Source organism: Ictalurus punctatus, chromosome 16, assembly GCF_001660625.3.
Source record: "Ictalurus punctatus breed USDA103 chromosome 16, Coco_2.0, whole genome shotgun sequence".
NCBI classification, from domain to species: domain Eukaryota; kingdom Metazoa; phylum Chordata; class Actinopteri; order Siluriformes; family Ictaluridae; genus Ictalurus; species Ictalurus punctatus.
This window is the reverse complement of record NC_030431.2, coordinates 13,692,715-13,764,803: the sequence shown is the minus strand read 5'-3', so window position 1 is coordinate 13,764,803 and position 72,089 is coordinate 13,692,715. Positions and strand designations below refer to the sequence as shown.

General features: G+C 38.3%; 1 protein-coding gene across 2 annotated transcripts; it reads left to right on the top strand.

Annotated features, from left to right (window-relative positions):
• Positions 1-52,223: 52,223 nt before the first annotated feature.
• On the top strand, positions 52,224-61,600 carry LOC108276539 (myb/SANT-like DNA-binding domain-containing protein 2). Of its 2 annotated transcripts, none has more exons than XM_053687047.1 (6): positions 52,224-52,499; positions 52,703-52,817; positions 53,210-53,699; positions 57,025-57,280; positions 59,265-59,328; positions 60,168-61,600. In XM_053687047.1, exons 3-6 carry the CDS (start codon positions 53,229-53,231, stop codon positions 61,009-61,011), a joined length of 1,635 nt encoding a protein of 544 aa, XP_053543022.1. In that variant the 5' UTR covers positions 52,224-52,499; positions 52,703-52,817; positions 53,210-53,228; the 3' UTR covers positions 61,012-61,600. The 2 variants fall into 2 exon arrangements, with proteins under 2 accessions (XP_053543022.1, XP_053543021.1); XM_053687046.1 differs by having other exon boundaries at positions 60,141-61,600.
• The last annotated feature ends 10,489 nt before the right edge of the window (positions 61,601-72,089 follow it).

The window sequence follows — 72,089 nt, the reverse complement described above, 5'->3', positions numbered from 1 at the left end:
AACTATAAAACTGAGGGATAAAATGCATATGGTGCCAATCAGTACTCTCAGTTCTCAGTTAAACCTGTGACACAGCCAAATGCTGAGTTAGTTTTTGCACCTATCCCTGATCACCAATTTATTCCAGCATTCATTCAGCCTATTGAGCATGTTGATCTAAGATTCCTTTTGCTCAGCTGCTCTAGATCTTTTTTTTAAGCTGAGCAAAGTCCCTAAATTCTGAGCTGATTACTCAAATTCCCTGCTGAAAGCCTGATCAAAATGTTCAAATTCCTGACTTTTGCTTTTGCTTAAATTCCCAGCTGATTTTTCACATTTTAATCTGATTGTTCAAATTCCATGCTCATTCTTCACAAATCAAGCTGACTGTATAATTTCAAACTGAAATTTTGAATTTCCCGCCGAAACTTAAATTCTGAGCTGATTGTTTGAATTCTGAGCTGATTAAAAAAATCTGAGATGACTGTTCAAATTGTGAGCTGATCGTTTAAATTCTAAGCTGAATGTTTTAAATTCTGAGCTGATTGTTTAAATTCTGAGCTGATTGTTTAAATTCTGAGCTGACCATTTAAATTCTGAGCTGATCGGTTAAATTCTGGGCTGATCGTTAAATTCTGAGCAGATTTTTAAATTCTGAGCTGGTTGTTAAATTCTGAGCTGATTTTTAAATTCTGAGCTGATCGTTTCAATTCTGAGCTGACCATTTCAATTCTGAGCTGATTTTTTAACATTCTGAGCTGATTGATAAATTCTGAGCTGATTGTTAAATTCTGAACTGATTTTTAAAATTCCGAGATGGTCGTTTCAATTCCGAGCTGATTTCTCACATTTGAATCTGATTGTTAAAATTCCAAGCTCATTCTTTACATTTCAAGCTGATTGTATAATTTCAAACTGAATTTTTGAATTTCCAGCAGAATTTCTTTAAATTCTGAGCTGATTGTTAAATTCTTAGCTGATTTTTTAAAATTTTGAGATGACTGTTTAAACTCTGACCTGTCGCTTACACTCAGAGCTGATCGTTTAAATTCTGAGCTGATCGTTTAAATTCTGAGCTGATTGTTTAAATTCTGAGCAGAATGTTTACATTCTGAGCAGACCATTTAAATTCCTGCTGTTTAAACAGATTCAGACTGGTACAAATGGTAACTGGAGCACCAAACAGTAGTGCTCTAAATAATATGCCAAAAATAGTAACACCTCTATAGGGACTAATGCTTGCAAACAGTACATTTCAAACTATTTTGAAATACTATATAGAATGCTCTTACTTTTTTGAGTACAAACACAGACAACTGCCACCTTCTGATATGGAATGTTAGTTCTTGTCACGCTTGTGCCCGCAATTTATGCAACGTTCCAATAGAGATGTAGGGCAGTGGTGAAGAATGGTGAATCTTCCTCTGTGTTCACTTGGTGTGTCAGCCCTAAAAGTTCAAAAGTAATTTCCACACTTTGAAGTGTAAACAGAGGTATTGTTGTGGTCTGTCAGAGGAAGCTTCTTTGTTATTTGCTGTATACTTTGCTTATAAAATGTATATATTTATCTGACAGTTTTAATGTGTTTATGCCAAATTTAAAATAACTAATTCATTTGCATCCACTGCAGCATTTAATTTAATTGGATATTGATTTATATTAAATTGCTGATTTTTGTCCACCTGATGTTGTTGCATGATTGCTGCAAATACATCCTCTTGATTTTTAATTAATAAAATATTAAATAATTAATTTTTTAATTAATATTTATCCTATATGATTATAAGTTTATGTGTAAATGGGCATGAAGTTATGAGTAGATTAATAAGTAAATGTGTAAAATGTGAGGTTTCTGCGTTTGTGGGGATCATGAGCTATAGCTATTTCTGTTTGTAGTATTTTGTCCTAATATAGTGCTTCAAATTGCTTTCCTGCTCCATTCACTCTCCTGTCCCGAGGGAAAAGTGTGTGTGTGTGTGTGTGTGTGTGTGTGTGTGTGTGTGTGTGGCCCTGCTGGCCCCATAACAACTTAATTAGTGTTAAAGTGTGAAATACTCATTGATTGGCAAAGTGGCATTTCACTGCAGGTCTCTATACGATGTCAGAATGAGCAAATCTTTTACCCCTCACCTCTCTCTCTCTCTCTCTCTCTCTCTCTCTCTCTCTCTCTCTCTCTCTCTCTCTCTCTCTCTCTCTCTCTTTCTCTCTCTCATATATTTTCTCTCTGAACATCGAGGCATTTAAAAGTCAAAATTAATTAACTATTGTTGCTCTGTGGTCACATTCTAAAACAATGGCACTTCTTGAAAATGTGAGGGGGAAAAAACAATAGCAATACTAATACTGATAATGTCATGCAATACACATGCTCAAATCATTCTGTCTATGCAATCACACATAGGTTGAAATGATTGGATAATTCAATTTGAGCAAATGAGAATTACTCATTGTGTTGTAATTACAGTACAGTGATGAGATAGATGTATATAGACATTTTACGGAAATGTGAAAGAAGACATGAATTTAAAAGGTCAATAGAAAATTCAAGAATTTACATACAAAACGCTATTTCATGTTATTTGCTGGGTTTGAGGGATAGAGTTTGCATGTTCTCCCCATGCAGCGGGGGTTTCCTCCAAACACATGTATTGTAGGCATTTCCAAACTGCCCATAGCGTGAGTGTGTGCGATTGTGTGCTGCTTTGGGTTGGCACCCCGTCCAGTGTGTCCCCTGTCTTGTGTCCCGAGTTCCTTGGATAGGCTCCAGGCTGCCTGTGACCCTGTGTAGGATATGCGGTATAGAAAATGGATGGATGATCCTACACGACTAATGTTGGATGTTCTCCAACTTGATTTTGAGCAAGGGTAAAGAATTTGTGTCTCAAGTAAGGGACACTCTTCCGGTGGTCTAGGTCTATATTAGAGATCATAAAAAGTACCTTTTGCATGAGACATAAGGTTCTGTGGGTATTACTATATATGGTAAGTTTAGTTGATGTGATGATTCTGTCATCTTCACATTATCCATGTGGTGATATGGTCCATTGAAACTTTAGAAATGTGTTCTTCTAGTTTAGAAATGTGTTCCATTTCAAATAACCATTTTGAAATATATTATTCATTTATATTATTCATTCATTATTTCACTTTGTAACCACTTTAATTCTGGTCAGGGTTGCAGAGGATCTGGAGCCTATCCCAGGAACACTGGTTGCGAGGTGGGACTGAATGGCATCCCAGTCCATCGCAGAGCACTATTCACACAAACAGTCACACCCTGGGGCAATTTAGCGAACCAAGTGGAAACCCATGTGGAAACGGGAATAACATGCACAGACACTAAAAAGCCATTAAAAAGCATTTACAAACATATAATGACATGCAAGTTGGATTTATGCTTTGTTCCGACTTGTGCCTGCTGTTGAAGTTACATCATGGATTAATTTATAATCCTACCAGTAATCACCTTCTAACAAACTGTATCTAAAATAGAAAGACTTTAGAAAACAGCTGTAGAGTGCATTTGCCTATTTAGATAAGGGCTAAATAAGTGCTGTACAAGTATATTAATTAATTAATTCTAAGTAATCTGACCAAACAGAAGAACATCTGATAATAATAATGTGCTACGTACAAATGAGAGTGCACAGCTGAATATTTATACCTACACAGTTCACAGTAATACCCACACTGAATACATTATTCACATTTTCTACCTCTAAATATGTCTGCTCTATTCTAATGTGTTTATCTCCAGATTTATTTTGTGTTTATTTTTAATTTGAGAGATTGTATATGCATGGGTGTGCAGATTTATGTAATAATGTAACTTAAGATTTGAATTCACTTATTACCTGCTTTGCCTTATAGCATCAGTGAGACATCTATGTAAATTTTTAGAGAGAACACGTGCATTTATGGAGAAATAAACAAAAGTAAGATATTCACTTATGTATTACAGATACATAGTATTTATTTGCATTATGCATACAACAACAAATAGACTGTTTTGAGAGGCTACAAATTGTCAACAAACACTTTGAATATTTAAAGACCTTTACACAATTATTTGATATGAAAGAGACTTGAACAAAAACAGTTTAAAGAAAAATAAAAAAAATCAATATACCTACAAAAACTAAATACATTTTGAAGATGAATCTGTTCTTGTCTATGCCATGATGATTGCAGTTTTTTCATATTATTGTGAGTATTGTGATATGAATGCCTAGACCAATTACTGTCATTTCTATACAGATGAAATAATGAAAGCAAAATATAAAGAACTGAAAATAAGAAATGCTAGTCATGAGTGTAGTATGTATATATGTCAGTAAAACTAGTTCAGAGAGAAGTGTGCTACTAGCTAACAGCTACTTAACTGAATGTTTAGTGAAGCATGGAGAATTGTTTTATTTATTTATTTATTTTTATTTCTGATGATTCTGGCAATCTATATTTGGAGCACAGCATGCTAGGTAATAACCTTAGAAAAAAGAACAAATGATGATTCAGTCACTAATTACTCTCCAGGACTTTTGATGTATATGGCACTTTGTTAAATTTCAGGTAGCATTTAGCTGTTAGCTTGGTCGACTTAAGGCAACTTTTGATAACTGTCAAACATGATAATTAAAGGCTATCTTGTAAATTATATCGTGATAGACTCCTCATATAGATAAATATGTTTTTTAATTAACTGGGAGAAAGACTAAACCAGTCAACATTTGTTGGCATTTCTAACCAAATAATCTGCTTTTCTAAGTGGAAATATGGATAAAGTACAGTAATCATAATTTTTACTTTCTCACTACAGTATATCTTCTTGTTGTTTTCTTTGTTAAGGTTAAAATGAATCTCTTCCTGTCTGTTTCCTCCAGTGCAGTGAGAAAAGTAAGAGTTTTTTTTTATTCATACACAAGTGCTTTGACCAATATTATGCTATTGTGCGAGGATTAAAAATGAAAGAATTTAAAAATAAGTGAGACAAAGCAGTAAAAAAAAATCAATGGAAATGTTTTTGCAAAATAAGAAGCAAAGGGTTAATGAGTCCCATTTGTGGAAATTTATCAGAGTAAAAGTAACAACTGGCATTTGGCATTTTGATTGGTTAAAGGAAAAGTCCAACCTGAAACACATTAAATATGTTTATAATGAAATATTTGTGATATGAAAAAAAGAGCAACAGCTTCTATTCTCAGTCACTCTTTTCCAGCAAACATCAGTCGTCATATTAATGAGAAATTACAGAAACACTGGAGACAGCAAACTGGGTCACAGTTCCAAAATGCAATGCAGTTGTGCTGAGATTTAGCTTTGCTAATCGGCACTCTATAAGATGACAAGTGCGATGGCACTTACAGCGGTATTAACATGAAAGTTGAAGCTTTGGAAGCTGATCTGTTTGAGCAGAATGTACAGATGAGGAAGTGAAAGAGCTGGACAGAGTAAAGGAATAAAGCACTGCTGCAACACTTTCTTTAGGTAGACATGAAGCGAGGGATAATTCCCACTGGCACCACTTTCAGTGAGTAGTAAAACAACATTGTGGTAATGTATGAAATTGTTAACCAAATTGAAAACAGACCATCATGTAGATCTAAAAAGACAACTCTTTAACGACAAAGTCATCTGAGATTTTCATTAGAAAATGGACACCACTGAAGATCACGTTAATAATAATGATTAATATGCAAGTGATTCAGTGTTTATTTTTCCTTGATGTAAATGTAAATATAAAGGCCAATGCATACTTAAGTATAGTAGCTGCTATCCGTATACACCGCTGATCATTTCTGTGTGCTCGTTTTTGGACATATGTGCAGGCTTATGCTAATATTTCTGTACACATATGCATGTCTGAAAACACATTCCTTCCTTTGCCACATTTGTGCTGTGTGTGTTCTTTTTGGTTGTGTCTTAGTTTTTTTTTTTTCTTAACCCTTATTATTATTATTATTATTATTATTATTATTATTATTATTATTATTATTATTATTATTATTATTTAGATTTTTGTTTTTATTTACCCATAATATTGCATTTGAGACTAATATTTAGCTTTGTTTCTTATGCTAACTGTTTTAATGCAATTAGTGTGTATCATAAATGCCTATTTATTCTCTATATATGCTCATTACCTAGTAGTGTATTAGGTATAACCTAATAGCATTTTAATATCTACTGTGTGTTCTGCACTATATGTCTAGAATAGAATTCCATTTGAGATTCAGCCAAAGAAAAAGTTTTCTTCTGATAAATACTGGTTTGGAAATTAGTTGGAAATTAGTAAAAAAAAAAAAAAAAAAAAAGTGTTATATAGTTAACAAGAATGTATGTTATATTGTTAGTTATTTTTTTATGTGAGGTGTATTCATTTAAACCCCTTTTCCCATGAGTGAAATTTAGCCAAGACATGTTACATTAGGTGACTGTATCTGAAACATTTAAAAAAATTTTCCCTTCAAAAGATTTAATAGTATTTCAATTTTCAGTGTGTGTATGCGGTGTGTGTGAGCACATATAAGGCTCTTGGGCAGCAACTAGGGAATCACCCTGATTAGAATAAGAAAGCACGGGGCAGATGTTAGAGGACAATTGAGTGGACTGCTCGCCTAGAGGCCAACCGAGCAATGAGCATCCGTGTGTGTCTGACACCAAGAAATTAATGAACTCAGTCTCAGTGTCAGAGCATGACAAAGAGGCTTCTGGGCACGACCCTGTTCCCTGATCCCCACATCATCCGTACACTTAACCCTGCAATCCCAATGACTTTATGCTTTTTCAGACATTTTCCCTAGTGGACATTAAATTACTTTTAAGATAATATATATGTAGCATGAACAATACTGCAAAGCACGGAAATACATACGATCAAGCCCATACATGGAAATACCTCAGAATGATGCAGCAGAATTCTAAGTAAAACAAAAATATATGAAGACACAATATGAGTGTTAATATACACAGTATCTACACTAATATTCCTCACCTGACTGCAGAACAATTACATTCATCTCAGTCATCAATAACTCTTTTCTATTAAAGTGCCACCAAGTGTAGCCTGACAATAATTACAGCGAGCCAAAATGAAATATTGGAGGTTGCACAGCTGTCACATAGCATTATATGATCATGTGTAGAAATGAATAAATCCCTCTGACTCTCAGTCACACCATGTTCCAATCTGCATCCACAGAATCCTAAGAGTAATTGAAAAAGTTGAGGAGATATGTAGTGATTTGCATCTGTGCAGAAAGATCGTGCCAAGCCTGCTTTTCTTGGCTCGTCGAATACATAGATATAGATGCAGGCTACAGTTGGATTCCCATGCATATTTTGATTATTATGTATATAATTCTGCATAACATTCAGAGCAGAAGGCTTTTAATACCCAGCACACTGGTACAGTTATGGGGGTTTAGGTTTTGTGTGTGGTTATGATGCTGAGGTACAGCACACTGGTGAATGTGTGCCTAGAGAAGATTGCTCTGAAGATTGATATATATATATATATATATATATATATATATATATATATATATATATATATATATATATATATATATATATATATATATATATATATATGTGTGTGTGGTATAACACTGAAGAGGTTATATAGGATTGATAACTGCATGTGAGTGTGTGTGTGATAGTATAGAGCTATAGAGAATCTGTAAGTGTTTCCATGTGTCTGATTAAGCTGGAGAAAAGCTCATTTCAGTGACCAGAAGAAGAAATAACAGTCATCTGCTGCTGCGCACATATCTATCTGTGCTCAATCTGTATTTACCGGCTGCCACTCTGGATGAGGAGAGGTTCAGAGAGAGAGAGAGAGAGAGAGAGAGAGAGTGAGAGAGAGAGAGAGAGAGAGAGAGAGAGAGAGAAAATGATTGTGAGAGATTTACAAATTGGCAAACAGGTCAACAGCTGAATAGATCAAATTTTAATAAAAGAATCGAAGAATTAGCCACAAACTAGCAGACAATATGTAAAACTATGTAAAAACACTAGGTAAGAAAGATTTGTCCCCAGAGATCATACAGCATATTAACAATAAAAATGATGAAGCCTGAGCTGGCTTTAGTTACCAAGTAAAGATTTACAGGATGTATGTTCAGATAATTTGTACATGATATGTAAGTATCTCAACATGAGGGTTTGGATGTATAGATATTGTTGTTTTATAGAGATATATACATGTATAGATATTGGATGTTTGGATATTGTTCATTGTACTTTTAGAAAAAGTATTCTATACAAAAGGACACTCTTTTGAACATACTGCATATTGATTTACATTTATAACATTTGGCAAATACCCACATCCAGAGCAACTTACAGTTATATGTTATTATTAACTTGCAATTTCATTTATACAACTGAGCAGCAGAAGGTTAAGGGCCTTGCTCAAGGGCCCAGCAATTGTACACTGGGATTTGAACTCACAATCTTCTGATCAGAACTCTAGTACCTTACACCGGGTCGCAGAGGAGCCTATCCAATGGGACTTGGGGCAAAAGGCAGGGGACACCCTGGATGTGGTGCCAACGCATTACAGGGCACATTCAAACACTACGGCAACTTAGAGATGGCAATTAGCCTAAAATGCATGTCTTTAAACTGGGTGAGGAAACCGGAGTACCCAGAGGGAACCCTTGAAGCACAGGGAGAACATGCAAACTCCACACAGACAGTGTGGAGGTAAGAATTAAACCCCTAACCCCAAAAGTCCGAGGCAAACGCGCTAACCACTAAGCCACCGTGCCCCCCTGCATATTGACTTCTATGTAATAAATACTGTATATTGATCTTTATTGATAACTGCTTATTTTCAACCATACTACAGGCAGTATAAGGTATCCAAGACAACTTATGATATTCTGCTTTGTGTAGAGCTGAGCTGTATTCACAGAGAAAGACATCAGTATAGTCTGAACAATATGGAAAGCTTTCTTCAAACAGACTGTGGGCTGCTGTGGCTCAGGTGGTAGAGCAGGTTGTCCACTAATTGTAGGATGGGTGGTTTGATTCCCGGCCCACGTGAGTCGAAGTGTCCTTGTACAAGAACCTGTTGGCAAGCAAGCACCTTGCATGGCAGCTCTGCTAGTGTGTGTGGATAGGTGAATGAGAAACAGTGTAAAGCATTTTGTAGAACCACTAAGGTTAAAAAAGCACTATCTAAGTGCAGCCCATTTACCAAACTGTGTAGATTGTGTATTATAACACAGAGAAATCTTATCAGAATTTCTTTTTCACTGAGCTTGAAAAGCTTCACCACAGGAAAAGGTACATTTTAATGAATTTGATAGGTTGATAGTTTAACCCCAAAAGAACATAAGGTACCAGAGAGCTAGATTGTGGTGTATTTACAAAACACAGAAACAGCTGGGGACTACTTTCTATTCCAAATTATTCAGCTGGTTATGAATAAACATATTTTCCTTTTGGTAAAGGAGCCCCCACTGTTTCATTAATAATGCATATTTGACCGCACCCCGTTACAGTTTAAATAAGTGTCCCCAGGAGATATGACGTTCCTGAATAATACCTAATGGATCAAGAAGTGACTGTGCCAAGGACACACAACTTTCGCTTTTTGAAAATGACACAGAAGGTGTGTTTTGTGTGTGTGTGTGTGTGTGAGTGTGTGTGTCTGTCTGTTTTTGTGAGTATGTTTGTTCAAAGCCATTCTCTCACCTCAGAAGAGTAGCTTGCTAATTGGATTTAATTTCTGAATGTGATTTTTCAATTACAAAGAGCTTCATTAAGAAGCATTAACAAGCTGAATATGTTAGACTTTACTTCTTTTTTTTCACTAGCAGGCTTTTAGTCATAATTATGATGATGAATTAATAAAAACATAGTCTACTAAAAAGAAATATTGCTTTAAAAGCTGACATTGAAAATGCATTTTACTCAACAAAGGGCGCTTTGAAAAAAACATTGTTTAAAAGCTGACATAGAAAATGTATCATACTTAAAGGATTTTTTTTTTGCACATATCCATTCACAAATTTTTTGCACATATCCATTCACACATATTGCACTCCTTTTAATATGGCTCATATTTATTAATACATATTCTTCACTTTATCTGTATATACCTATCTATCTCACAGTACCATCCACTTTATTATGATTCATGCAATTATCCAATCAGCCAATCATGTCGTGGCAGTGCAATGCATAAAATCATGCAGAAACATAAGAATGGGGAAAAGTGTGATGCCAGCGACTTTGATTGTGGCATGGTTGTGGTGCCAGAAGGGCTGGTTTGAGAATTTCAGAAACTACTGATATCCTGGGATTTTCACACACAATAGTCTCTAGTCTAGAGTGTTACACAGAATGGTGTGGAAAAACAACCTGGTTCGAGCTGACAGGAAGTCTACAGTAACTCAAATAACCAAATAACTCTACAACCATGGTGAGCAGAAAAGCATCTCAGAATGCACAACTGTGAGGCAGATGGACTACAACAGCAGAAGACCACATCAGGTTCCACTCCTCTCTGATGCTACACTGTGCATAGGATTACAGAAACTGTGCAGCTAAAAACTGAAATAAATAAATAAATAAATACTACCAGGAGGCACTGGATCTGTATATATCCATATCACTTTTTTTTTATGAAAAATATATACCATGTCACTCTATGTATCTGCTTATTATGCACTTTACTACCATTGCACTATTCACTATTAGGCATTTAAACTTCATTTTGTTGTACTAGTACTATATTTATCTAATCTAATCTAGTCTAATCTAAATAAATTGTTTCTCCTGAGGAGCATCTAAAGTGATGCTAATAATATACCCCATGTATTGCTCTTAAAACTGCTAATTCATTAATTCTCTAAATTAATGATTGGCAATTCTGTCTAAAATGTCTAAGCTGGTGTTTGGTGGGCGCTCTGGCACAATCTGGCTGCCATCGCATCATCCAGGTGGATGCTACACACTGGTGCTGGTTGAGGAGATTTCCCCCATACAATGTATAGCGCTGTGAGTGTCTTAAAAAAAGCTCTAAATAAATGTAACTGTAACTATGCAATTTTGACAATGTATCACTTTAAATGCAGGTATCTAAGCCAAACAGGAGCAGAAAAGCCTATATGACTGCAATAGTGATGATACAGAAGCCCACATAACCCCTTAGAGCACACTAACACAGCCATTATCACCACAGGATTAGAACAATGCCCCATTGCCCCAACAACATTAGCAATTAGAGCACTGAGAGAGGGATTAATTCAATGGAAAACAGCAAGAAAAGGTGGCAGATCACAGTATGGTGCTGCCCTTTTATTTAAAAGTAATATAACAAGGTATAATCTATGTAAATTTTGCAGTGATTCGACAATGATGTTAATATGAATGCATACTATAAGTATGGACATGGTGGTAGAATGCATAATTATGCAATACACTAGGATACTATCTGTCACTTTGTCATTTTTATGGATATCTTATTTAGGGAGAGTGCACCCACACACATACACAAGCACACAGTGTTGTGAGCCCACTTAATTCCACAAAAACAAGCAGATGACCCCAGGTGGATGGCTGAGGTGCACGTGACTAAAGTAATTTGTTGTTACTATTCATTGTAAATTCATGAATTCATATTCACTGTCACATTAGTCATTGAAATAAGCTGTCATGACAATCTCCTCAAATTTGATTTTCTAGATCCGAGTCAATTACAGTTCTGTATACCCAGAGACCACACGTGTGAAAGTGTGTGAATGGTGTGAGGCTTTCAGTCTCTGAGCATTAGAAGGATGATATACACAAAGCCAACAATGTGTACCGCGCTTTCTGAAGGGCAGTATGTGGTACAGTGTGATAAAACAATTTAGATTCATGATAGCCTGTTCAACCTAAAGAAATTCAATATGTTCGGGTCTAAGGTCCAGAATGACCACAATTTTGCGAAGACGAGAAAATTCCTCTGAGGTCTTAAAAAACGCGAGCCATACCATTTCAGCCAAACAAATGGAATTTCCTTCCAATTACCCTCAGCTGCTTTATGAAGACTGGCATGCGGAAACGGGACACGGGAGAAACCGAAGATTAACCACATAATCCCCATAAGAGTGGTGTGAGCCATGTCTGTGTAAATTCACTACAATTCCCTGCATTACTTATTGGCCAGTATTGATTTTCACCACCTTCGATTAGCTCTGGCAGGAATCCAGCAGACTGAATCTTTCTCTTATGGTCCTGAAGCTACAAAAATAGATATATGTCAGTGATTGAGTCTGGGTGTTATAGATTGAGTTAAATAGACTAGTCATTACAAACTTTATGAACTAGAAAGACAGAAATAGAGAGACGGAAAGTGGAGAGACAAGCGTTGAGGAACTGGATTACAGCGACAGGAGAGTAAGCAGCAGAGGGCAGAAGCAAAGAAATAGTAGCTGGGAGACAGAAATACAGTATGATGGCAACATGAAGACCCATGAGAGAGACAGGATAGGAAAGGAGAGACAGGAGGCAGGAAAGAAAATACAGACACAGAAAGACAGTAGTAGTAAGACAGAAAAGAAGAGACAACAGTAGAATCACAGAAGGCAGACAGAGTCTAAGACAGAGGAGTGGTGAAATATGACTCAGTACCACTCAGTATGAAGTATCACTCAGACTCAGTACTTCACACCGCACTTTACAAAGCTGCATTAGTCACTTTTATTTTATTTTTTGTTGCCGCTATTCTTTTGCTGCTACATTACGCAATAATTTACAGTTTACAGCCCATGTCCTTTGTATTTATTGTCCTGCTCCATATATTTGGAGCACTCGTTTCACATTGCTGTGTATTTGCACTTTATGTAGTCTTGTGTACTGATCTGTGTTGCTCCATGGTCCTGGAGAAATGACATTTCGATCCAATGTATACAAGCTATATAGAGGTATGACAATAAAAACTCACTTGACTTGAGCTGAGAGAGAGAAGACAGACAGAGAGACAACAGTGAGAGAGAAGCAAACAGAAAAACAAGAACAGAAGCAAAAGCACAAGAGACAAGATGTTAGGCTTTAAAGAGCAGAAGCCTGGACAATGTCACAATATAGCACTCAGCACCCTCTACACATACACACACACACACACACACACACACACACACACACACACACACACACACACACACACACACACACACTTGCGCACACACACTCACAGCACTGTCCTCTACACATGCACTCTCCTGCTGCTCTGCGCTTATCCGTCAGAGCCTGTAAAGATTAACTGGCACCTGTGCAGCTTCTCTACTACTACTTCTCTATACTCATCAGTACATGATATCAAAACCGTTCTTTAAAACTACTTTATACATTATTATACCCACAATATGATCAAATACTTACATTAATCTGATAACAACACATTCATCTTTAAGGACTTTGTTCCAATACTATGAAATTTATCACAGCAATATAAACATATGCATTTTTCACTTGAGGATATCTGAGATTTTGTGCTTTTTCATATTCACTCTTCATATTCATGCAACCTATTTTTTTTTTTTTAGATACAACAATTTTTCAATTTTGTGACAATTTCATGAGCTGAAACCAAAAAGCCATAAAGAAAAAAAATCATTTGAGAGTATCTGAGATTTGTGTCTTTCTTCTTGTTTTGTTATTTCTTACTCCTTGCCTTTCCCTTGTATTTCCCACATTATACTCTCTGATGTATTAGGATAGATAGATAGATAGATAGATAGATAGATAGATAGATAGATCTAATCCTCCTAATTCTTCATCCGTGGCTGTATTGCACACTGGGGTGACAGTGGCCATACAGCTGTGTCTGTGTGTGTGTGTGTGTGTGTGTGTGTGTGTGAGAGAGAGGGGGGGGGTAGCGGACATTACATTCACAGCATGTTCAGATATATAAAAGCAAGAGCAAAGACTTTGTCTACAACACAAACACGGCATGGGACAAAATCATCCTTCACTATTAATCAGAAGAAACAGACATGGCTCTTTGAGCACAGGCCAAGTGAGTGTGTGTACGTGTGTGTGTTATTAGAGTGCTAATAGTAGTATATGATATAAGAAACAACAGGAGCTCACACTATTTTTCCGTATTGTCAATACTTCAAGACCTCAGAGATAAGCTGCTTATCTGAGCTGCATTTCAAATGCAAATGTTGTTATTACCAGCTCGCTCGCTCTCTCGCTCGCTCGCTCTCGCTCTCTCTCTCTCTCTCTCTCTCTCTCTCTCTCTCTCTCTCTCTCTCTCTCATGCACACACACACACACACACACACACACCCCTCTACTGGTCCTGCATTTTAGCTACAGATGAGTGGAATAAATCATACTACAGGACATGATAGAAGACACAAAAGGCATTCAGCATTCATACCACAGCACCAGGAAAGAAATCATAAGACACTCTCTAACTCAAATGATCTTTATATGTGAATTAAGAGGGTCATGACATTCATCATCCATCAGTACAGAGTCAGAAAAGAGTCCCTAAAGGAAAGCCCATAACATTATGTGTTCTTGCGTACATGCTGTTTATGTGTTTGGGACTATGTGATATTGATTCGAACAGTCACTACAACACAGGAATCAAGCTGAACTAACCTCTTATTAATTACCTTCATACACACACACACGCACACACACTACTCTGTCATTAGCCCGTCTGAGGATGAGGACACAGCAGGAGCATCTCATTACACACACTGTTTAACTGCTGGCTGGCATGAGCATACACATGTACACACACACACACACACACACACACACACACACACACACACACACACACACACACATAAATATAGATATCGATGAGATTCTAAATCTTTACCTAATTTCTTGGGACACTTGGAGATCAATTTGAATATATATATATATATATATATATATATATATATATATATATATATATATATATATATATATTACACCTGCGCAATTTAAATAGTATTATATGTTTATGAGATTTACTTAGTTATAAATTCCAATTCACTTTATAGAGATAATAAAAATAAATTAAACTGCACTTATTCTTTAGCTGATCTATCTATACATTTTAGTATAAAAATTTAAAAAAAAAGAAGAAACAGAAGTAAATAAGGTAATTTTTTAAGACGTTACATTTAAAAAAATTTTTTTATCATACTTAAACTAAACATAAACCATTTCAACATTATAGTTTAATTTCAGTTAGAATCTTAAAACCTGAAGAACTTTATTTAACTATCTATTATAGCAATATCCACAAGGTATGATATGGACAATATAATATGCTAAGAGAACAATTTTCTAAATCTAAGTAATTATACTCATCATAACATCTATACCAGAGTGTCAGTGCATTGCCAGTAAAACTTCGCAAAAAAAAAAAGGGCAGGAAAGATAGATTGAAAAGGAAGATCATGCACTTCCCTGATAATATTCCTTACAGTTCAAAGTAATTTGATACATTTCTGTCCACCTTTTATGTACACACATCCTAACATTCCTGACTCTATACCCTTTCCTGATGAAAGACAGCATGTGCGTACCATGTTTGTACTGACCGTTGAAGCCGGTGAAGTTGGCCCAGTCAAGCAGCGAGCTGTTGAAGGTGGGGATGGAGAGATTGTAGAGGAGGTCTGTGCCATTGGAGTCGCGCAGTGTGTCTGTAAACAGGTTCATCTGGAGTAGCGTTTTGATCAGGTAGCGCAGCATCTCGCCTCCCGCTGCAGAAGGACCCGCAGTCCCTCTATCCCAATCTTCCTCTCTGATGTCTTGATCGTTGCTCAGTTGTGTAAAAAACTTTCTTGATAGTTGCTGTTCTTCTTAAAACAGACTTCAAACAGGTTTCTCTTCGCTTCCTTGGGATGATTAAAAAATCTTCTGGATGAAAATGAGAATAAAAGTTCGATGAAGATAGAAGAAAGGGTAGATTAAAAAAAAGTTTTGCTGTCTGATCAAATGGGTGCCTCTCTCTGTGGGGGGTGCAGTCCCTCTTTCACTTTTCTATTCTTCTCCTCTGGTGGAACGTGCCAGCCTCTTCCTCCTCCCTGTGGTTCCTTTTGTTCTGGAGTCACATAACTCCACACACGTTTGTCCTCCTGCACAATAACACCTCGCCGGTGTGAAAGAATCCTGCTATCTGATGACCCTTCTGAATCACTGCTCTTTTTCCCCACCCCTCCTTCTCTCTCCCTCTATACCTCCCTCCCTCTCTCTCATCCCTCCCTCCCTCCCTCCCTGTTTCACTCGCTCCAGTCCTCTGGCTTCCTCTGATGGAGTCCCTGGGGGGTGGGGAGGGGGGGGGAGGTAGCAGGTGCATCTGGCAATAAATGTTTAATTATTGGATTAATAATCATCCCTAGAGGTGTAAAGAAACAGGAGAATACACTGTTACTGTCCTACACCAGCTTAAAAAATAGATATACATGTGTATGTGCGTGTGTGTGTGTGTGTGTGAGTGTAACTATTCACAATGGCAGACCGATAATCACACACACACACACACACATACCCACACAAATACCAACAAACATGAGCATCTACTCCACCCTCTCTGAATGATGTGTTAATTACTGCCACGTTATGTAACTTTTTTCATTTCAGAGAAACTGATTCTAGTGTCAAAAGCATTTCTACACTCTACACTATCTAATTTATCAAGAAGCACAATATCGGTTCATATATTTTTTAGTTTAAAATCGCTTTGACAAGATGAAACTTTAATGAACATGTGGTCGCTTTTGTGAAGGGTTCATAAAGCTGCGCTAGGCTTTCTTTTGTCTGCCACATTTGTCAGTGTCAGCATTTTTGTTTTTCGTATCTAAAGTCATTTGTCTTAGAACAGTGCTACCACCAGAGCAAATACAATCAAAATAACAAATCTCCTTCAAACATCACATACTAGAAATGAAATTATTTTTCTCCACGTCTCACTATATCCCTGTATGTGTGAGGAATAATTCTTTTATCAGAAAGTCCAGGCATCACAGCAGGAGAGCTTAGCAATCTATTCATCTGTATGTATGTGAATGTGTGTGTGTGTATGTGTGTGTGTGTGTGTGTGTGTGTGTGTGTGTGTGTGTGTGTGTGTGTGTATGTGTGTTTGTGTGTGTGTGTGTGTGTGTGTGTGTGTGAGTTCAGGTTTGTGGGGTGGCCGTGCTGGTCCCACGTGCTGTGTGTATGCTAGTTGACAGTCTCAGTGTGATTCTCATTAGTGTGGCCCTTCCCCTGCACATTTGGGGACAAAGAGATGCGTTACAGCTACAAAGTTGGCGTGACGACCCCCGGCGAGCGTTCCTGCTCATGGAGAGGAAGTTTCTGAAGCGTGCCCTCCTCCACGACTGATGTTTTCTATTCATGAGTCAGCCATGCCAGCACTAGCATTCTGTGTAATTATGTAGAGCTTTGCAAAAAGTTTAAAGCATTTTTATTAGTGTTTTTAACTGGAAATGTTACTGTGAACTGACAGAAAATATCAACATAATTGCATATAACATATATAATGTATATTTAATGTGAGTATTAAAACACAGGAGAATATCTGATCATTCAGTACAAAGATTGTGGCATCACTTCCTCATGAGCTGTTACTGCTACAGTAAACATGTGATAATTAAAACATTAAAAGTAAAAAAGTAGTCTTTGAGCTATGAGGGGAAAATATCAGTCTTTTGAGATATCAAGACAATAGACAGTCCACAGGTTTTTGTGGAGTTTTTTTGTGATTGTTGGCACCAAAAATGCTCGATTTTGCTGCGGCTTTAAAAAAAATTGCAATGCAGTTTGTGGAGGTTTTTTTGGGGGCTTTTCTTATGGAAAACTGCTTGAATTGGTGAAATTGCAATTGCACAAAATTGTATTGCATGGTCTTTCACAGTGATGTTTGTTGGTAAATTAGATCTTTTTTGCTGTACTCATGTTTGACACACCTGAGGCAAAGGGGGCTTTGACTGAATGCATGTTGTGATGATGTCACATGAAGCATCTTGGACCAAATCTGTGGTAACTCCTCCAAATATTGAGTTTCCTTGATTTCACAGTAATTACTGCATTTACAAAATCGTAAAATTCTTGAGAGACTTTATAGAGGTGCTTCAATAAAATCAAAGACATAAGCTCACCTATTTTTGAACACATTGAATAGACTGCATTTGCATTGTAATGAGTCAATACTACAGGGTGTCCCAAAAGACTTCATACATAGGGGGAATTAACACTTTTTTAGTAAAATGTCTCCCAAAAATGTTCATAATTTGTTTATATTATATAAATTTTCCCAAATAGCCTTTAAGACAAAAGAAAAAGAAAGAAGAACGTATTGAAATCATTCTCATGGCTGGACCAGGAAGCTGTCGCAAGGTTGCGATGGACTTTAACAGGAAACATGGCAAGCACATCACACACGACAGACACTGCTGCAAAACTAATTCAAATAGATTGGTAGTTTTGCCGACCTGACCGAGAAATGACATCCATGAACATCCACTGATGAAGGCACCACCGACGTGGCCTGGGCTTACATAGTCCCCATTGTGTGGAGTCTCATGGGACGCCATGTAGTTTATTTGTGATCAGGTGCATAACCACTACAGAAAACAGCTCACACTATCAATACTGTAAGTGTCTGCAAAGAACATCAGAGATAAAAACAACTTCAAAAGCACCTTCACAATGAGACACAAAGGACTCGGCAGTGACACATCATGGTTGATATTTATATTGAAATTGTAAAGCTTCGAAAGATAGAATCAGCCAGTGTGTACTTGGCGTAATTTTTAATAGCAAACAATAACAATCTATCTGATGTTTGGAGCAGGAATAATAAAACCAGTCAACAATAAAAAGTCTCTGGCTGGCAGAATATTATGATCTTGTTACAGTAATGGGGTCCCTGTTGGAATGGGAAATTGTTCTCCAGTGGCGCATAAGTCCCTGATACAGCACTATAATTCTGGATGAAGAAAGCATTTGATTCGATAATGACAAAATATACTTTGTATTCCCTTTCCTATTCTGAATTGGATGAAGACCACTAACACCACCCAAGTTGCTGATACGGTGTTAGGTGTTACACACAAGTATGTCAGAGAAAATTCTATTATGCTGCTACAAGACACCATTTCAACTACTGATCTTGCAGCTAAAATTTATTTAATATTTCTTGCATGAGTGTGTACAGTTTACAGATCATACTTTGCACTGGTTTTTTCCATACAATACTGTTCTGTTGTCCTGTCTACTTAGCGCACGTTGTCCTTTGTACATTTGCGCATATGTTGTCCTGTGTACCATGCTGCTGTATTATGTGTCACACCATGGTCCTGAAGAAATGTCATTTCATTCCAGTGTATACAAACTATATTGAGGAATGACACTAAAACCTACTTGACATGAATAAGCACCCTGAGACACTTACTGAGCTTGGCAGTCTCTGTTAAACCAAAGTTGTGTCCTGTTTTACTTTTGACTTTGTCTCAGCAACTGTCAGGAAAAGTTTTCCAGTGTTTTCCCGTTATTAGTCAGAGAGCACTATCAAAATCAAACTTTCATCACTGAACTTCTCCACTTTGTCCCCTGAAACCACAACAATTAGTCTGACTCAATTAAATGACAAAGACAGGAAACATCGACTCACTGGCCAAAGTTTGCTAGAAAGTAATTGGTGAAAGGTCTTTGTTTATTTCAAAAGTGTTTGACTTGTTCACCATAATGGAGCCGCCAGAGATAGTAATTTGTGGTTTGTTGTGAGAGATTGATTGCATTGAACTTTGCTCTGAGCTGTGATTCTCAGTCTCTGACAATGGCAGTGAAACATTCTATAGCAACAGTACATAACCTCTTATGGAGTCTGTTTTAAAGCTTTTTCACATACACACTGATTTAGGAGAGGAAAAGAGGTGGGTAGAGTAGCCAAAAATTTTACTCAAGTACAAGTAAAACGTCTGGGTTATACATGTAACCCTGTTCCCTGAGAAGGGAATGAGACGTTGCCTTTAGCATAATAGTATGCTAAACGCAACGTCAAGCTCCCTTTGAAAGGGAACGTCTGGGTCACGCATGAAACCCTGTTCCCTGAGAAGGTAACGAGACGTTGCATTTAGCATACTGTTATGCTAAACGCAACGTCGAGTTCCCTTTGAAAGGGAACTACTTGTAAAAATAACTACTCAAGTAAGAGTAAAAGTAATAATGTTAATAATTATTTGAGTAAGAGTCATAAAGTATCCAATGAGAAAACTACTGAAGTATGAAGTTACTACTTACTTTGGAAATGATTAATATGAAGGGAGAATCTTGAATCTCAGGCTGTTTTCACTCCTGGGTCATTTGGAGTGTTTGTTTCGGAACCTGGTGCATTTTCTCCCTTGGTTCTGTTCGTTTAGACATATATGAACACAATAACAATCGGATCCCCACCAAAACAATCGAGCCGAAACCACCTCATTCAAACTGCAAATGAATTTCCTCACTTGTAAGTCGTTGTAAGTCACTTGTAAGTGCTTTGGATAAAAGTGTCTGCTAAATTAATAAATATAAATGCAAATGTATTGGGGGGGGGGGGGGGGGGGGTGTATGTGGGGTGGCTTTATTCAGTTTGCCAAGATTAACTAGTTTGTGTAATGCAGATGTGTCTTCTACTCCTGAACTACTCCTCAACTTACTTGTCTTTTCTTGCCAGTAAAAAACTGCCTTATATCTGTTCCCTTTCTCTTACTCTAGACATCACAACCCATGTCAAATGAAATTTGAGTGCAAAAATGAAAAGGTCACTGCATTTAGTTTAAATTTATTACTAACCTAAACTATACACAGACATTCATGAGTCGTGCGTTTTTGTTTGTAACACCATCTCACCAATCAAAATTATATTCAAGTGATCCCTAACCATTTCACCGCTGAGTGGATGATCATGAGAGAACGCGCACGCACATAGCTTACTGTTACTATAATAAAAGATGTAACTTCCACGAGACGTATATGGTCTAATTTACATTTTTGAGGTTGTAAATTATTTGTTCAAATTCAGAGTTGTATGCTATTTTAATTAACAGTATTTTATCAGCTTTCTTCATTCGCACTCAAGGCTTAAAGTGACCTCAAGACAATAGGTAAACTTCATCTTAATCATTTCACCATAAACATTTCATTTTGATAAACTGTGCACTAAAGTTATGCTTGAGATACAACTATATTTAGATTATGACATTTATTTTCCAAGAAAAGGTGTCTTTCAAACACTTACGGTATCTTCATTGCATTGAGCTCATTGACTGTACGACTGCGTGGTATTTCCTGCATTTAGCCTACTGCATGTGCTCCTGCATTGATAATAGTAATAAAAGATGACCCATTTTAAGGGTGGTCAAATCTATATTGACATTTTCTTTTCAGATAGACTGACCAATGTGAACTATTTTCTATTTTTCACTTTTAAAACTTAGTAGCATGTGAAAATTTTAAGACATCCCCCCCCCCCCCCCCCCCCCCCCCCCCCCCGGATCATGTTTTGAGGTCTGTCCACCCAAACCCACGGAATTTGTACCATGACGGTAACAGAAGAACGCATTTACATTTACATTTACATACACAAGTACATTTCTGTGTTAAACAATTTATTGAGTAAGAGTATAAGTAGTATAAGTATAAGGCCAGTAAAACCTATTCTAAAAAGTACATTTTGTTCAAAAAGTTACTCATATATTAAATATAATAAATGTAGCACGTTACTACCCACCTCTGGAGAATAACGATAGGTGGCAATATTGACATGTTAGCGCACACACAGGAAGCCAACATAAACACATGCACTCTGGACATGGTCCCATATGTAGAGATTGCTGTGTTTGTTGTGTAGTAATAGAGAGTGTGACTCTCAAAAGACCTGCAGCTGAGATGGGACCAATCAGTGCCAGCAAGCTGTGCAAGGGCCTTCTGCCACAGCCATGGCACTGTGCTGCGATGCTGCTGCCCCAAGAGTCCCCACGGAGTCTGAACGTGTGTCATAAATACAGTGTCTGCATTTGTGTCTGTTCTTGGACAGCAGCTTGTAGTTGAAAGACAGACTGGTGGTCTCAGGGTGCCACAGTGCAGGTGTGTAAATGTCTGCTTGTGTGTGTGTGTGTGTGTGTGTGTGTGTGTGTGTGTGTGTGTGTGTGTGTGTGTGTGTGTGTGTGTGTGTGTTTTCACACCAGCAGGCTATACAGGTGCAGAGTCGTGCTCCCACAGCTGGATCTGGAGTTTCCAGTAGGGTAAAGCTCTTCCTGTAATTGGGCTTCTTTTGGCACTGCCACAAACCAAATTTGACCTTTGCTTCTTAAGCATTTGGTCTCTTTTGTCATTAGACTGCACTGCCCATATGCCAAGTTGCATAATTTATGGCTTGATCAGATCCCTACACAGACGCCAAGGGAGAGTCCCAGAGCAAAATGTTCACTTCTGAGACAGGAAGTCGCACTGCTTCAATCATTGAAATCCTGCCAATCTGGGAGACAAAGTAAACTTTGTATTACAACTTCCCAATTATGCCCTAATGCTGATATGTCTATGCTCTAATTCCCTCTTTTGTGAACAGGAAATTGGGGAGGCAGGCTGAGGTGACAGGGGCAATATGTAGGGGTACAAAAGGACTAACCAGCCTCTAGAGACTAGGGATACACTTGAGGCCAAGGGCTAGGAAGTCAAACAAACCCCAGCTTTAGTCAACTTTCCATAAAGCCAGAGCAAACATGGTGTAATCGCACAACAAAGCCACAATTAGCCACAACCCCATGCATATTAACTCTATACACACGCCTCCATCATTACCTCTCTTCAGATATTTGCATTTTCATGCATTTTTGACCTTGAGATTCATTTTTTAAGTAAAGACCTAATCTGCAAAAATTTGCAAAGCAATCATTTAAATATGCATAGAGCACGACTAAAACAGGGTGATGAATTTTAAAAATGCACACACGGGGTGTGTAACATATACATATACACATACACTGGGACTTTACTTATCTCAGTGAGCTTTGAGTGACTACCCTTGAATCTCATAGCACATTGCTTTGGCAATGTGCTATAAGATGCACTTTACATCAATCAGAGAGTCTGGACCTGTCTAGAGCACGGTTCATCTCAATCAGCAACACAAAGAGATATTGGGGCGATGAAAGAGTGCTTTGTATTGATTGCTACAGCGAGTTGAATTATTTGCTGGCGCTGCCATTTGACAATGGGAGAAGAAGAGTTGCACGATCAGCTTTGCTCAGGGAAACATGACATTCAGCAACTTGCAGAAACACATAGACATAGTCTGCAGGTCTTTTAACCTTGTGGAAAATCAATGTGAGACTGACCAAGTCCCTCAGAAAAGAATATTAGCTCATTCTCAGACTGACCTGACATTAGTGTAGGTTTTAGTATTGAGTGACACAAAGCTTACAAAGCTATTTTCTCTGTATATACAACACTGCATCGACTGTTTTTCAGTCTTTACAACTTCGACTATATTATTTCTGAAATATCGGTAGCACATCATACAGACCCTTGACAGCTATGAGATTCTGGAAAATAACATCAAGATGGTGTGCTCAGCTGGGAATCATATTTCAGAAATGTGAACAATACATGAGTAAGTCTCATTATGACTAAATTATGATTGCTGCTAGTATTGGACAGCATCAATACACAAAGTCAGAGAAGAAGATGCTGTAATAATGCCTTTACGGAGACTCTCAATAAGCGAACAAAGGCACCAGCATCACAGGACAGAATGTTTATCTGCAAATACAAAGACATCAAACCGCCCACAGAGTCTGTTAAAACAGTGTAGACAAATCAGATACAGGCACCATGCATCACCAGCCAGGCTTGGCCAGCGCTGTCCCATGGCAGCTGAGCCTCTCCTCAGGGCTGATGACTCGGCTGAGTAACAGGTAGCATCCCCAGGTGCTAGAGGCTCATTGGGGGTCGCTAACCCATTGCGCTTGGCACTAGCAAAGCTGCGCTTAATTAGTCGAAAGGGAGCCCCTATTGGTCTGTAATGGGCCAGTTTGTGAAGCCAGAATGGGGTAACTAGAGAGAAGGAAGGAGGGAGCGGGGGGTTTCGCTCATCCCTATTCTACATTATGGATTTCCCCATCTGGCCATGTGACGGATGCTCAGCCAAGAGTCAACTTAAACAAAGATGGAGAGAGAAGTGGGCGTTTTCGAGATCACACACTGAATTACGGCAGCAGTCACTCAGTCATTGTGTGGCTGATAGGCTGGGCATTCGCAGCTGGGGCAACCCAAATTGTTCTTTTATTCTCTTTTACACTCCTTTTATTGAAGCCGGAGGGGCAGGACAATGATTAACAGACTGCACAATAAGCTGGCCTCATTGTCTGCCTTTCCTTCTCAATTTATTTTGCTCATTTTTTGAGCGGCTCCCCCATGCCAATGCTGAATGGAGACTCGCTTGGTTAACTGTGTCCACAGAGATCAGGCTCTGGAAAATTAGAAGTCTCAGACGATGAAGAGCCCTCCAGTGATATTAACAAATTATATGTGTGTTTTAACCCATATGGTTTTCATTCACTGTGGCGAGAAGTTTCATTACACAGAAATAAAGAAAACGAAATTGGTAGCATCATCAGCTATATGCTTTTAGTAACTTTTGCTTAAAAAAGACACTTTGAAATTTTAGATCAATAAGTAAAATAGGAAATAAAATAAATATATCACTGCATGCTACACACGTGCAGGTTACAAAGTGTACATAAAATTTTGCAAAATAACAATAAAAATATTTCAACACATTTCACTCACTATATATATATATATATATATATATATATATATATATATATATATATATATATATATAATGTAAACTAAAGTAATAGCAGTTCTATATGCAGCAGTAGCATGTAAATAAAATGCATATGGTGTTGTCTGTTCTCTATTCAGTATCTCCTGTTTTCCTGTTATGGCCATTTCACTGCCTAGAGGAAGAGAGAAAGAGAGCCAGTTTAACCACAGGCCCCACTCACCTCCCATATTTGCCCCTTAATACCTCATTCTAAGGACTAGGTGGTCATTAGAGAAGAAGCAAGAAGCTCCTTTATTAGTTAAATAAATGAAGAAGAAGGCGGATTGTGCTCCCTGTCCTGCTGAGTTTCCTCAGGGTAAGACCTGGAAGCTGCCATCACCTCTCTTTCAGATCTCTCCCACAAAAATCATTAAGATGCTGGGCTGGAGAACAGAGCTAATGGTGCTCAGAGGAAATGGCAGCATCATAACTTTGCTGTTGTTGTTTTTTTCCTCACTTAGTTCAGCTCACAAATTTAATGAACTGACTGGTTTATTGATATCTGAATTCCAGGCAGACAGACACACTACCAGCAAATGTTTTGCAATAGTTTTTCTATATGCATTGAGGGGAAATTGTATTCAGACACTTGAATGAACCAAAAATAAGTACAGTATTTATAAGCATAAACAGGGGGAATGGTGGCTTAGTGTTTAGCACATTTGCCTTGCACATTCAGTTTTGGGAGGTCGAATCCCGCCTCCACCCCGTGTGCCTGGAGTTTGCTTATTCTCCCCGTGATTCAGGGGTTTCCTACTCCGGTTTCCTCCCTCAGTCCAAAGACATGCATTGTAGGCTGATTGACATCTCTAAATTGTCTGTAGCGTGTGAATGGGTGTGCAACTGTGCCCCACGATGGTTTGGCACCCTGTCCAGGGTGTTGCCCACTTTGTGCCCTGAGTTCCTTGGGATAGGCTCCAGGCTCCCCCATGGCCCTGTGAACTGTAGGATAAGCAGTATGGCAAATGGATGGATGGATAAGCATAAACATATATGTTTTTTTGAAAAAATGAAAATAGGTGTCATTACAAAAGACATTGCAATTGGTTGGGAAGTTTTCACGCAATAAGTAGTAATCAAGAAACAGAAATAGAACTCCTTGGCCTTAATTCTGATCATCATTTTTGGAGAAAGAAGGGTTGTAAGTATGATCACAAGAACACAATACCCCCAGTGTTGTATGTAGGTGATTGCATGAGGAGTTGGGGCTGTTTCTCTGTAAACAGTACTGAGGCATTACATGACATCAAAGGAAATGTATGGAGTGATGTATTGGGACATGCTAGTTGGAGAATCTCCTCAGTTAAGAAACTGAATCTGGGGAGAAGATGGATGTTTTACCAAGACAACTACACCAAAAATACAGTCAAACTAGCTCAAGACTGGCTTCTAAAAATAAAAAAAGAAGAAGAAGAAAAAGAAGAAGAAGGCAAATGTGCTTGCATAGCCTAACCAATCACCTCACTTTACACTCACTATCCACTTTATTAGGAACACCTATACAGCTGCACATTCATGCAGTCATCTAATCAACCATCATCATGTGGCAGCAGCGCAATGCAAAAAATAATCATGCAGATAGAAGCGCAAGAGCTTCAGTTAATATTCACATAAAATGAATTAAATGAATTATAAATATGATCTCTGTGACTTTGATCATGGCATGGATGTTGGTACCAGAGGGTCAGGTTTGACTATTTCAGACACTGCTGATCTCCTGGGATTTTCACACAATAGTCTATAGAGTCTATACTGAAGGATTTAGTAATTGTGAGTCCATCAGCAGGACTTTCGTGAACTTGAGGAACTGAAAATGATTTGCCAAGAGAAATGGGCCAAAATCAAACCGTGACACTGCAAAAAGCTAATTACAATTGATGTCTTAAAGCAGTAATTGCAAAATGTTGTTCGAATGCTTTCTTGCTTACCAATTACATTTTTTCAAACATATCTTCGTTTATGCTTATGAATAAATATTCTTTTTGTTCATATTTATAAGTAAAAAGTCAAAAGACACTGTGTGTGTAAATTTGAAGTGCATATATGTATTGGAAGTGTATTAAATAACAAAGTGTCCAAATAGTTATTTCCACTCACTATATACTTTATATTTATCTTTGCCAATTTTTGCTGTTTTCACAAAAATAATATATTGTTTAATTGTTCGATTGCGTGGACCTACTGTAAGTAACCAGCTGAGAGACCCAGAGTTAATTCCTGAAAAATTGTGTTTAGTCAAGTCTGTATGTGTTCATCTAGCACTCACTGGTGAGTTTGCTGTGAACCAAACTATGCAGGACAAGAGTCATGCTATTCACTACAAATATAGAAGACAAGGTCATGGTTAAAATTTTTAATTTAAATATAATAGATTGTTTATTTATAAGCAGAGCTTGGCAATGGCTGGAAGATTTCCAGTCATAGACACATTCATGCCCAAAGACCTAGATCCACAAAGAGGCCATAAAACTAATACGCACAGGAACCACATGAAAATACAAGGGATAAGGAAACACAAATCAAGACCCTGTGCTCTGACCCCAGCTTCTTAACAAGCTGGTATATGCGAAGAAAAGTATTTCACTGTGCTGTGAGGTATATGTGACAAATAAAGGGTTCTTCCTTTTCTTAAAAGCAAGAGCAGGGCTTACTAAATAACTGGGATTGTCAATGTAATGTCCACTACTAACAAATGCCTCCCAACCCGTAACCCCCCCCCCCCCACACACACACACACACACACACACCCATCTCTCTCTCTCTCTCTCTCTCTCTCTCTCTCTCTCTCTCTCTCTCTCTCGCTCTCTCGCTCTCTCTTTTCTGACAAGCTGATTATTGTGTAAGTAGATGGCCAGAATGTGCCTGGCTCCCCTGAGAGCTCCCTCTTATTCCAAACACAAAGCCAACTCACCCTCACATCTAAATATAATGAGCAGGGCTTGTAATTAAGCTTGAAACTTTTCATTTGCCCAATTATCACATTCTCATCACCATTTAATGCTCTACCTAAAGTGATGGAATCTGAAGTGGTTTTAAAATAATCATTTGCTTAAGTATACATTACACTACAGTACCCTCCACTAACATTTGCACCCTTGGTAAATATGAGCAAAAAAAGGCTGTGAAAAATTGACTTTATTATTTAACATTTTGATCTTTTGTTTAAAAAATTTCACAAAAATACTCTGTGCTCATGGATATCAAACAATTCCAAACACAACACAGGTTCATCCAAAAAATATCTTTGTTAAATGTAGGTGTGCCACAATCATTAACACCCTTTTATTTTGTGCTACCTCCCTTTGCCAAGATAACAGCTCTGTGTCTTCTCCTATAATGTCTGATGAGGTTGGAGTATACTTGGCAAGGGATCTGAGACCATTCCTCCATACAGAATCTTTCCAGATCCTTCAAATTTTGAGGTCCTTGCTGGTGGACTCTCCTCTTCAGTTCACCCCACATGTTTTCTATGGGTTTCTATGGGTCAGGCAGACAAGATGATCCACAGATGCAAGTTAAGGCTTTACTATGCAAAGCAGAAACCATACATCAACACTGTCCAGATGTGCCACCAACTTCTCTGGGCTCTTCTGAGATGGACAGTAGCACAGTGGAATCATGTTTTGTGGTTCAACGAGTCAACATTTCAAATAGCTTTTGGATAAAACAGCCATTGTGTTCTCCTGGCCAAAGAGTAAAAGGACCATCCAAGCTGTTATCAGCATCAGGTCCAAAAAGCCAGCACCTGTCATGGTATGGGATGTGTCAGTACCCAGGGCATGGGTAACTTGCACATCTATGAGGGCACCATTAATGCAGAAAGATATGTACACATTTTGGAGAAACATATGTTACCATCCAGAGCAGGACAATGCCAAACCACATTCTGCATAGATTACAAGTGCATGGTTGTGTATGCATTCCTGACCTGTCTCCAATTGAGAATGTCTGGCGCATTATGAAAAATAAGGCAACAAAGGCCCTTACAGTTTCACAGCTGATAAAATGCATAATGGATGAATGGGGGGAAATTCCGCTTGCTAAACTTAACCAACTGGTGTCTTCCATGCCCAAACACTTAATAAATGTTATTAAAAGAAAAGGTGTTGTTACACAGTTGACTGTCCCAACTTTTTTCGAGTTTGTTGTAGTCATGAGATTTGAAATGAGTGTATATTTTCAAAAGTAAATTCAATTCACAAAATAATAAACAAATTAATTTAAGTAAAACATCAAATAATGTGTTAATAATGTGTTTTCAATATAGTACAGGGTGAATTGAAATTTTAAATGACTCTTTTTTTTTGTTTTGTTTTGTTTTTTTGCATTTTCCATACTGTCCCAACTTTTTTTGGAATCGGGGTTGGGTATCCCACTGTAGCTAATAATCAAAAGGAGAAAATACATTTGAAATGCCCTTGAAATGAAGAGGGCATATGCAATATAATTTCATGTGACAGCAAACTGCACAGGCTACCAAATAAGGAATTGAAAAAATCAGTTAAAAGAAAACGTGTCAGTGGTGCTTCCACCTTGGAAACTGCTTTTGCATACAAATAGTTACATATACATTAGCATAATACAGGAATGAATTCCATGAAGAAACTATTTTATTCTGAGGAGGTATCACATTTCTTATGTCATTTTGCATAACCATGTCTATTGTGGACGTGAGTGATTGTTATTCATATACAGCATGAGGCCTTTAATTATCCTTCTTGTCCTGTGGGACATATCACTGAGGAGGAATCTGCTGCCTCTTTATTAGTGCATTAATATGGTGTGTGTGTGTGTATGGGGGGGGGGGCATAGTGGTATGGGGGGGGGGGGGGGGCATACCACTGGCCGCCATACCTGGGCCACATTTGTCCTGCTTTAGGGGGCTTGTGGGGCGTTGGCTGGTTGAATATGCATGGGCTGGTGTGGCCTGGTCCCCAAGAGCCTTGCGCCATGACAGCTTGATGGACGAGCAGGCCTGGCGTTATCTGGGGGGAGATTTTTGGGAACAAAGAGAAGCTTCTTCAGTACCCCAGACTTTAACAGAGCTAATGAAGGTCCCATGCTAATGAGATACATACCAGCACTGGGGAGGGAGTTCCACAACCTAGAGAAGGAATCCTCTGACCCTCCAAGAGTCCTGCAGAAACAAGGTGAATATTACATTAACTGTGGTTAATCAGCTGAGAACAAATTTTGAGAAGGAGTTTGAGGAAGTGTGCAGCAGGGCAAGAGGTAAAATATTCCAGGCTACAGTATAACTCACTGGAGTGCACTAAAAGTTAACCCTCTTCTCAGGTAGACAGAGAAGATGTCAAAGGCAAATCATAGAGGACTACATTACATGAGTTGAATAGACATCAATGCTATATCAGTGCAATTCTTTTTTTTAAATCGCGTTATCAATATTGATGCCTCTCTTACACACTCACATGTACTTATACCTTTACTCCAACATATCACTCAGTCTCACACAAAAGAGGAAGGCAGATAAGAAGTACTCTGATGTAATGGTTTATCCCTTTAAAATCAACCTTAGATGATGTACTTGAATTAAAAAAATCAAGTCATCTTCATGAAAACAGAGCTTTGGTCAGTCAGCAATCTCTTAAACATCACCATTCATGATAGACACTACACCATCAGTTCTGTCCTATTGGAAAACTGCGACAAAAACATATTAACATTTACTTATGCGTCAACACAAGAAAGAACATCTGATTGATGCAATCTGATCTTTTCAAAGTCTGAATAGAAGGATTAGGGGTTCAGTGAATAGATAGAGTAACAGAAGAGCATGCTGACCTTTAGTTGAATAGGAAAGAGTCATTCAGGTCCTGAGAGGGTTTAGTACACCACTCTACAGCCAGAAAGCCTTACAATGTAATTACAGACAAGATTACTGTGGCTTTAAATTAATGTGGCAAAACTACCACTGCCAAATAAGAACTTGGATAGGTTTACTGTGGAAGAGAAGAAAAGAGAAGAGAAGAGAAGAGAAGAGAAGAGAAGAGAAGAGAAGAGAACAGAAGAGAAGAGATAAGTGGTATTGCATAGTGCTCAACATGAACTAAAGGAGAGGAGAGAGGTAAAGCCCTGCTGAGCTCAGAAACCCCTCTGTTCCGAACACCTTTTAATTAGGCTCACAGCAGGGATGCCTTCTCCACACCCAAGCCTCAATGTCGCTCCCTCATTTTCATCATCTCTTTCACTTTCTCTAACAGTCTATTAACCACTCATCCATTCTTCCGAATGAGCAAGGCTACATCAGTTATAAACAGGTGACCTGGCAGGGTCAAACTATAACAGTAAGAAATGACTCAGAGGTCTATTTCTGGCCTGAAAACAGTGCAGTGTATAGTAAACATGTTAAGCACTACAAACCTGTCCCTATTTCATCTCAGTGCATTTGTAAATTTATATTGAAAGTGAAATAAAAAAATCCACTTGTCCACTAAGATTTTAGTGACACTTTTGAAGTTGCTATGAACCGGGAAGGAGAATCTAAGAAAACTTTAAACCATCCCAGTATAAACACAGGATCGGGCAAAATGAGGCACTTTGTTATAAGGTTATCTGTCAGTCTGATTTTACAGGACTCCTAGCTAGAAGGAAGTGCTGGCCATCTGCCCACTCCCTAGCGCACTGACATTTGGCTGGAAACCTTTAACCCTGCAGGAAAATGTCATGCTACAGGACTTCTGCCCAGGACAACAACCTCTGAACTCCACACAATTTAGAGCTGACAAGCAGATCCACCTGCAAATGAACATGATTCATTAGTGAGGGGTTTTAATAAGAGAATTTTCCCATATGGTCAAGTGAAAAATGACATTTCTTTCAACTTCTTGTCTCTGTCTGCAACTGACACAGCCTAAACTGACGACATTAAGCCACAGCTCATCTGGGAACATAACATCATAAGCTTTACTGCCTCGTCGTCACCACACCAAAGAGTTTCTAAGACTTCAGACCCAACTTTTATCTCATTATTAGCAGAGTGTGACACGTATCTTGAATCCGTCCCAACGGACTCCAGGCAGGCCCTTATAAGAGCACACAGATGCAAACTCACCATGAAGCAGCTCCAGCCTTTATTGCGGTTATCAATCAGCAGCATACAAAGTGAGGCAACAGCAAGTGGGCCAATTTCCACACACCGATCCCACTCATTACGAGGTAGTTGAAAGGTACTGGCTGAATGAATCACCATGCTGAGATTTAGAGAGCCGGGAAGTGAAAGCGCATGCTGTGACGTGCTTATATATTTCTTTCACATATAAGGATCAAAGCTAATCTTTTTTTAGTATATTTAAGAGGTTAACAATATTATCCAATGCAATATCTTCTATTTAAAACAGACAGTAGGTAACACTTTCCACTTATGTAGGTGTGGTATATAGAAATAATTATCTTAATTATCTTGTCCAATGTCAGGAGCTGTAAGAGTGATACCACGCTGCTTCATAAAGATTTATCATTTATGCGTTAGAGTCATTCAGTAAAAAGTATAAGGAGCCATGAGACATTCTGTGCTGTATTTGCTTATATATATATATATATATTACACAGTTGTGGCTGGAAGTTTACATACATTCATCATGGACATGACAATGTCAAGGCAATATTGGGCTTTCAATAATTTCTTTGAACTTTTCTTTTTCTGGGGCAGAAAGAATGTATAACATACAGTTGTGCCCAAAAGTTTGCATACCCCTTGCAGAATCTGCTGAATCTGTACCTTTGAACTGTACTGTTTACTGTAAACTTTTGAACAGGATGATCGGTGTAAATTGTTATTATTTTGTTTAAAGATCTTTTTTTATTATTATTTAGTACTGCCCTTCAGACGCCAAATAAGATAGTTACATGTCTCATAGTTACATGTAAACTTTTGAACGGGGTAATTTTTATAAATTCAGCTATTATCTTGTCTTGGGGACTAAATGTAAACATCTGTTATGTGAAATAGCTTATTCAGAACAGTACTAAATAAAAATCAACATGGGCTTTTTATGATTCCTCTTATTTTGTTAACAGTATTAAGATTTAGCAGATTCTGCAAGGGGTATGCAAACTTTTGGGCACAACTGTTCATCTTTAATAAAAAAAAATAATAAAAATAAAAAATAATTTAATTCACAAGTTTTAATTCATTTGGGGTTTTCTGTAATCAACATAGGACAAAAATTATACATACAAATTATTAATTCAGTGGTGCTGAAAGTTCCAAAATGTCCTTTTAATTTGCCAAGTTCTCTTAATTTCCTGTGTGATCATGATTGACTACAGCTGGTAGCTTCTCCGTGCCAACATAAAAAAGGGTTTGTTAGACAGCACTCATTGGATTGACCAACACACAGTACTATGAGCACTGTGCAGATCTGAAAAAGAGGATGGAGGATTTACACAGGTCAGGAATGTCTCTTGGAGCCATTTCTAAACAATTACAGATTGCAATATCATTAGTTCAAACAATTGTACGTAAGTACAAGCTATTGGGAAGTGTAGCCACTTTGCCATGGTCTGGAAGAAGACCCAAACTGTCACCCTCAGCTGAGAGGAAATTGGTTTGGATGGTCAGGAAAAGTCCAGGAACCACCAAGGCACAGGCTTGCCATGAACTAGAAGCTGCTGGAACATCAGTGTCACTGACTACAGTCAAGAGAATTTTACATCGCCATGGACTGAAACGCTGCCGTCCGAGAAAGAATCCCCTGCTCCAAAATCAACACCTTCAATCCCATATAAAGTTTGTGGATGACTATATGAACAAAGAAAAAGCCTTCTGGAGGAGTAAAGAACACTGTACCAACTGTTAAGCAACTGTTAAGGTGGTGGTAGCATTATGCTGCCAGTGGAACTGGTGCATTGCACAAAATGTATGGAATAATGAAGAAGGAGGACTACCTTAGAATTATTCAGTATAATCTCAAACCATCAGCCAGATGATTGAAACTTGGACCCAATTGGGTGTTCCAACAGGACAATGACCCCAAACACATATCAAAGCTAGTTGCGGAATGGATAAAGCAGGCTAACATTAAGCTTTTGGAATGGCCTTCCCAAAGTCCTGATCTCAACCGTATCGAAAATTTGTGGACTGTGTTTAAAAGTCGAGTCAGGGCCATGAAACCAACAAATGTCATTGAACTTTACCAATTCTGCCAAGAAAAGTGGTCAAATATCCAACCAGAATTCTGCCAGAATATGGCTGATGGCTACCGAACATGTCTGCTTGAGGTGAAACTTGCTAAGGGACATTCAGCTAAATGAGTGTACAGTATGTATATTTTTGACCCTGTATGTATAATTATGGCCTTCTGTTGACCACAGAAAACCCCAAATAAATTCAAACTTGTGAACCAAATTCTTGTTTTTCAAACGTTTGACAGTTACATATTTGCACTTTTGGGAGATTATACACTTTTGCAAGAAGAAAGCAGCCTCAACTCATTCGTTGCCTGGATACAGAGGGAAAGCATATATTTTTTACACTGTGATGAAAAGTATGTGACTGAACTGACTGCATTACATTCTTTTGTGCCAGATCTGAATGTGGTTGCTAAGAGCACATTTCTATCAAATATAAAAAATAGGAGAAAAGTCTCACAATTTTATTTTATTGTTTATCTGAAGGGCATGCAGAACACAATAATAAACATTGCATAATTATTTTATTATACATTACTGGATGAATTATGTAACACTCATGTCAAAACCCATAAGATGACAATAGTTTTTATGCAGTATTGATTAGTCTTTGCATGAGAGAGAGAGAGAGAGAGTGAGTGAGCGAGCAAGAGAGAGAGAGAGAGAGAGAGAGAGAGAAGAAACCTCAGTTACCATTATGGGATTACTGTGATTTTTCATTTTATTTTGGATTTCTTTATTTGGCAGCACATTCATGAAGTTCAGAAATTTTTCATTAAGTGTCCACGTGTCCTCTTACTCTTTGGGAGTGTGTTTACTGTACCTACTTCATATAGAAGAATGGAACTGAATGCTGGATTTATTTGTGAAGCCCATATGCCATCTTAATTAATTATTTTAATGCCCTTAAAAATCTTCAGTGTCACCTGACACTGATATAAACCTTTCATACATTGTCCATCATTGCTTTATAAAAGATCTATGCAATACTTATTGAATGTGGTGTAAGTGTCATATGTAGGTATCGTTCAAGTAAAGTATCACTGAATTTCAGGGGTTGAAAGTAGTGAACTACATGCACTCTTTTAACAGCACTGAGTGCATGGCTCACTGTAACAGTCCTTTTTTGTGTATGGCGGACAGTGGCTAGACTGGAATTTGCAAGAAATACAGAGAAATAAAAGTTGTGTAACCAAGATTAGCCTCTACCAATATTAAGGAAAGGCCAAAGTTTGGAGAAAGAAAGGATCTGCTCATGATCCAAAACATACAAGCATTTCTATTTACATTGTTTCTATGATTGTTATGTAAAGTTGAATAAAAAATTGTATGTGTTCCTAATAATAAGATACAATGTATGGTTTGAAATTTTTACACGAACCTCTGTGGTTAGTAAAAGCATAAAATAAACAGTGTTGTGCTCCATCTGAGTTTATCATTTGGGAGCTTCTTGGTTTTGGCAGAATGGTGACCCAACCCAGCTTTTTGTGACACCCCTCATGGTAATGAGCAGCAACAAATCTGAGCGTGAGAGTGCTGGTCAGTATGAGCAGCTGCTGGGACTAATGGTGTATTGAGTTGTGGACAGTGCTGGGGTCAGGGTTTGATCCCACTGCTCCAGGGGCCAAAATACAGCTGGGCCACAGCTGGGCCAGCATGGGTCATAGACCTGCTCCAGCCACCCTCAAAACCTCCCTCCACCCAGATTCTCTATACTGACCAGCTCATCACTCGTATATTGCTCATATGGCACATCAATCTGTGCCACCGTGCTTTATTCCCACTCACCACACTCCAGTGAAGCCTTATTATGAAGCTTTCATTCACTCCCACATTCACCCGAACACCAATATCATTTTGAACAATGATGGCGTATCACACAAATGACAACTGAGGAGTGATGTGGAGCAATCAATTTTTTTTTTCTTGACAGAAAAACAGGGGGAGAAACACATTACATTTCACTATTTTATGTTATTCTCCCATAATAAATTTCATGTAATAAATTACTTAATGAAATGGTGATTAAACGGTTTTGCAATAAATGTATTTGATAGGTTCTTACAAAAAAAAAAAGCCAGCTATGCTTAATAGATATTGCATATAACAGCATATACAAACTTGCATCTCCATGGCAAAAAAAAATAAGAAAAAAAAAATCTTATTTTTCTTATTTCTTAAAATTCTTAATTGACCTGAAGATGCTGCCCAGTAATGCCAAGCCTTTCCTTTGTTCGCCTTGATGCTCTCATTTGTATCTGGGGGTATGGCCTGAGGTTATTTTCATTTGTCGAACTCCTTCAATTAGGTTCATCAAAAGACATTTCTTTATAATGTAAATTAGCACAATTAACCAGCCCATGAGTTCGCTAATGTGAATATAATGCAAAGTTCATTATCCTGTAAATATACATATGGCTGATACCAGAAGTCCTCCTTTCTCTACCTTTTTAATCTGCTTATTTTTTTTAAAGCAAAATCAACGGAAGTATAGTTTGGAAACCCTCTCAGCTGCCAGATCTGACACTGTATGACATATGGAAAAGGCATAACACATATATCAGGAAGAAAGGAGGGATGTGCAGGGGGTGGACCAAATATTTTCAAAGGATACAGACGTTAGACGCTGTCATAAACAAAGATTTACACCATATACACCTATTATAAAGATAGATGCAAACTTTTGAACTCGTATTTTTTTATTAACATACTATCGTTTTAATATGTTAACATATTTAACATAGTAAGACATGACTATATTGATGACTAGTATCTTGCAACATTCACTGTTTGTAACATGATGTCACTGACCTAAAAAAAAATTTTGAACAGTTGACAAGCTTAGTTTTTGTATTCTCAAATCCTGTATAGTACATGTCATTAAATAGTACGTACTATATGTCATTAATATTCTAAAGCCATACAAATGTTCATTTCTTTTCTATACAGACAGGGAATGATCCAATGTAAAGATTTTACACCAGATTACTTTTACAATTGCAGTACACATCACACACTGTCCCAATGCCAACACAAGCCAAGTGCTCATGGGGCCTTGAACTTGGATTCCCTCACTGCCAGTACCCATGTGACCTTCCTTTATATTCTCTGAGGCATGACATGGCTTTGGCCCTGACCCTGTTACCTCTATGCCCTCCAAGAGCAGACGCTTTCCTTCATTACAGTTTGTCTCATTAACTATCCATGTCCACATCGCCCTAATTAGTGTGGGCTCTAATGTAAATGTGCTGCAGCCTACTGATGAGGGGACGCGTGTGGTCCAGGAGCCTTGGCTGAATTAACCTGACGTCTGATGGAGGAGAGACACCTGGTCCTCACCGCTGGAGGGGTGAACCATGGGCGGGGAGCTCCTTGGAGACCAGGTCTCAGCTGTGAATGGCGCAAAGGTAAATCCGCACTGGGACAGTGGGTGGCTGTGATGGGCTTTTTCTCTTATGCTTTGATGAGGAAGAGTGCCCATTGTTTGAAGACATGCAGGAGAATCCAGTTGGACAGGACAGCAGTTAATGAGATAAAGGATGCCGCCCGTATGAATTTGTCTGGCATGTGGTGCCATTTTAATTTGTCTAAAGAAATTTTCATTTGGCCCTTCCATGCTAGAAATATTTTGCCAGCTAATGGGATGAATATTAAATAACTATTTCTTTTCATGACCAGGTTTTTCTTTCAGTTATTTAAAACAGAAAAACTAGTTTTAAAAAGGAAATAGTATCTATATATTGTTTCATATCATATAATAATAAAATATCAATGCACAATTCATGTGTATTTGTGCTCTATGTTAAAATTTAGCATTTTCCATTATCGATATACTTAAATGTTTTCTTGATATTCAGAACTGTTTGCTAAATTTGGCAAGAAATGAAAAGGGGTAACCATGAAATGGTGTAGCATGAACTGAGTTTGAAGATGAAAACAGAGTCTGTTTAACTTCTTTATTTAGCAGCCAAATAGCAAGCTTGTCACTCAGTCACACAGAACATAAACTTCCCACTTAGAAACCTGGTAGCAAAAGTTTTTTTAAGGTGCTAATTAATTTTCCTCTTATAAATCAATGTATATGCTTAAATTCTTTATATATAATTATTAAAATCAATGTATTTAATTCAGCTTCCAGTGGCATCATCATAAAAGTGACTAAAGTGCTAAGCTCTGAATTAGAGCCTGCAGCTGCTGCAATCAGCCATGCTACTGAATGCATTTAATAATGATTTACACTGGTGTAATTATAATCTGATCTACAATCAGCCATGGCGATGAGTGGGTTTGATGATGGTTCACGCTGCTATGGTAATGATCTGATCTGGAGCCAGTTGAGGACACAGATGAAACTGAATTTGAGGGCAGGTGTGTAAAATAAATAAATAAATGAATAAATAAATAAATAAATAAATAATAAAAAAATTAAAGAACCAACTCACTCAAAACCATCAAAGCTCAGTGGCACTGAGAAAAAGAACAGCTCCACTCGCTCCTTTACATCTATCTCACATTTCTGCAAACCTTTCACACATGTATCAAACAACATTTTGAATACACAGTTAATATCATTTTCTTTACCTGTACACAGTGATCTGATAGCCTGTGTGAGAACTCCAGCTTTTATTGTTGTATCTTAGATCATGGAAGACGTCTGACTGACAGTACTGAGGAAGACAACTCATCTGTGACCCCATGGGAGGTCAGTCAGTCTGGACACTCCAAAATAAGCCATCACCAAAATAGGGAGAAAATTGCTTTCAGGCTCCTGATTGCACTTGCAGACACTTTTTTTTTTTTTTTTTAATGTTCTCCATTCAAACACAACATAATTTATAATTGACTGTGCATCTGTGTGCAGTTGTATGAATAAATAAACTGGTATTTATACTGTTGTAGAATATATATATATATATATATATATATATATATATATATATATATATATATATATATATATATATATATATATATATACATATATATATATACATATATATATATATATATATATTATCTCATTGAATATTGCGGAATTTGACTCAGTTAATTATAATAGACACTCCAAAAAGCATTCCAGGCACCAATTCACTTAAATAGCTTAAAACAAGTTTTCTAAAAGAATTCATTGAAACAAGTCCATTTTAATGTCCTGGTAATTTTTCAGAACATTACAGTGCCCTCCATTAATATTGGCACCAATGGTAAATATGAGCAAAGAAGGTTTAACCTTTTGATCTTTTGTTCACAACATTCCCAAAAATACACTGCTCTTATGGATATCAAAGTACTGCAAACAAAACACAGGTTTATCAAAAAAATGGTTAAACATAGGTGTGCAACAATTATTGGCACCCTTTTAGTCAATACTTTGTGCTACCTCCCTTTTCCAAGATCTGAGTCTTCTCCTTTAATGCCTGATGAGGTTGGCGTATACATAGCAAGGGGTCTGAGAACATTCCACCATACAGAATCTCTCCAGATCCTTCAAATTTCAAGGTCCACGTTGGTGGACTTTCCTCTTCAGTTCACCCCACAGGTTTCTATGGGTTTCAAGTCAGGGGACTGGGATGACCATGACAGGACCTTAATTTTGTGGTCAGTAAACCATTTTTGGTGTTGATTTTGATGTATGTTTTGGATCATTGTCCTGCTGGAAGATCCAACCATGTCCCATTTTAAGCTTTCTGGCAGAGACAGTCAGTCAGAGTCCATGATGCAACGTATCCTAACAAAATGTCTAGGTCCTCTGGCAGAAAAACAGCCCCAAATCATTAAAGAGCCACCACCATATTTAACTGTAGGCATGAGGTACTTTTCCATATGGCTACCTCTCTGTGTGAGCCAAAACCACCTCTGGTGTTTATTGCCAAAAAGCTCTATTTTGGTTTCACCTGACCATAGAACCTGATCCCATTTGAAGTTCCAATAGTGTCAGGCAAACTAAAGATGCTTGAGTTTGTTTTTAGATGAGAGTATAGGCTTTTTTCTTGAAACCCTTCCAAACAACTTCTGGTAATGAAGGTGACTTCAGATTGTAGTTTTAGAGAATTTCTGACCCCAAGGTGCAAGTAACTTCTGCAATTCTCCAGCTGTGATCATTGGAGATTTTTATTTTTTTTTGATAAACCTGTTTTTTGCAATTGTTTGAAATCCATGAGAACAGAGTATTTTTGTGAATTTTAAACAAAAGATCAAAAGGTTAAACAATAAAGACAATTTTTCACAGCCTTTTTTGCTCATATTTACCAAGGTGCCAATATTACTGAAGGGCACTGTACATTTTCTTCTTACACTGTCATTTAAAAAAGCCTCATATAAGCAGACTGCTCTAAGCATAAAAGTAGCTGGCTTCACCATGAGAAGAATTCTCTGATCTTTGCAATCTATGTGACCAGACTAAGAATATCAGTAGTTAAATAGCAGCAAAAAAGACAGAGAGAAGTGCATCAGGAATAGGTGAGATCATGCTGCCTCATTCTTGAGCATGAGCAAGCATCAACCTCTCCTCATTAATGTGTATGTGTGGCCGTGCATATCTGAGGAGTATAATATGCGCATGATAAGAGATTCACGTTGCTGATTTGCATTCACAAATATTACATTCGATGTTGTATTAAAGAGCTTGTGGTAGATTTATATTATTGAGATTCTTTCTGGGAGAACGTGTGAGCTGAACTGAGCATCTTTCTCAAATGCTTTGTCTGTATAGAATACTATTGCTGGTCTTTAATGCCTTCTTTATTATCTATACACTCTCAGTCACTGTTTTCAAATAATGAAGTGATATTGGTGGCTGTATATGTCCACCTTTCATGTGATAGCTTTAATGTCTTTTTCATGCACATGGATACACTGCAGAACAGCATCTGCAAGACCTTTAAGAACCATTATTCTCATCACAGCTGCCTGCCCAGTAAAGATCTTTAGTGTTTAAAGGTTACAATGTCTCTTGATTCTTCATATCTAACCTTTAGGAGACATAAACCACATGGAGGTTGTCAGAAAACACATACACCCTCAAACACACACACACACACACACACACACACACACACACACACACACACACACACACACACACACAGAGAGAGAATAACTCCATCCTATTCATACAGGTCACACCCTCTGACCTCATATGAGGTAACTGCTCTGTGGTAGACAGCTGGCGAGGCTGCAGCAGAATTGAGCTGTAGTCCCTGTAGGATGACAAATGACAGCTCTTTACCACAAAAAAATTAACTCAAAAGCATCACTTCACTCCTTAGTGGCCACTTAAGGGAAATCCATTCACAAAAGGATCACTACAAAACATCAATCAGATGCAAAATCTAATAATTTGGCTCATATGAAAAACTGTCCATATTGAAGCAAATAAAATCAATCAAAGTTAGCAAATAGTGAAATAAAACATAAAAATAGCCTAGAGCCTAGAGCTATAATCTAAAATCAATAGAAACATGCTCTAATATGAAACAACTTCTTCTTTTAATAGATAATATATATTTATTTGTAAATAACTATATATACTGTTACAGAGCAGAATATGGTGGCATCTCAGAACTGGTAAGAAGAACTTGAGTATTGAACATCCCATTCCAAAACTATGGGCATTAATATTGAATTCTTCCGTTTTTGCTGTTATAACAGCATCCACTCTTCTTTCCACTAGATTTTGGAACATGGCTGTGAGGATTTGTTTCTTCTGAGCTGTAGTCATTTACTGCTTTTATCACAGAAGAAACAACACCACAGCTCTGCTTATGACACTGTTCATTTGTAAAACAACCATCTGAACACTGTAATTCTATATTTGTATAAAATCTAGTCATGCATACCAACCGTACACCTGTACTAATATGATAGATCAGGTCAATTCTTCAAATCCAGCTCTCGGTTCCACTGTCCTGCAGAGTTTAGCTCCAATCCTAACCAAACACACCTGAACAAGCTAACCAAGGTCTTCAGGATTACTAGAAAATTACAGGAAAGTAAGTTTGGAGGTTGGAGCTAAACTCTGCAGCTTTGAAGAACCCTATGATAGATCATGCTTTACTATTGCCAATGTAGACCTCATTGACAAGCATAAACTATCGGATGTCAATCTTAAACATAATTACTGTAAAAATAAACCTGAAATGTTCTGTATGCACACTATACATACCTAGATACCCCCTAAAAATTAAGACTGAGACTCAAATCTTTCCCATTATAAATTGACCCTAAAAGTGGAACTGTGCGCAATCTTGAGCATTACAATTGGACTTAAGTTTTAAGTCTAAGGAACAAGAATGTGCAAAATGTTTATACCATATATGTACATGTACCTTGTAATGTGCTCTAGACATTAGTTTTTGCTCCAAGCTAGGACCATCCTGAGCATCCTGAGATACTGAGGTTTCTGTAAACAGTTGTACAATCAAAATTTGCTGTGTACCATGACACAAAGATGGCGGTCATAGTTAATCCAAGTAAAAAAAAAAACTGCACTGGGCCACTTGAGATGTAATGGCCCATCAGGTTTCCTTACTCTCAGGGTGAACAAGCTAAAGCTAATTTGCAGCGATTGCTTATTTTCCAAAATGTAATTTTTTTGATTTTCCAAGAATTTGATTTCATTAACAATAATGAACACCCTATTGATGTACACCTGATTTGTAATGGCAATATATTAGACTATTCACATTTTAAAGCTACAGGATATAAGATTTTGGAATTTCTCCCTCTATGGTCAATGCTTGCAGAAGAAAATATCATAACATGGGTTGTAGGTTGTATCCCTGTGTTCTCAGAGTGTGCTGCACATACTGGAAATTAGGGACTGTCCCCGAGGCTCTGTGCATCTGTTATACTGGGGTGTCCAATCTTATCCACAAAGGGTTGGTGTGGTGGAGATTTTCATCCCAACCATGCAGAATCCATACCTGATAGACAATTGAAGGCCAAGATCAACTCATTAAACAGAGGGAATCTGGTGTGGCTCCTATTTTTGTTGGAATGAAAACCTATGCACACACTGGCCCTTTGTGGATAAGATTGTTCACCCTTGTATTTGACAGAGCTAGCCTTCTAACAGTAGGTAGCTAGCTAAAATATAGTGCAGATAACAAAATGTTTTTTATTATCTAATGTAATGTATTCATTATCTAATCTGTGTATTTTGTTCTCCATCCAGTGATTTTTAACAACAATTCATATGTACTGTTGTCATATAATGGAGAGTAGGACGGATGCAATTGCAGATAAGAGCTTTTAATAAAGTAAGGCAGGCAGACAAATCCAAATCGGTAATCAAAAGCTTGGTAGCAGGTTCTTCGAGGAGCAGACATGAGGCTGGGGCTGGTTCGCCGGGCTCATTAAGCAAGACCCAGACTTGGGAAGTTGTGTCGTCAGCTTTAGACAGGTGCTTGACTTGGTGGGCCATCTCGTTGGCCCTTCTTGAGTGTGGAGCGACGTTCTCAACGGAGCAGGAAGGCGGCGCGTCATCCTCCATCGACTCTGCAGGCTGAACTTGGTTGGCTGTGTCAGCAAATTCGGGCATGAGCAGAACCTGGTTGTCCATCTCAGCAGACTCGGGGGTGATCAGTACTTGATTGTCCATGTCAGCAGACTCGGGTGTGATCAGAACTTGTTTGTCTGTTTCAGCAGATTGGGCAAGATCAGATCTTGGTTGGTCATGACGTCAGCATCGGCCGTGATCAGATCTTGGTTGGTAGTGACATCGCCATCAGGCGTGAGCACAACGTGGTTGATTGCGACGTCGGCTTCAGGCATGAGCAGAACCTAGTTGGTCGTGACATCGGCTTCAGCTGTGAGCAGAACCTGGTTTGTCGTGGTGTCGGCTTCAGGTGTGAGCAGAACCAGGTTGGTCCTGACGTCGGTTTCAGGCATGAGAAGAACTTGGTTTGTCGTGTCTACAGACTCAGCCATGAGCATAACTTGGTTGTCCAGGTCAGCGACCTTGGACTGGAACTTAGTATGGGTGTTCACCTCGTCGATCTCGGACTGGAAATTAGTGTGGGTGGTCACCTCGTCGATCTCAGATTGAACTTAGTGTGGGTGGTCACCTCGTCGATCTCAGACAGGAATGTGGTGAAGGTGGTTGCCTCATCGATCTCAGACTGGAAAGTGTCATGGAAGGTCACATCGTCGATCTCAGACTGGAACGTGGCGTGGAAGGTCACATCGTCAATCTCAGACTGGAACGTGGCGTGAGAGGCCGCCTCTTCGACCTCGGACAGAAACTTGAATTGGGAGGCCATCTCTTCGACCTTGGGCACAAACTTGGCTTGAGAGGCCTTCTTTTCGATCCCAGACAGGAACTTGGCTTGAGCGGTTGTCTCTTCTCGACCTCAGACAGAAACTTGGCTTGAGAGGTCGTCTTTTTGACCACGGACAGGAACTTGGCTTGAGAGGTCATCTCTTTGACCTCGGACAGGAACTTGGCTTGAGAGGTTGTCTTTTCGACCTCGGACAAGAACTTGGCTTGAGAGGTCGTATCTTTGACCTCGGACAGATACTTGGCTTGAGAGGTTGCCTTTTCGACCTCGGACAAGAACTTGGCTTGAGAGGCCATCTTGTCAACCTCAGACAGGAACTTGGCTTGAGAGGTCACCTCTTTGACCTCAGACAGGAACTGGGCTTGAGGGTTCGTCTCTTTGACCTCAGACAGGAACATGGCTTTATGCTGGAGCTCTAGAGACGAGACCACATTGCGGGTCTTCAGCTGGGGCTCCAGGGAGAAGGTCACCACATTTACCTCTGGCTGGAGCTTGGTAGGTGAGACCACCTTATGGGTCTCAGGTTGGAGCTCTGGAGATGAGGTAGACACATTGATCTCCTGCTGGAGCTCTGGGGAGGAGGTTGCCATGACCTCTCGCTGGAGCTCAGCAGCTAAGACCACCTCTTGGCTCTCAGGTTGGAGCTCTGGAGATGAGGTTGCCACGTTGACCTCCAGCTGGAGCTCTGCAGGTGCTCTCTTGTGGAGCGGTTTGTGAGCACGCCAGCTGCTCTTGAAACACCCCCTGAGAGCAGAAATATGATCCATGGATCCCAAGTTTCCTGCATGTGGGGCATTGTAGCTGGACTTCTTTACAGCTGCCCTCAGTCTTGCAGGTCTGCGTCACCTCCACCACTGCCCTGTCGGCCGGGGGCTGAAGCTGAGCTGTGGAGGCTGCCCTGTCGATCCACTCATAGTAGATGTGGAATGGCAGATCAGGCTTGCTCATCACACTGACTCCCCTCAAAAATTGATCCAGGTTGTAGGTCTGCCCTGGATACCCAAACTCCTTCGTGAACAGTTCCACAAACTGAGTTACATTGTTGAGGGCACTTGACCATGTACTGGTCAGATGCTCTGCCCATTCACGGGCCGGGCCATAAAGCCGGGACACAATGAGTCCAAGCCACTGCCTCTTGTCCGGCTTGGGGTTCACCAGGCTCGAAAAGTACATTTGGCAAAAGAACATGAACTACCTGGGGTAGTCACGCAATCCATAATTCGGATCCGGGAGGTCTATGGCAGTCTACTGGGAAAACTGGACTGACATGAAGGGTGGCCAGACATCTCCAGGTACTCTGGCATGACACTCTCCTTGCTCTCCTGCTGATTCCATGTTGAAGCGATGTATTCTGTCATGTAATGGACGTAATGGAGACTACGACAGATGCAACTGCAGAAAATAGCTTTTAATAAAGCGAGGCAGGCAGACAAATCCAAATCGGTAATCAAAAGCCTGGTACAAAAACAGGCAAAAGTTAAGGCGATCGGCAAACATGCATAAAAGGCAAGGCAAAACACAAAACAGAAACTAGACGCAAGATCAAAAACCAGGAAACGAAACATGAACAAAGGCTTGACACAGTGAATACACTCAATACTTCGCAAACTCATAGTGTTTAAAAAGTCTCTTTTACAGTGTGTAGTGAGTGAGTGTGAGATTGGCAACAGGTAAGTGAGATTAGAATTCCAGAGAAGGTGAACGTGTGTGTGTGTTCTGGGAATTGCAGTCCATCGTGGCCATGTTTGTAGGCCACAGTGCATGATGGGAAATGTAGTCACTGGTTTGCTGTGATATGACAACTGTACTTTTTAGTTTTTCTTTTCACTTAAAGCCTTGGTCCCACCTGAGTCACTGTAAATGGGTTAAACTGAGAATCTTGAGCATTTTAATATGGCTGTATTAGGGAACAATATGTGGATTTGTTAGGCAACATTTGTGGTTATTTAGGGGAGGAAGTGAGGCGATATCTTAAGTTTATCCACACACATTATTTTATGGTGATTGGGATTTACAAAAGAAAATAGGAAAAATAAAAATGTTGCAATAACCTTTAATAAGTTTTAGTTGATTAAGAACTTCTGAAGGCAATGATTAAATGGCCAGGTGGGCATGCTGGAGCTAAGTCTTCTGGAGCTAAGTCTAGGTGGAGCTAAAGTCTTCAGGAAGGTAGATCTCCATGAACAGGATTGGTGACCACTGCTCTAGCTAGTGTTAGTATTAGTTCTAATAGAAACTTCTCTGGTTGTCCTCCAATCAGTTGTAGAACCACAGTTACAGTGCCATGAAAACGTATTTGCAGATTTCATGATTTGGTGTATATTTCATACAAAATAGTTTTAGATCTTCAAACGAATATCATTTAAGGAACTTGGCAGACAGCCAACAAAGGCAACCTGAGTAAACAGACAATACAGTTATTTATTTATTCATTTATTTTTTTTTAAGCAAAAACTGTTATCCAACACCTATCACCCATATGAAAAACGAATTTAAATTTAAAATCTGGTTGTGAAACCTTTACCAGCAATAACTGCAACCAAATGCTTCTGATAACTGGAGATCAGTCTTTCACAGCACTGTGGTGGAATTTTGGCTCATTCTTCTTTGCAGAACTGCTTTAGTTCAGCCACATTGGAGAGTTTTCGAGCAAGAACTGCTCATTAAAGGCCTGCCACAACATCTCAATTGGTTCAAGTCAGGAACAATACAGGCCAGTCCAAAAGTTTAATTTAGCATTTTTTGAGTCATTCAGAGGTGGACTTTCTCCTATGCTTTGGATCAGTTACTACGTTTACATAGACAGCAATAATCTAATTATTGACCTTATTCTGAATTAGACAATATTGTGATTATGTTGTTTATATGAGTTGCTTTTAGAATACTCCATTTATGTTCCCGTTTTACATGTTATCGGACATAGATCAATCAACGGCACACGTCATTATGTCCCCACGTCATGCCGTCTGACGTTCCCTCCAGAATTTCACCTATCAACATACAGTGCGTCTTCGTTCTGATACTGTATACAGTTTTGGGTGTTTTATTTTTAATATACAGTAGGTGAAATACATGGAATACATATATTTCAGCTATGCAGCCAACTCTCACTCGACATTAATAGTGTGATTAAAGTGTGTACATGTCTGTAACGCACGTCAATAATGCAACTAAAACATGAATGCTCCACATGTCTTAATTCGATTTGTGTTTACTTTGAGTATGACTTTAGTCGGATAAATTTAATCAATAATCGCTGTTTACATGGTAGTTTCTTAATCAGAGTATTGTCTTAATATCAGATTATTGTTAATATCGGATTATTGTTGTCCATGTAAACGTACTGAGTGTCTTGCTGCATAATCCAGTTGTGCTTGAGCTTCAACTTACAGACTGAAGACCGGACATTCTCCTTTAGGATTTTTTTTGGTAGACAGTAGAATTCATGTTAATGCAAGTTGCCAATGCTTGAAGCAGCAAAGCATCCCCACACCATCACACTTCCACCACCATGCTTGACCATAGGTATGATTAACTTTTTTTGGAATTCTGTATTTGGTTTACACCAGATTTAATGTGACTCTTGTCTTCCAAACAGTTCCATTTTTGACTCATCAGTCCACAGAACATTCGGATCATCAAGGTATGTTTTGGCAAAATTCAGACAAGCCTTAATGTTCTTCTGGGTTAGCAGTGGTTTTCACCTTGCCACACTTCCATAGATGCCATTTTTGCCCAGTGTCTTTCTGATAGTGGGGTCATGAACAGTTACCTTTATTGATGCAAGAGAGGCTTGTAGGTCCTTTGATATTGTCCTTGGCTCTTTTGTGACATGCTGGATGAGTAGTTGCTGTGCTCTTGGAGGAATTTTGGAAGGTCAGCCACTTCTGGGAAGGTTCACTACAGTGCCGAGATTTTCCAATCGGAGACACTTGCTCTCATGTTGGTCCTTTGGAGTCTCTAAGCCATTGAAATTACTTTGTAACCTTTCCCAAACTGATATATTTCAATCACTTTCTTCCTCATCATTTCTGAAATTTCTTTCAGTTTTAGCATAGTGTATTACTGGGTAAGACCTTTTAACCAACTTCATGCTGTTGAAAAAGTTCTATTTAATTGTTGATTTGATTGAACGAGGCTTGCAGTAATCAGGCCTGGCTGTGTCTAGTCCAGCTGAACCCCATTATGAATGCAGTTTCATAGATTTGTGGAATTAGTGATTATGGGGGCAAATACATTTTCACACAGGCTCAGTTCGTATTGGATAACTTGTTTGCCTCCATAAATAACATTATCATTTAAAAACTGTATTTTGTGTTTGGTTTTATCTTAGATTTTTCTCATAGAAATTTCTGAAACAATTTACACAAAAACAGAAGAAATCATGATGGGGTCAAAAAAAAATTCCGAGCACCTTACATGCATAAGAGTCCATTTGTTGTGGTTTGGGATTTGCATTTATTTATTTATTTATTTATTTATTTATTCATTTTGCATTTGTGGGTTTTGTTTGTTTGCTTGTTTTGTTAATCAATTTATGAAACCTCTACCTAGCTTACACAGACCATAAAGCTAATTTTATACCAGACATGGTGAATGTGATTCTTTAGCACCATCATACAGCCATTGAGGTCCAAGGTCACACAAGCTTATTTTTATGATAATGGTTAATAAATGGACAAAAACAACAGACAACCACACATCAATTATTTTTTGCCAACATAGTTCCACAATATGCAGATGTTTTCTTGAAATGCCGTGGAGACAAACTTCCTCCATCTTGTCAGACACATAATATGCCTTTACCATTTACATGCTTGGGGATTCTCCTGAAATATTTATGTTTTATTTTTACCAGTCAGTTTTAACAACTTGTTACTTTTAGGTCAAATTAGCACTACAACATTTTTTTTAATGGTTTTTGTTTGTTTGATTGTTTGGTTGGTTGGTTGCTGTTGTTTTTTGTTTGTTTGAAGAAAAAAAGATGTCTCATGTTCATTAGGAAGACTAATATTCACATATTCACATATTCTAGATTCATTGCACATAAAGTGAAATATTTCAAACCTTTTTTTTGGTTTGTTTTAATCTTATTGATTACGGCTTACAGCTCATGGAAATCAAAAACGCAGTATCTCAAAATATTACAATAAAGAATTTATAACATAGAAATGTCGACCTTCTGAAAAGTATGTTAATATATGTACTCAATACTTGATCGGGGCTCCTTTTGCACGAATTACTGCATCAATGTGGTATGGCATGGAGGCAGTCAGCCTAAAATATATGAAAGTTCCACTTTTTAAATTAAATTATGGTAAAAATGAACTTTTCCACAATGTTCTAATTTTTTGAGTTGCACCTGTAGGTAGAAAGAAAAATACAAACAGAAAAAAAAAATGGTAAACAATTTTTTTAATTATCATAAGTATTACAGAGGGTTTTTGAGTCTTACCACCAGGTGCCACCAGAGGTCTACTTTCAAAAAATACTACATTTTAAAGTATGAGAATGTAATGTGTGATAGTATTAAAAAATAATCTATAGAGTAATAAATTGTTTAGTAGATTTACATTTATAATAATGCCAGGATTTATAAATGAGAAATTATGGAAAACAAAAAAGTGATGGAATTATGTTCAGGACATATGCTTAAAAGAAGTTGTATTATTGTATTCAATGAGAACAGTTTGGAGATTACATGCATCATATGCTGCATAATTCCCAACAACACTGGCAATATGCTCCTGCAAATTGCACTTCACTGTAGATTGAGTGGTTGCATAGTGTAAATACTGTACTGTAAATCCACATAATCTGTACAGAGGAGGAATGTAAAGTATTAAATTGAACAAATTCTCCTTCTAAGAATGTTCTGTGTTTGAGGGATCAACATTTAAATATAAAAGGCAAATTTTTAAACATTAATCACTTGAATGACTGATTCAACTGATGAATGATTAACACTAATATCCATACTAGCTAGACTTGCAAGACCACAATATCAAACCAGAACAAATATCAGAGACCATACTCCCATAAATTGTGTGAACAGAGATAGATAAAAAAGACCTTCTGGTGTGTACTGCAGATAACGTCTCCACACACCCATTCTTGGTGTAAAAAGAGTATCTTAGAGAGGCAGAGTCTCTCAGAAGTAAAGATGGGATGGAATCTGGATGGAAGCATATGTTGCTCTATACCTTTCAGCATTGATGGTGCCTTTCCAGATGTGCAAACTGCCCATTCCATAGGCACTAATGCACCCCCATACCATGTTACGAGTACTTATATTCAGCTCTCCAATATACTGTGCTCAATTACTATATTAATATAGTTTTAATTGCCTTACCAGTCCCAACCACATTCCGACCATGCCCCCCCTCCCTCCCTCCACCCCCCCCCTCACCTCACCTGCTGCTCGCAAAAAAAGACTGACATCACCGCCTAGCGGACAAAATTGGCTTGGTCAGCAATGTAGTCCCCATTTGGTACAGAATCTTCTGATCCCTTACAAATAAAAACACACACACACATTATATATATATATATATATATATATATATATATATATATATATATACTGTATATGTGTCATCATACATTCATTACATTAAATCTAATTTGAATTGAATTGAATGTTTGACTGTAACATCTCATGAACCCATCCAGAAAGATTTTCGACCCGAGGATCGTTAAATGACATCATATTGTATCATTTGTCCACTAAATGTAGACCATTACTTACTTAGGTTTGTAATTAGCAATAATATTATACCCTAGGTGTAGAATTGGCTTGCCTGGGTTTTGCATGTTCTCCCTGTGGTAGTGTGGGTTTCCTTCAGGTTATGGGTTTCCCCGCTCTGAGTGTATGGCTGTGTGTATTGATGGTGCCCTGCAATGAAGGGGTATGAATGAGGGAGTGTGTGTATTTAAGTGTGTGTGTGTGTGTGTGTGTGTGTGTGTGTGTGTGTGTGTGTGTGTGTGTGTGTGTGTGTGTGTGTGTGTGTGTGTGTGTGTGTGTGTAAATTCTTCTCCCACTAGTAATGGTGTTGTAATTACTAAACACCATTTATTGATATTGCATTATTTTTGTTAACAAATTTTAACATCCTAAAGTGATGTGCACACACACATCTGTCAGTAGAGATGGGCCAGTCGATATGAAGTACAGATATGTTTGATTCTGATGCCTTCTTTTAAAAGAAAACATAATAATATTAAAATAAGAGTATAATATATTTATACAGTGTGTTTGTTGGGCCCTTGAGCAAGGCCCTTAACCACAACAACTACAGTCTGGAGATTGCTTAGGATGGTACCGCTTGAAGTACTATGAAATAGTTTTGGACTAGAGCATTGCGAGGGACTGACTTCTTAATCTCGCTCCTGAATTTCTGACCATTACCGCCTGTACCCACAATGTCTGTATCCACTCCTGCCCACACCAGCAAACATTCTGTTACAGCTTGTAGATATAGTGAAAAATTTACACAAACATTAGGGCTATGCTTAAAAAATAAATACCCAACAAGGAACAATATTTAATTGAATTACTTATAAAATAGCCTAAATAAATATTAAACAAATTAAATATAACCCAAATAAAATAAAAAGTAAAATAAATAAGAAATAAAACTCCCAGAGATAAAGTGTTTGTGTAGCTAATTAACATATAAACAAAAAATAAAATAAATAATACTATAAAACATTAAACGTAGGCTACTTAATGAATGAATGAATGAATTTATGAATCACTTGGCCTAACCTATGGAGGAAGAGAATGTTATTGATCGACTGCGGTCCCAGCCTTGTGCGTCTCTCTTCCAACATCCAATATTCCAATAGCCGCTTTAATTTTCTTCTCAACCTCATTTGTTGACTCCATTCTTGTTACGCGCCAAACCCGGGGACCCGCGCTACATTTTTTGATCGCCCACTCCCACCCACAGCAAAGGTAAAACCGTCCGCTCCCGCGAGATTTGCGTTGGGTCTCGCGGGACCCAGTCTCAATGTAGGTCTATTTTGGACCTCAATTCCACATGGACCTTCTCACTGTGCTTGCTGGGACTACGGTTTCTGCTATGACCTTGGGACTGCAATTACCACATGCAGTTTGCACTCAGGTCTCCTTTGGTGAACAGTGGACTAGTTCAACAAAGACTTCATGTGAAATCTATAATGAACTTTCTTTTACTTTCACACTATCCATTGTTACCCAGATGAGGATGGGTTCCCTTCTGAGTCTGGTTCCTCTCAAGGTTTGTTCCTCATATCTTAGTGAGTTTTTCCTTGCCACCATCTTGCTCAACAGGGATTAATCCATACACTTAAAATCTGTATCCTGTGTTTTACATGTTTCTGTAAAGCTGTTTTGAGACAATGTCAACTGTAAAAACCGCTATACAAATTAATTTTAATTGAATTGAATGAAGGCTTCTTCTTCTAAATTTTTATCCAACAGAACGTGACCCTTCACCATCGTCCTCTGCCCACCAATCTGTTTCACACACACACAGAGAGAGAGAGAGAGAGAGAGAGAGTGAGTGAGTGAGTGAGTGTCAAACACAGAACTTCCTGTAAGTAATGGCAGCTGGTGGTTTGATTATTATTTATTATTTCATATAAGCATATTGAATTCGCTTGTATTTTCAATTGACTTTCAGAATGACTGAACATTTATTTATTTATTTATTTATTTATTTTAATTGATTTATCTATCTATCTATCTATCTATCTATCTATTAAAACCATTATATTTTTCAGCAGAGTATTAATTTAACATATAATTAATAATGTCCGTATTTACAAAGTTCTTTATATGCACTAGAAGGCTTTTAAAAGTTAATCTTCATTCTACCTGGTATTGGATAGAAAAGAAAACCAGTTGTATAGTCCATCTCTAGTCGTCATGGCCGGCTCGAATGCGCATGCGCAATCCTCCCTTTTTCCCCACTACCCCTCCTCTTAGCAACAGAGCAGCAGCAAATATGGCTGCCCCCAGTAACGCTGAACGCTCTCCTGAGAGGTCGGCGCCGCTGAAGACGCCGAAAACCGAGCTTCCATCTCCCGAATCGGACGAGCTAAGTGATGGCAACCAGTATCATTCTGACCCATCCGCTCCCAACAGATTACCCTCTTTGAATGTGTCCATATCAGCGCTGGGGGCCGGAGGCGGCTCGGCCTCTGCCTCCAACAACAACAGCAGCAGCAGCGTCGCTGGCGGTGGCGGCGGCTTCACGGTGTGTCGCGGCATGTCATGGACTCCATCCGAAACCAACGCGCTCATCGCCGTGTGGGGTAACGAACGACTCGCTGAGGCCCGCATGCAGCAGCTGGAAGTTGCAGGGACGGTGTTTTCCGGCAAGGCGCCCGGACCGGCCATGTATGAGCGGGTTTCCAGAGCCTTGTCAGAGCTCGGATATGACAGGACTCCGTCTCAGTGCAGGGAGAGGATGAAGGTAATGTCAAATTGCCAATGGAGCCGAGCAGCGCTCAGGTTACGGTTCATACACAACCTAGACCTTTAACAGTGTTCGCTGTAATATTAGCGTTGATGTTTGCTACTAGATTGTTGAGGAAGATGTCAAAACCAAAATACAGAGTCTGTGACTGATGTAACATATTAACATCCCTGGTGTTCCTGATAGATCTTTGTTACTAACTTTGTCTTTTATTATTGTCTATTATTAGCACATGACCTACTAATAAATGGCTAGTGAGTTCTTTTCAATAGTATAATTTAATCACTTCCACAGTATATAGGCTACACCTGATAACCTGCTATGGTGAATTTTATGGTGTGTACCTGGTTTTGTATATATGACACGTGTGTGTTTACATAGCACTTTAATGTAACATGGATCATCCTTTTCATTGTGGTCTGTGGCGTGTAAGTTTGATGCTACATCTTCCGTTAGTTTTAAGCACGTTAAACTTTGAAAGTCAGGATACAAAGGCAGTGCCAAACCACAGTCTTTTCCCCATCATGCACACTTTCAGGACCAGATAAATACTACATATAGTTTAACCTAATACAGTAATTCTAGGCTGTGTGTATATAGAGGACTTTAACACGCTACTCTGTATTAAATACAGTAGACATATATGATATGACGGGCTATCTTAAACAAGTCGTGCACTGGTTTCAGAATCCACTCCCTAACATTTATCATTTGTGTCAGTAGCTGTGGAGAGATTAACAACGCTGAGTCTCTTTCTGTAATATACAACAAGCTTGGAGACACTTGTGTGAGGGATCTTATTACACTCATCCATACAGAACATTTTAGCTTTTTTATTTTGATGGATAGGTGGATGGTACCACTTAGAAACCATGAAGATGGCTTTGGACTGCAATTGTCACAAACAGTTTTGCACTCAAGTCTCAGGTGATAACAGCAACAAAATACACTTCGTGTTAAAAATGAATTTCCTGGTTATACAATTTCAACTTTTTGACCAGGTAGTACATAGTTATAGAAGAGAATTATTTATAATTGCAGTCTGCGCTCACCCAGATGAGGATAGGTACCCTTTTTAGTCTGTTTCCTCTCAAGGTTTCTTCCTTATATCATGTCTGGGTGTTTTTCCTTGCCACCATCACCTCTAGCTTGCCCATTAGGGATGTGTTTATAAATGTACAATTTCTATACTGAATTTATATATTTCTGTAAAGCTGCTTTGTGACAGTGTCCATTGTTAAAAGCACTATACAAATAAAATGTAATTGAATATTCTTAGGTGGGCTTTCCACCTCTATTTCAGACCAAACTTTTTCAGTAGAGTTCAAGTCTACAAACTGAGATGGTCATAGATTTTGTGTTTCTTTAACCAAATCTGTGTTGCTTTGGAAGTACAGTACAGTTGCAATCAAAATTCTTCAACCCCCATTGCAAATCAGGTTTATTGTCAAAATTTACAGACTTTCAGGTGTTTGCAATGAACACATCAAACAAAAGCATTGAAATAGTTTAACACAATGAATGCTTCAAGTGGTTTCCCCAAATTCAAATTCAGATACTCAACAGACTTTCTCTGTGACTAGAAATGGCAAGAAAATGCAACTTATGACTTCTCCAGTTTTAAAATTATTCAACCCCCTGAATAGAATCCCTCACAACAGCACAAATATGCAAACACACCTGATGCAACTAATCAAGGGCTTCATTAGTTGCACCAGGTGTGCTTGAGCTGGAACACATGAAATACCTGAACTGGCTAGGGGCAGAAAATTGATGAAATACCTGAACAGAGCAGAAAAAGGAAGCTAACAACGGCTGCAACCAGATTTCTGAGAAGACGGGTTGTGGAAAAACCCTCAAGTGATTGCAAAAGACCTGCAACATGCACTGAGGTTTCAGTGAACACAGTATGGTGCTCATTGCTCATGAGGAATTGGCTAAGATTCCTTAGGAACGCTGCCATAAGCTATGCATCTCATTTGCAGGAGGTCATAACAGCAAAAGGGTGCTCTAACTACTAAAGATGCTTGTCATGAAGGGGTTGAATAATTTTGAGATTGGAGAAATCATTATCAGTTGAATTTTATGTTGAATTTGGGAAAACCACTTGAAGCATTCTTTGTGTTGAACTATTTCAATTGATTTTGTTTGATTTGTTCATTGCAAACAGTTGAAAGTCTTTACATTTAGACTATAAACCTGATTTGCAATGGGGCTTGAATAGTTTTGATTGCAACTGAGTTTGGCTCATCGTCTTTACTCTATTTATAGCCAAGTATTAATTTCTTCAGAGAATCAGCCAGGTTTGGGAATAAAATATCCTGGTAACTTTACAAGAGCCCTCGAACTACCAGCCCCAAACCATCCTCAAATCATCAATCATCTACCAATTTTGTTTTTTTTACAGTAGGTTTCAGGTGCTTTTGCTTGTACGCAGTCCCCTTTTGTTACCAAACATGCTAATGATGTGCATAACCAAAAAGTTTGATTTTGGTTTCAGCTGACCACAACACATGATGTTAGTTCTAATGACACTTGAAGTTTGTGTGGTCAGGAAGGGCTTCCTTCTTGCAGTGCTACCACAGCCTTTTAGAAAAGTGGAATTTATCAGTCGATTTTGAAACTTGACATCCACAAGAATCAATGAAAGCATGTATATTTAAATCTTTGGTGTCTTTTTTCCCCTCCTTCACCATTTTCCTCATTGTGCTGTTGGACATTGTGCTCATGGGTCCAGTTGCTTGCAAGTTTCCTTCTGTTTCAAATATAGTAAGGTTTTTTGTTATGGGCCGAAATGTGCTTAATGATATCTTTAACTGTTTATGTACCTTTTTCTAACCCTTTGCTTGATTTATGCAGGCCAACAACAGCCTGCACATCTGTGCATTGTGGATGACAAAGGGATTTACCATGTGTGTAACCTCATATTTATACCTCAGGGAAACAGGATATGGTTTAAAGCAACATAAGAGTTTCTGGGGACTGAAAAATAGTGTACATTTTTCCAAGAATGACCAAGTATTCCTTAAGGGTGTCAGTAATTTTGAAACATATATATTTTTGTGAGAAAATAACTATTATTTGGAACATACTATTAATTAAAGTTCCAGTGAGAATTTTCTTTGTTAGAACAAAGATAAACAGCTTCATCTATGGTTTGAGTGGAAATGTTACATTATTCTGTGTATTCTTTGAGTGCCCATAATTATAGAGAGCAATATATACTAGTATGATCACAGTTGGTAATTGAATTCATGGATAGCTTATAATTAGAATTTGGTATTGTGATCCTAATAGGGAATGTTGTCTTGGTTGCTCACAGACACTACGGCGATGCTACAGCCGCGTGAAGGAACACGGCATTGGGAAGAGGAAGAGCAGTTACTCCATTGAGCAGCTGGAGAAGGTGTTCGGCCAAGGCGGCTGGGACTCTCAGAGCTGCCAGCCTGTGCTGATTAACAGCAGCGGCCTCTATCAGGAGATGGAGTCGGACGGCAGCACGATGGAGGACTACCCTCAAGAGGACTGGTGCAGCCAGGATCTTTCTGCAGCTTTCCAGGAGGGAGAGATTGAAGCTGGTAAGTAAAGCGTAATCTGTACACTTTACAAGATAAGCTGAAAATAAGCTTTGCTGCTAGGGTGCAGGAATGTGTGTGGAGGTGCAGATAGTTCCTTCACTGCACATTCATACAGAGTAACTCAAACCTTTCACAGAGTTCACATTTTCAAAATTCAAAACACTCACTGGCCACTTTATAAGGAACATCTGTTCACCTGCTCATTTATACAATTCAATCATGAAGATACAGGTCAAGAGCTTCAGTTAAAGTTCACATCAAACATCAGAATGGGTAAAAATGTGATCTAAGTGACTTTGACATGGCATGGTGCCAGATGAACTGGTTTGTGTATTTCAGAAACTGTTGATCTTCTGGGAATTTCACACCCAACAGTCTTTAGAGTTTGGAAAGCTAAATATATAAATAAATCCAGTGAGCAGCAGTTCTGCGGACCTAGAGAGAGAACAGAGGAGAATGACCAGACTGGTTTGAGCTGATAGAAAGACTATGGTAACTCGATTAAAAATTCTTTACACCCGTGCTGAACAGAAAAACATCTCACAACATGCTGAACCTCAAGTTGGATGGGCTACAACAGCAGAAGACCACAGAGTTCTACTCCTGTCAGCCAAGAACAGGAATCTGAAGCTACAGTGGGTACACCATTTTCAAATTTGCTGCATTTGATTTGCACTGAAACTCTACCACCAGCAGAAACTTGTTTTCAGAAATATTTGTACTTTTGTACTTTTTCTACTTCCGCTTTTATTCAACTATTGAAGCACTTACCTAAGTAGCAAATACTATTTTGAGGACTCAAACCTACCTTAGGTCTGATTGGAAAGGTGTACAGAGCTGCCCACCACATTAATGCCACTGAAAAGTTAACCCTGTAGAACCTAGAGAAGGTGCATGGTGATGCCCAGGTAGGAGCAGAGACTTCCAGAAGCTGCATGTCTTTGAGTCATGCCCATAATGGGGAGGCCCTCATCGTAGAGTGGCATGTCGTGGTCGGGGCCGGCCATATGTGGATCACCCAGTCGACCAGTCTCTGTTTAGACAGGGGACCTCTGCACATCTTTCCCCAATCACAAACAAACAGCTGATCTGATGGAATAGGTGTTCGGTACACGTAGTACCATAGGGCTTGTATTGGGCATAACAAGAAACTCTCTGCAGGTTTACTTTCATGCAACCCTGTTGTAAATTGAATAGTTATTTGGGTGAAATGAACCAGAGCACACACAGCCAAAGTGACCACTATGTAATAAAAACATTCCCTCTTTTTCCCCCCCGAGAAAGAAGTGCACATGGTTTGCACACCTTTTTGCTTTCTATTGGTCACGCTTTCATGCTTCAAGTACACCACTATTAACCTTTTTTTTTAACGTGTTCCATTTGGATTGATATAATTTTTGCAAGGATCATATGTATTGCAAGTTAAATCATGTGGTCGGTTTCTTAAGTCTATTGAAAAGAAAATAAGTATATATAGTGTATGCATAATAAAGCGTATGCAACAGGGTGCAAAGAAACGACTGAAGCCGCTACCCTCAGTGGCTTCAGTAGTGTATTGCGCTTTTTAAAATATTTTGTAAATAAAATGATGTTTCAAATATAAACAATAAAACACATTTCTTTTTATAGGCATTATATAAATCATTTAACAGTTTTTAATGCTGTACTATTGTATTGCTGGATAATTGTTCACAAACCTGTGTATTGGGATACATGTTGTGTATTAAAGAATCATGATATTATATTTTTGTCATATTGCCCACCGATGTTATCAACTATAAAAATCCACATCAATGACATTTTTAAAACAACATAGTCGACATGCCATCATAGACTAAGGGGGTGAGTGGACCAAAATGTAAACACATTTATTTAAATTGCTATATTCTCTATTAGAGCATTACTTTTATTACAACATGAACTGTGTAAATTTTATGTCAATTATAATTGTGTAGCTTTAATGTATCTCTTATGTCTTTCACAGAGGAAATCCAACTTCCAAAGAACAAAGTTCTACAGTTAAGACCGGAGGCTTCTGAGCATGCCCAGTAAGTATTTACTGTAGTCACTCTTTTTCCCCCCTAGAGGATTGTGTAGTAATCACAGATTGATTTCACAATACCCAATGAGATGAATAGTTTGTGAACTTCAAGACTATCATTTTTGTGCTATTCAGCTTTTATTTTCGATATCCTTTTGCCAAATGTTTGAACGGCTTACTCCTCTTGGACAGCTCATTCAGATTAATGTTTAGTTTGTCAACACACTAAACACTAAAAATCACATCCAGCAAAGATTTTCTTGAAAAGAATCTGTATGTAGTGTGTGAGCTCACATGTGATGTCACAAAATGTGTTCGAGCTACTGAGCCAATCACAGTCTGATATGCAAATACATATTACAGAATAGCATGATATTCAGGAACGTTTTTAGTATAGAACTGTTGAGTTAAGCTGGCTAGCTAGATAACCTACATTATTTTAATAGTGATTGTTATGGCCTATATTGACAATTTTGACAGGATTGTCTGCTCTTCAATAAATCACTGAGTGTATATGACAATACAAATCTCAGTAGTGTTTACACATGCTAGTTTACTAGCAGTTAACTAGAGGTAGTATATGCAGATCTTAGTTTGTTTATTCATGCATAATTGATGATGCTGGCATGTGTAGAGATATTCCAAGATCAGTTTTAGTAGATTTTTTTGGTATTAAAATATTATTATTTTAAATGTAAATTTTCAAATGACTTGTGAGTATATCTTTCTTTTATATGCGGGACGGCTGGATGATTGGATGATGTGTGTTTGTTTTTTTTTTTGTTTGTTTTTTTTTTTTGTTTTGTGTTTTGTTTAAAGCCCACATCGTGCTGTGATTTCCTGCAGGCGTCAGGAAGTGATGCAAAACGTGATGCGCATACTGGAATCGGTGGACGTCAAATGGGAGCACTTCCAGACGTGGACAGACTTCTCACGCTTGCACCTCTCCAACAAGCTGGCCATCTTTGGCGTGGGCTACAACACACGGTGGCGTGAGGAAATCCGCTACCACTACGCAGAGATCAGCTCGCAGGTGCCTCTCGGGAAGCGCCTTCGGGAGTACTTCAACCCAGAGAAGACAGAGGGCAGGGAGATCATGACTAAGGTGCAGAAGATGAACTGGAAGAATGTGTATTATAAATTTCTGGACATCACGATCAGTGAAGCGCGCTGCCTGGAGCTACACATGGAGGTGGACTGGATTTCTATTGCACAAACAAGCTCTCCGGGTTACAGTAACGGATCGCAGTACCTGCTTCCGGGTGGCATTCCGAAAACCTATGGCCTCTACGCTGTCGGATATGAGGAGGAGGAGGAGACTAGTAGCTTTAGCTCAGAAAACAGTGGTTCTTTAGCTGGTGAACAAGATCGAGAACTTGGTGAGAGTGAGAATAAGCGAAGGAGGACTTCATCCAAAGTAACTTACTGCTACCTCGGCATAGCAGAAGATCGCACACTTCAGCAATGCCTCCTCCAGCACTTTCAGAGTTCAGGGAAGTGTGGTAGTCGTCCTGAGCCCGCCATCACCAGGTTTCTGCAGGATAACTGCTCCAGGGATGGGGGCTCCTCTTCCGTGTACATTAAATTTATTGAAGTGGAGCTGGACTTTCTCTCAGCTGGATCCCTGGTGGAATGTTTAGAAACAGCAATCGGGTATGCCTTGAAGTTCAACAAAAAGGACACCTTGTGACGACAAAATTTGTTCTGTGGATTTGCACGACTGTATTGAAGAGATCTCGACACAACTCAGCTTCCGATCTAGATTTTTCAGCTAGCAAAGAATAATTCTAGCGCTGAAACTGAGCAGCATCTATATCTTTTCAGTGTAGTTGTAACAGCAGTTTAACACGTTCAGGAAGGTTAATGTTCCTCCCTTGCAGTAGACTTAATCAGGGAGCTGTGGAACTGTTGAAGTTGAAATGGTGGACACAATGGCATCTAGACAATGCCATGTCCATTTTAAAACTGCCTTTATTTTTATCATCCTACCAGTGCTTCAAATGATTCAAGTGTATGTGGAGACATGGCACTTTTTAAATTTCCCCATCAGAGGAAAATGAAAGTTTATTGCTGTAAAGGTCTATATAATATATATTTATGAATATTGATGTTAAGCATTCCATTTTTCAGGAAATTGCGTTATGTTTTCAGTATATCGGTATTTGTTTTATATTTCTTTTTCTTGTGAACTCACACAGTGTCTTTATGTATAACTGTTTCCAGATCACGGTATTGTTTACATGAATGGAAGAAAAAAACAAATAAATGAATAAATAGGACACTATATTTTACATTTCTCATTCATATTAAATTAGTGTTTTATGCATTATTCTTTTATAAATGGTCTGCACTTATTTAAGTGTGCTTTTTTTTAACCTTAGCAGTTCTACAAAGTGCTTTACACTGTGTAGCAGAGCTGCCATGCAAGATGCTAGCTTGCCATCGGGAGCAACTTGGGGTTTGGTGTCTTGCCCAAGGACTCTTCGGCATGTGTCATGTGGGCCGGGAATCGAACTGCCAACCCTACGATTAGTGGACAACCTGCTCTACCACCAGAGCCACAGCTGCCCACTCAATATCAGTCAAAACTTGTGAAGTTAAAAAGTTAGTCCTTCATTTTCTCTCACTTTTCTTTATTTTACTTTAAATTCTTTAAAGGTGAACAAATATAAATTGGTGATCCTATCAGAAATTCACACTGAATTACCAATAAGAATGGGCACAGGTGAAAGATTCAACTGAGTTGCCTCAATTAATGTTCATTTCTTTTAGTGATCATTATTTAAAAGGCAAGTATTAAATGAAATTCTAACTTGATATCTATATCTAAAACACACTTTCTAATTGCAGTAGATGATGAAACATCAAGAAGAAATGGGCTACTACTTGCCTGCCCGCCTCTATTGTTATCGGGGTCTTAGGCCCGATTTGCACTGAACATGCACAACATTTTCAAAGAGGTGTTTCCTTGGCTGGTTATACTGCTAGCACCTAGGACCATTTGTGCATAAAGCTAATTGAGTGAAGGAAGAAATAATACAATGTGTGGAAATATTACATTAAATACAAGATTGAAACAAAAATGAGTATTCAAGTAAATGCAATGTCATGCAGTCAGCAAAGAAATCTTGTAAAAACAGATTGTTGCCTAAGATACACTATATGGCCAAACGCTTGTGGATACCTGACCATCACCGCCATATGTGCTTGTAGAACATCTGATTCAAGATTTAGTTCCCGATTGCTGTTATAATAACCTCAACTCTTCTGGGAAGTAGGGCTGCACAATTATGGCCAAAATGATAATCACGATTATTCATTTATTTTTAGGGACAACATTTTTATTGCACTTTCACGTTTAAATAAACAGACCTCTGCTTTCACTGCAGGTTATCCAAGTCAGGAGACACAGTGGAAAGCACGCATCTAATTTCAGATGTTATGTTAAACCTAGATTGCAATTTTGATTTGATGCACACAAGGGCACTGTGCTACAAACGTTTAGTATTGTCAAATTAGTTGGGGTCGTGTATTGCACGACGCACTATATTTTCATGAGCATAAAGATGATTTTACACCAAAAGTAGTTCAGTCTTCTTGCTTTAAGACTTGGAGCATTCATTTCTGTGCATTTGTGGACTAGTTTAGTAAATACCTGTAAATATTCTAAACATGCATTACCACTGTATATGATCATATAAAGTTTGTTAATCAAATGAGATTTTAATTTCTATACTCTGTGGCAGTTTAGACTTTCATAAAGGTTGGATTTTAACTGATGGCACAGTGTGCAGTGCTGCAGAGGCTACAGACTGAAATATCACCTGCGTGCTGTTTAGACTGAAGGCATGCACTGCAATAATATAGCGTGGATGTTGTAGTTTGTAGTGTTTAGTTAAAAGTTAGAAACCATGACCATACAATAATAATAATAATAATAATAATAATAATAATAATAATAATAATAATACACTTATTTCATTTTAAATAACCGTTGTGTGTCCTGGCAGTGACCAGTGTAAAGTCTGATTAACATGACAGCAGGTTGGACTGCTGTCACGTAATTGAGGCTGAGACAGAAGCAAGTGCAGGTAAGGCAGTTTAATGAGAAAACAAGTCGAGGGAATAACAACCCCCCCCCCCCCCCCCCGCGCTTGCTTTTTTAAAATTATGATTATTATTATTTTTATTCTAACAACGCAACAACACGCTGTAACGGCTTGGCAAAGGACAAGTCAACTGAGCGTAACCCTTAGCCACGAACAATGACACGCGAGGGGTTAAATACTAAACACAATCAGGGCTGAAACACAAAACAGCTGAGACCAATGACAATACGGGGGCAGAGACGGGACAGAAATCACAACAAAACACACATGTCAGAAGTAAACAAGAAGCATTTTGCGAGGGGAAATCGTCACAACTGCACTCAGGTGTATAATGGGCTTAAGAGGAACTCCAGCTTAAATGAGGGCTAATGACATTTTATAATAATAACACAACACAGCATCGAGTTTCTGCTACGCTACGGATCAACATCATCGTCATCAACTCTACACAAAGTATACGAAGAAATTTGGGACGAAGGCAGCGATGGATTTCGGGAGCTTTGTGCCGGATGTGAAGAACTGGACTCTGCGGGAGATCGCCTGTGCTGCGGGCCTGCACGTGCTCTCTACCGGGGCATATTACTGCGTTTACCGCCGCTTGCAGAGAGGAATCGCTCCTCCTGACCACACTCAGCCTCCTCACGGTAGGAGGAGCTTCATTCTGTCATGTGACTTTACCGCCTCACTGCTTTTACAATAATAAATCATGTTCAAGGCACACAGTGTTAGTCTCGTGTTGTCTCATTTACACACCTGTTTGTCTGTTGATGTGAATTAGCCTAACGTTAGTTACCGTGCTGGCGGACTTGGCTATTGCTTTCATTTACACACTAAAGTCCTTCACCGAGTTGATTAGCTTGGTTTAATAACTTACTTTATTTCCACAGTATAATATTTACCCCATTTGAAGGTCACTTTAACAACCCTGGCTACTGGTTTTACACTAAATCGTGATTAGCCAGCTAGCGCTTTAACGAACTCTGTTACACCTGTGTTATCTTCCTGGAGAACTTGGCTAATTGTTTCATTTACACAATAACATAGTGAATATCAAGGTAGTTAGCTTGCTGAACTCGCTTAAAGGTGTTAATAATTCCACAATATAATATTTGTATAGATTTGGGTGATGGGCAAGAGGTTTTAGAGCGTTTAATCATGTCATCTGTACACTCTCTTGTTCAGACGTGTATTCATTTAACATTACTAAATTAAATGTGTTTTTTATTAGAAAAAAAATACTTGCTAACACCAGAGTATCATCTGTGTGTTTGGGGGAACTCTGGTCTAACATTAGCTACACTGCTAACAAACCTGGCTACTTAGAGCTAAAATTAAGATAAATATTATATTGAGAAGAGTTAACATTAAAATGAGTAGCTGGTAAGATCTTCTCCTTTCCTATTATTGCTTGGACATGAATTATACAATTTAATAGCTGAATGATGGTGCACTTGAAAACATGGCTACCTATTTTAAGGTCTCAATACAATAAAATATTGATCATACTCTTGTAACTATTGTTACTAACTAATAAACTTGGTCATATTGGTTTTAAATATACAAATGAATGTCACATAAAACTAATTTATTGCCGAGCCTGAGAATGTGCTGGGAGAGACTGTGTCAGGGGTCACCAACGTGGTGCCCGCAGGCACTAGGTCGCCCTCAATATTGATATGCGTTTCTAATAAAATTGAATTATTGATTTTTTATACTGTCAAATGTTTATTCCCATATTGAAGTTGAAAAGGTATAGTTGAAAGGCCAGTTCGTGGAGAGTAAGCTAGCGGGTGCAGCGAAGACGGGTGGGTTGAATGCGGTTTCTTACCCCAAAAACATGGCCGAAAAAAGAAAGAAAACATAATTTTCACAGTGAATGGGAGGAAGATTTTTTTTTATTATTTATTTTTTTTTACCACTGTAAAAGAAACCTGCGTGTGTTTAATTTGCGGGGCGACGGCAAAGCAGCACAATGTGGAGCACACTTCACTACGTGTCACAAAAGCTACCATGCAAATTACCCACTGGGCAGCGCGCAACGGGCAGAAAAAGCCCATGAGCTAAAGGCAGCTTTGGGTAAGCAGCAGTCTTTTTTCACGAGGCCGGCGAAAAACACCCCAAAAGCAACCGAAGCCTCGTTGTGAAAATCATAAACAGTATCCGCTCCAAAGCGAGACAGTTCAGGATATTCAAGGTGCTATTGGAGGAGATGTCATCTGAATATGGTGACCTGCTGCTACACACAGAAATCCGATGGCTCAGCAGAGGACGAGTTTTACTTCGTTTTTTTGTCACTTTTGGGTGAAATCAAAGAGTTCATGCAGTCCAAAGGCAAAGACGTCTCGCTGCTAGAGGATTAAATTAATGCATTAAATGCATTTAAAGCCAAGATGAACATTTTCTCTGTGCATATACAGAGAAAAAAGGTGCTGAACTTTCCCTCTGTGCAGTCGGTGCTGAAAGACAATGATTCTGCATCTGAGACATTTGACAAAGTTGCAGAAAAGTACTGTCAAGTCATAAACAGACTTAGGCAAGAGTTTGAGAATTGGTTTTGTGACCTTGATCAGCTTGAGGCATGTGTGTCATTCATTTCCAATCCTTTCATGAACGTGGACATAACATGCATTGCTGAGCAGCTTAGTGCAATGTTCAACTTGGATGCTGAACAGGTGTAGCTTGAAATCATAACATTGCAAGATGACCTCCACCTCAAAGTCGACCAGGCTGCAGCAAACGTTTGGTGCCTTGTTGACAATGAAAAGTACAGTGGGGTATGCACAGCAGCTATGAAGGTTGCCAGCCTTTTTTGGTTCAACCTATCTCTGTGAATCAGTGTTTTCTGACATGAACTTCATCAAGAACAAACACAGATCACGCCTCACTGATGACTCACTCAGAGTTGCAGTGTCAAGTTACACACCAGATTACAATACACTGGTGAACAGCATGCAATGCCAGTCTTCCCACTAACAAAGAAACAGATACCAGATGTTGTCAGTGGCGACATGGCAGTGGCATAGCAAAGTTGAATTAAAATATTGAAAAATTGCATTAAATTCAAAAGTGTGTTCATGGAATGTAACAGATATAATTTGGTTAAAAATTTGGTCATTAGTTCAAAATGTGATAAGATTTATTTAAAAATATGAAAGTTGATTGCTCTTAAACATTACATAATTGATAACTTTTTCAAACATGGTGCAACATAGTTCATGATTTGTTAAAATGGTTTGTCAGTGGCTAGTGACAATGGGACATTTTTCCTATGAAATGTAGAAGTGATCATCTCAAAATGTAAACAATTGCTGAGATTAATAGAAATAAAGTGTTGAATATTGATATTATCTGTTTCCCACCTTGTTAACTCATTGTCGATAATTATTGTGAGAAATCATTAACGTGATCATTGTCTTCACATAGATGGGTATCATTAATCATTAATAATAATATATAACTAAAGGCAAACTGAGCAAATTTATTATTTCAGAAGAGTATATCAAACTGGTAGCCCTTCGTATGACTCAATACCAATGAAGTAGCTCTCAACTTCAAAAAGGTTGGTGACCCCTGCTGTAGATACTCCCTGTGTGTGTTAAGGTCGATGAGCGAAACCTCCAGCTGCTGCCCACTGAACTCCACGATGAGCTTTTGTTTCTGGTAACCAAACATTTAGTTTGTTTACTAAAGTCGATCACCAAAATGTCCATGCGACAGAGCATTAGATGTGTTAGTATGAAACTGCTATGATAAGAAGCACTTATGATCTTCGTGCTCTACTTTTCACAGCCTCTCAGTGCTGGACAGCTGAGCAGCGCCTGGTACAATATACAGTTCCTCTCTTCAGACTCCTTCATCTCCCAGTCTGGGGTATTCTACAGTTCTACAGCTGAGATACTCTCACACCCTCTTCTTTACAACCTCTAATGTTTGGTTTGTTTTTTTCTATTTCTAGTCAGCGGACATTAGGAGATACTTCCTCGACATGATAATCCAGCGCGTCGGCTCTGCTGGTTTAAGACCACCCAAACTTGCTACTCAGATCAGGAGGTAATCACAGTCTTTATTACTCTGATGGAGAGAATTGACATTACTGATTATTAGATTAACACTTTTGTGAAATAGATCTTGAGTTTTTGTAATTGTTATTTGCAGGGATTCTCTTATCATGTCAACACGGAGGATTGTTTCATTGTCATGCAGGTAAGGGATTATTTATTGTAGTGTTCACTTTAAATTGTTCTCTTGAGTGTGTATCTGGGAGGGTTACAGAAGTCATTTCCTGTAACCACATGGAGGCTGTCACCATGCCACTTGAGGACCATGTGGTAAATTTATTACACTGTCACAGTGTGTATATGGAGATAGTAATTCATGGAATTTTGTCAATTGTACATTTATTTGTCTGCAGTGTCAAAATTTGTTTTTATTTTTGTCTTTTTAATTAACAGCAACCCTTTGAAAAGGTGACCTGTGTACTCTTTTTAATTTTGTTTTTCATTTCTACACTATGTATGTATGTAAATTGTAAATATAAAAAGTCTGTAATCTTCATATTACAGTCTGAAAATCTAATTGTTGAGGACCTCAATTCAGGGAGACAGCACCATTTTACACAGGAAATTTTATATTAGGCCATCACTCTGAACTCTTAAGGTCTTGTTTTAAGAAGTAATATTTTTGAATTTTGAATATTTTTGAAGTGTTTTCTAAAGCAGTGCTTCATCCAAAAATGAAGAAGAAAACAATCCAGTTTACAAAAATGCAAGTTGGCTAGATGTTTAAAATTCAGAGGAATGCTTATTGACTTTCAGTCATTACAAACCACACTGTTAGTGAAACACTTAAGTGGATTTAAAATAGAAAGCAAGTCAATAGTGTCCATCAGTATTCACTAATAAACATATCGAGACTAAAAAATCTGAACTGAGCAGCTTCGTGCATTTTAATTTGGCCCTTTTAGAAATAAAAAATTAATTAATTGGGAAACATAATCCATACTCCTTCCTCCAAGTGGATATACCATATATTGTGCATGTGTATCAGTTCATGTAGATCATTTTACCTCACGGCTCCAAGGTCCCTGATTCAATCCTGAGTTCAGGATACTGTTTATGTGGAACTGCATTTTCTCCTTGCATCTGTGCAGGATTCCTCTGGGTTTTCTCCCACCGCACATAGACCTACTGGTTGGTGGATCGCCTTGCTATATTGCCCCAGGGTGTGAATGAGTCTGTGATTCTGTGTCTGTGTGTGTGTGTCCATGTGTGTATCCCGTGATCGACTGATGTAAGATATATTCTTGCCTCTTGCCCATTAATCCTGGATAAACTCTGGATCCTCCTCGCCCCTGGGCAGGAGGAAGTGGTTACTGACTATATATAAATTAATGAGCAAAGTTGACAAATTGAATCTGCTTTTTACTCGTATCTACCCTATGGGTCATTATCGTACAATCATATAATTGTCAGATTATTAGAAATCCATGGCTTCAATATGTGAAGGGGACAAATATCGTTAATACTAAAATTGTCTAATTCCTTTAATGCAAATAGGTTGACTACAGAGCCACCTACTAAGCCACTGCAGTGGAACTGCAAGATAGAAGTAACAACTTAATTAATGTCATGTTCTGTGAAGAGATTAATACACACCTTTGTAAGATATATTCAATTTCATGTCTATTTCTGACATGGAACAGCCTTCATTTCTCAAAACAACAATAGACATGAGTTTCTAAAAAAAGCCTTTTCTTTCTGATCATTTTGAGACTGTAATCAAACCCACAAATGCTGATGCTCCAGGTACTCACGTAGCCCAAAGAAGGCCAGTTGTATTTTTATTTTTTGTATTTTTTTTTAGGGTGGGTTTTTTTTTAACTACTATATTTTCTGTAGTTGCTACCTAAAATGACCTTTAATACAGAGGAGATACATATGGACTTTGGGAAGGTGCAAAACCAGTACCCTGACTCTCCCACAACCCTGTGTAGGATATGCGGTACAGAAAACGGATGGCTGGATGGATGGATGTCCCAAATCAATGTCACTGCTACAGCAAAATGGTAGAACTTTGGGAAATTAAACCTGCTGAGCTTCGTGCCACTGCCCAGTTTTTGTTTTTTTTTTAACTTATGGCGCAATACTAAACCTACCAAATGTTTCTCACTCCCATTTTCTGTCTGCCAAATCATTTAATAAAGAAGTTAAAAACAGAAACAGAAAGCGAAGTTAAAAGCAACAATTTATTTTCAAAGGTTATGTCAACATCTCAAAATATACTGTACCTCTGTTAAACATTTAAAAATAATCAGTAGGAATAAATCCTCTACAAACTGTACATGAACATGGTAAGAAAGATTCCAACAGGAATTTGAAATGTGAACCTTCGATTAAAACTCGAGTATGTGAGTGAGGGGTGGATTGCTGTTAAGGTATAAAGTTTGTATGTTTCCATAAACTTCATGCCTGACTACCACCCCAGCCTCGGTGCACTCTGTTGATGTAGCCACCTCTTTCTCACACTGAGTGACAAACTGTTCATAGAGGTACAGGCTTTTCCAGCTTTCACTGGCATCGTGGTGCTGCACTCTGCTGCCTTTAACTACACCAGTCATGGTATCCTGGGGAATGATCATCAAACTTCCCAGAAGCTCCATGATAGATACGTGCCTGCCTGCCTGTACTCCTGGGAAAGAATGTTGTGTTTACTGTGGAGAACACATTACAGAACATGTTTCAAAACACATTTTGGATGTCAGATTTAGACCTAATTACTGTGAAATGCCACAAATTACAAAGTAGAAATATTCAATATCAGTCCTTACAGGATTTGGGTTTTTTTTTGTGATAGTTGCAGCCAAAAATGCTTGCTTTTGCTCTGGCTTTTTTCACAATTTGCGATGCAACTCGTGGAGTTTATTATGCTTTTTTGTGGAAAACTACTTGAATTGGCGAAATTTGTAATTGCATGAAATAGTTTTGCATGGACTTTCACAGTGATGTTTGTTGGTAATCAGAAACTTGAAAATATGAGTTCAAGTTCTACTTTCATATGTGTTCACCTCATAATTATGATATTTTCAACAGGAATTGAAGTCACTTTATATGAGTGTACTCACAAGCAAGCAGGAAATTGACCCCCCCAAAAAAGCTAGGCAAAATTACATATGCTTTGACTATTTTTTTTTAAATTCCCAAATATAGTTTGATAATTCTAGATAGCATGGTTCAGGTACATTGGGAAAGTCTTAAAATACAGTTTTAAAATACAGTACAAGCTGAGATAGGAAAAGTGATCTACACTGATCAGACACAATATTAAAACCACCTGCATAATATTGTGTAGGTTTCCCCTTTTGCTGCCAGGACAGCTCTGACCTGTCGAGGCATGGACTGCACAAAACCTCTGAAGGTGTGCTGTGGTATCTGGCACCAAGACGTTAGGATCAGCTCCTTTAAGTCCTGTAAGTTGGGTCGGGCTTTTTGTCCAGCACATCCCACAGATGCTCGATTGGATTGAGATCTGGGGAATTTGGAGGTCAATTCAACACCTTCAACTCTATTGGAAGATACTAACCACTGCATACCGGGAAAACCCCACAAGACCCGCTGTTTTGGAGAAGCTCTGTCCCAGTCGTCTAGCCAGCACAATTTGGCCCTTGCCAAAGTCGCTCAGATCCTTACCCATTTTTACTTTCAATACATCATGTTCAAGATCTGACTGTTCAATTGTGGCTTAATACTGTGTATCCCACCCCTTAACAGGTGCCACTGTAATTAGATAATCAATGTCATTCGCTTCACCTTTCAGTGGTTTTAATGTTATGGCTGATCGGTGTAAATTTGTCATGACAAATAATATCACATATTTATCATGTATATACTATATGTAGATGTACTAATGTAACAAAAGAAACCTAAAGTTAGTTAATTTTTTTTTTTTTGCAATTTTTGCAGTATTATTCAAACATGCAATAAGTTCAGACTTGTAACCAAAATCCCATTCAAAAAAACCCTATAGATTTGGGATGGAACCGAAGGGCTGAAATGATAACTGGTCTCCGTGTTTCGGTTTTACAAAATGACGTCATCCCTGCATCACTCTATGGTGACTGGCTGTAAGTTTAGGAAGCGCTTGATTTGATATGCAGCAGATTTTTTTTCTGTGTGTGTGTGTTTGTTTGTTTTTTTTAAATGAGTGGAGGACGAACTTTCAAACTCAATCTAGTAGTCGATCATGTTCATGTAATCGTGCGTAGTTAAAATCGTATTATATTAATTGTGCATATAGGTGTGAAATTATTTTTGGTTAAATAGCATAGATTAACACATTTTTCATTGCTTAATTTTTTCCCTTCATTTTAGCGTTAAATGGGTTAAATTGCACCCCAACTGTGGAATCATCAAGCTAGACAAGCTGAAGTGCAAGAAACTAATTCTTTCACTGAATAAATAGCTTGTAGCTTATGTTCATGTACTATATCAGTTTGTGTCAACACCATACAAAGAGTGTTTCAGCAAGCATATAAATACATTTTGTTTTACTAAGCAAATTAATGGTCAAATAATTCATATTAATTATTCATCTGACATCATAAAAGTATTAGTTTAGTAAAATGTTTCCAAAACACCTTTTATTTAACCCTGAATATATTATT

Coding starts and splice junctions, on each gene's coding strand:
- LOC108276539 (XM_053687046.1), top strand. CDS start 53,229: ATGGCTGCCCCCAGTAACGCTGAACGCTCTCCTGAGAGGTCGGCGCCG. Junction 53,700..57,024: donor AGTGCAGGGAGAGGATGAAG/GTAATGTCAAAT, acceptor GGTTGCTCACAG/ACACTACGGCGATGCTACAG. Junction 59,329..60,140: donor GAGGCTTCTGAGCATGCCCA/GTAAGTATTTAC, acceptor TTTTGTTTAAAG/CCCACATCGTGCTGTGATTT.